The sequence below is a fragment of the Ornithorhynchus anatinus genome, chromosome 3 (assembly GCF_004115215.2).
Source record: "Ornithorhynchus anatinus isolate Pmale09 chromosome 3, mOrnAna1.pri.v4, whole genome shotgun sequence".
Lineage (NCBI taxonomy): Eukaryota > Metazoa > Chordata > Mammalia > Monotremata > Ornithorhynchidae > Ornithorhynchus > Ornithorhynchus anatinus.
The window spans coordinates 2236783-2307800 of NC_041730.1; the positions used below are offsets into that span (position 1 = coordinate 2236783).

The 71018-nt window shown below is 54.5% G+C and overlaps 1 protein-coding gene across 1 annotated transcript; it reads left to right on the plus strand.

Annotated features, from left to right (window-relative positions):
- Positions 1 to 13702: 13702 nt before the first annotated feature.
- Positions 13703 to 56477, plus strand: DUSP8 (dual specificity phosphatase 8). Its single transcript, XM_029061543.2, has 7 exons — positions 13703 to 13780; positions 30842 to 31236; positions 34060 to 34198; positions 40898 to 41064; positions 49503 to 49662; positions 50523 to 50646; positions 54381 to 56477. Exons 2-7 carry the CDS (start codon positions 30940 to 30942, stop codon positions 55369 to 55371), a joined length of 1878 nt encoding a protein of 625 aa, XP_028917376.1. The 5' UTR covers positions 13703 to 13780; positions 30842 to 30939; the 3' UTR covers positions 55372 to 56477.
- Positions 56478 to 71018: the final 14541 nt, after the last annotated feature.

Consider the following 71018-nt stretch of genomic DNA (forward strand, 5'->3'; position numbering starts at 1 on the left):
TCCAGCCGGGCGTTCTGGAAACCCTGGCCCGGATCTCCGGCTCCCGAGGAACGGACTCGCCACCACTCAGTCATTCATTCAATAGTATTTATTATTAATAATAACAATGTTGGTATCTGTTAAGCGCTTACTATGTGCACAGCACTGTTCTAAGCGCTGGGGGAGATACAGGGTCATCGGGTCGTGCCACGTGGGGCTCATAGTCTTTCATCCCCATTTTGCAGATGAGGGAACTGAGGCACAGAGAATAATAATAATAATGTTGGTATATGTTAAACGCTTACTATGTGCAGAGCACTGTTCTAAGCACTGGGGGAAATACAGGGTAATCAGGTTGTCCCACGGGAGGCTCACAGTCTTCATCCCCATTTTACCGAAGAGGTAACTGAGGCACAGAGAAGTGAAGTGACTTGCCCACAGTCACACAGCTGACAAGTGGCAGAGCCGGGAATGAAGTGACTTGCCTAAGGTCACCCAGCAGGCAAGTGGCGGAGGCGGAATTAGAACCCACGTCCTCTGACTCCCAAACTGGGGCTCTTTCCACTGAGCCACCCAGCTTCTCTAATGTTGGTATTTGTTAAGGGCTTACTATGTGCAGAGCACTGTTCTAAGCGCTGGGGTAGATACAGGGTCATCAGGTTGTCCCACGTGAGGCTCACAGTCTTAATCCCCATTTTGCAGATTAGGTAACTGAGGCACAGGGAATTTAAGTGCTTAGTACAGTGCTCGGCACACAGTAAGCACTCAATAAAAGCGATTGAATGAATGAACCTGATTAGGTTTTATCTAATCACTTAATAAATACCATGAAAAATAAGTCCTCTATAAATACTATTGATTGACTGAGATTGAGGGACTTAAAGCCGGTGGTGAGGCATTTCTGTTGGATGTGGAGGCGGAGGGGCAACCACTGGAGGTTCTTGAGGAGCGGGGAAACATGGACTGAATGTTTCTGTAGAAAAATGATCCGGGCGGCAGAATGAAGGCACGGGGAGAGGCAGGAGGCAGGGAGCTCAGCGAGGAGACCGATACGGAATCAAGGCAGGAAAAGGAGAAGTGCTTGGATCAGCACGGTGGCCGTTAGGATGGAAAGGAGTGGATTCTGCAGATATCCAGGAAAAACCGACTGGGTTTGGCAAAAGATAGAGTCATCATCAATAATAATAATTTAATAATAACAATGTTGGTATTTGTTAAGCGTTTACTATGTGCAGAGCACTGTTCTAAGTGCTGGGGAGGATGCAAGGTGATCAGGTTGCCCCACGTGGCGCTCACAGTCTTAATTCCCATTTTACAGATGAGGTAACTGAGGCACAGAGAAGTGAAGTGACTTGCCCACGGTCACACAGCTGACAAGTGGCAGAGCAGGGATTCGAACCCATGAATTCTGACTCCCAAGCTCGGGCTCTTTCCACTGAGCCACACTGCTTCCGCACTTACTGTGTGCAGAGCACTGTACCAAGTGCTTGGAATGTACAATTCGACAACAGATAGAGACAATCCCTGCCCAATGACGGGCTCACAGTTTAATCGTATTTATTAATAATAATAATAGTGATGGTATTGGTTAACTGCTTACTATGCGCGAAGCACTGTTCTAAGCGCTGGGGGAGATACATGCTAATCAGGTTGTCCCACGTGGGGCTCACAGTCTCCATCCCCATTTTAGAGATGAGAGAAAGGAGGCACAGAGAAGTGAAGTGACTGTAAGCCTGTCAAAGGGCAGGGATTGCCTCTATCTGTAACCGATTTGTACATTCCAAGCACTTAGTACAGTGCTCTGCACATAGTAAGCGCTCAATAAATACTATTGAATGAAAGTGTCTTGCCCAAAGTCACACAGCAGACAAGTGGTAGAGCTGGGATTAGAACCCACATCCTCGGACTCCCAAGGCCTTGCTCTTTCCGTTAAACCATGCTGCTTTATTGAGAGCTTACTATGTACAGACCACTGTATTAAGTGCTTGGGGGAGTACAACAGAACAATATAACAGACATATTCCCTGCACAAGACGAGCTTACAGCCTAGAGGGGCTGACAGATATTTATAGAAATAAATGACGGATATAATAATAATAATAACAATAATGGTAGTGATATTTGTTAAGCGCTTACTGTGTTTCAGGCACTGTACTAAGCACTGGGGTGGACCCAAGCAAATCGGTTTGGACACAGTCCCTGTCCTACACAGGGCTCACACTGTCAATCCCCATTTTACAGATGTGGTAACTGAGGCACAGATAAGTGAAGTGACTTGCCCAAGGTCACATGGCAGATAAGTGGTGGAGTCAGGATTAGAGCCCATGACTTCCTGACTCCCAGGCCCACGCTCTTCCCACTGTGCCATGCTGCTTCTCTAAGGGACATAAGTAGTGTGGGGCTGGAGGGGGGATGACTGAAGGGAGCAGGAAAGGAGGACGTAGTCGGGGGAAGGCCTCTGGGAGGAGATGGGCCTTCAATAAGAGTTTGAAAGGTGGGGGAGAGTCACTGTTGGATACGAGGAGGGAGGCAATCAGTCCAATCATATTTATTGAGCACTTAATGTGTGCAGAACACTGTACAAAGCACTTGGGAGAGTCCAATAGAACAATAAACGGAAACATTTCCTGCCCACGACGAGCTTACTGGCTAGAGGGGGTGATAGACTTTAATAGAAAGAAATAAATGACAGATCTGGACATAAGTGATGTGGGGCTGGGAGGGGGGATGAATAAAAGAAGCGAGTGGGGGCGAAGTGGGAGTGAGAAGAGAGGAAAGGAGGGGTTAATCAGGGAAGGCCAAAGGCCCCGCCTCCATGACTCTGGCCTCGTGCCCCCCTCCAGCCTTCCTCCCAGGTGGGCAGGAGCGGGTGGGCTCAGCTGGCCTGTGCAAACAAACCTGCACCACCCCCCTGCCCTGGCCAGCCACCAGGCCAGGACCGGACCTTGCCCAAGGCCGGACTTCGCCCACGCCAGTGCCTGGAAACATGAACTCCTTCTTGGACCCAAGTCCTCGAGGCATTGAGTGCCCTTGCTGTCTGCAGTCAATCAAATCAATCAATCAGTGGTATTTATTGAGCACTTCCTGTTGCAGAGCACTGTACTAAGCTCTTGGGAGAGTACCCTACAACAGAGCTGGTACAACTTTCCCCGCCCACAGGCAGCTTACAGTCTACAGGGGAAAGGAGAGGAAATCCCCAACTGGGACGTGATAGGATTGGCGGGGGTCGGGGAGCTGAGCCCTGGGAGAGGAGCAGGGGTCGAGGGAGTCCTGGAGCCAGAATCCCACCCCTGTCCCCCATTAATGGCCCCGAGAAGTTAATAATAGTAAGAATAATTAGTGTGTTTGGTATTTGTGAAGCATTTATAGTAATAATGATAATGGTATTTGTTAAGCGTTCAGTCTGTGCCAGGCACTGTAATAACAATAATAATAATAATGATGATGTTGGTATCTAAGTGCTTACTATGTGCCAAGCACTGTTCTAAGCGCTGGGGTAGATACAAGGCAATCAGGTTGCCCAATGTGGGGCTCACGGTCTTCATCCCCATTTTACAGATGAGGTAACCGAGGCACAGAGAAGTGAAGTGACTTGCCCAATTCACAAAGCAGACAAGCGGCAGAGCAGGGATTATTCACTCATTCGTATTTACTGGGTGTTTACTGTGTGCAGAGCACTGTATTAAGAGCTTGTAAAGTACAATTTGCAACAAGAGAGAGACGATCCCTGCCGGGCTCACAGTCTAGCGAGGGAGACAGACAACAAAACAGACCAAGTAGACAGGCATCAATACCATCAAAATAGAATTATAGATCTATACACATCATTAATAAAATAAATAGAATAAGGACTATGTACTAGTATACACAAGTGCTGTGGGGCGGGGAAGGGGGTAGAGCAGAACGGGACGGAGTAGGGGGAGTGGGAGGGGAGGAGGAGCAGAGGGAAAGGGAGGGCTCAGTCTGGGAAGGCCTCCTGGAGGAGGTGAACTCTCAGTAGGGCTTTGAAGGGGGGAAGAGAATTAGTTTGGCGGCTGTGAGGAGGGAGGGCATTCCAGGCCAGAGGCAGAACGTGGGTCGGGGGTCGACGGTGGGGACGAGGAGAAGGAGGCCCGGTGAGGAGGTGAGCGGCATCCGAGGAGCGGAGTGTGCGGGCTGCCGATGGAGAAGGAGAGAAGGGAGGTGAGGTAGGAGGGGGCCCAGAGGATGGACAGCTTTGAAGCCAAGAGTGAGGAGTTTCGCTCGATACGAAAGTTGATAGGCAACCACTGGAGGATTTTGAGGAGACGGGTGACATGGCCCAGAGCCTTCTGTGGAAAGATAATCTGGGCAAGCGGAGTGAAGTATAGACTGAAGCGGAGAGAGACAGGAGGAATGGGAGATCGGAGAGGATGCTGATGCAGTCATTCAGTACGGATATGATGAGTGATTGTACTAACAAGGTAGCGGTTTTGGAATGGAGAGGGAAGGGCGGATCTTGGCAATATTGCGAAGGTGAGATCCGGCTGGTTTTTAGTGAGGGGATTGGATGTGGTGGGATGAATGAGAGAGCGAAGTCAAGGATGACACTAAGCACATTTAACTATGCGTCAAAAACTGTGCTGGGGACTGGGGTAGTTAAAACACAATCGGATACCATCCCTGTCCCACATGGGACTCATTTATTGATTCACTCATATTTATCGAGCCCTTACTGTGAGCAGAGCACTCTACTAAGTGCTTGGGAGAGGACAATATAACAGTGTGTTGCAGGGGCAGGAAACAGGTACTGAATCGCCATTTCATCAATGAGGAAACTGATGCACGGAGAAGTGATTTGCCCAAGGTTGCACAGCAAACAAGTGGCGGAGCTGGGATTAGAACCCAGGTCCTCTGACTTCCAGGCTGGGATTAGAACCCAGGATCTCTGACTCCCAGGCCTGGTGTCTATTCACTAGACCACATTGCTCCTCATTCCCAATTCGGACTCACTGCCCCTCCCAAGCCGAGATTGTCACCAGCCCCACACTCTGGACTCTCCCACTACTTTTTTCTTGGTATTTTGTTAAGCACTTACTATGTGCCAGGCACTGTACCAAACACTGGGGAGGTTGCAAGCTAATCGGGTTGGACACAGTCCCCGTCCCACATGGGGCTCACAGTCTAATAGGGGGAGAACAAGAGAAATGAGGCACAGAGAAGTCAAGTGAATTACCCGAGGTCACAGGGTTAAGAAACTGGCAGAGCGGGGATTAGAACCCAGGTCCTCTGACTCCCAGGCCAGGCTTTTTCCACTAAGGTCACGCCTACTTCTACCAGGGCCATGCCACTTCCGACCTCTCTGCCAAACGAGCGCACCTTGCCCCTTCCTACCTCTCCTCGCTAATCTCTAATTCCAGCCCAGCCTGCACACTTCGCTCCTCTAATGCCAACCTTCTCACTGGGCCTCCATCTCATCCGCATTGCCGCCGACCCCTCGCCCGCGTCCTGCCTCTGGCCTGGGACGCCCTCCCTCTTCATAGCCGACAGACGATCGCTCCCCCACCTTCAAAGTCTTATTAAAATTACATCTCCTCCAAGAGGCCTTAATAATAATAATAATAATTAATAACAAGCCCAGCCCACTCCGTGTCAGCAGCCTGAGTTTGGAGCAGGGAGTGAGGGGCTTTACCTGTCTTCCGGGACTTTTGGGGGGCTGGGGGGGTGGGGACCCCGGGGAGTGATTATTTTAGTCTTTCACTGGGGATTATTAGTAGAGACAACAACAACCAACTTAAAGAAGCATCCTCAACAACCCCACGCTGGATGCCTTGTATTTACAGCGATGCCCCAGGGGAGAGAAACTTCCTTGAGTTCTGACTCACTACAATCGTTATGGAGGAACGCACAGGCAATCCAGGCTATCACCCCCAAATCAGACCATTCCTAACCCCTAACTTATTTCTTTTAAGCGCTTACTATGTGCCGGGCACTGTACTGAGTGCTGGGGTGGATCCGAGCAAATCGGGTTGGACACGGTCCCTGTTTCAAGCTCACAGTTTCAATCCTCGTTTTACAGATGAGGTCACTGAGGCCCAGAAAAGTGAAGCGACTTGCCCAAGGTCACCCAGCAGACAAGTGGAGGAGGCGGAATTAGAACCCATGACCGTCTGACTCCCAGGCCCATATCACTATGCATGCTCTTCTCTAGCTTACGATCTAGGGGGGAGACAGACAGGAAGCACTCAATAAATCGATTGACGAACTGACAGACTGACTTCCTCCCACCACTGAGGGTCCCCATTCTGGAGGCTCCATGCCACGGAACCAGAGATCCCGCACACTCCCGGACTCCTCCGTCACCGTTGAGAAAAACTCCACGGTAACGGCCACCTTTCCTCCCCGCGCAGCGAGGGTCTCCACTCCCGGATTATTCCCACTCCTGCCCGCTCCCCCCTGGGGCCCTCCGGACTTTGAAACCGATTTCATGTATTCGCGGTGCAGTGGTTTAGCATTTCATCACTCCCCACAGGTCTGTCTCAAATCCCTTCTCCCTCTTAAACTGTTAGATTGTGAGCCACCCCCCTCAAGGGAAAGAGACCTTATCTAAATCCCTCCTGGGGAGTCTCTCCTAGTGCTTAGTGCAGTGCTCTGCACACAGTAAGCGCTGAATAATCAATCAGTCTTGCATTTAGGTGTAGACTGTAAAGCTAGAACTGTAAATTCCTCTGGAATGGAAGCTCTTTGTGAGCAGGGAATGGTGTCTACCAACTCATCGTTATATTGTACTCTCCCAAGCGCCTAGTACAGTGCCCTGCACACGGTAAGTGCTTAATTTTCAATTCATTTATATTTAGATTGTAGTCTGTAATTCCTCTAGACTATAAACTCATTGTGGGCAGGGAGCGTGTCTACCAACTCACTGTTATATCATCCTTTCCAAGCGCTTAGTACAGTGCTCTGCACACAGTAAGTGCTCAATAAATACGATTAATAAATGCCATTACTGCCACTTCTGTTGCTGACTCCCAGGCCCGCAATCTTTTAACCCAGGCCACACGGCTTCTCAGCTTTCCTCCTCCGAGAGGCCTTCCTGATTAAGCCGTCCTTCTCCTTTTCTCCCTCTCCCTTCTGCGTCGCCCCGACTCGCTCCCTTTATTCATCCACCTTCCCAGCTCCGGCAGCACTATGTCCTATCTGTCATTTATTGATTTCTATTTATATCTGTCCTCCCCCCTCTAGACTGTCAGTTCGTGTGGGCAGGGAATGCGTCCATATATCATTCTATTGGCCTCATCCCAAGCGCTTAGGATATTGTTCTGCACACATATGTACAACTGACTGACTCCCTAGGAAGCCCCAACCCTCGGTGGTCCCGGACACCCTGAGAAATCAGGAGTGAAGTTGGTTGGGGGGAAAGGGAAGAGGGGAATCCCGGTCCTCCAGAGAAAACCAACACGAACCTGGATCCAGGTCTGCTCGGCCTCTGCTTCGCCCGCCACGGCGCCCTACGGAAGTGGATTTTCCTAGGCCGCTTCGGCCCCCGGGGCCCCGGGACCTTGGGGCCTGGAGCCGCCCTCGGCCCAGCCGGGCAGGGGGCCGTGGTCGCTGAGGTGAGGCCGGCCCCTGTGGACGACGTCCAGAAAGCTTGACGGTCTGCAGTGGCACGTCCCGTGGGGATGCGAGTTGTGACAACACGAGTCACGGCGTTACCCAAACAGCTCCTTCCTCCTGGGCCCTGGACCGGCTTTCCTCTCAAACACAGTGCTCCCCACCGCATGATAATAGCCATAATAAATGAACTGTGGTATTTGTTGAGCGCCGACTATGTGTCAAACGCTGTACTAAGCGCTGGGATAGATGCCTCCCTCCTCACATCTGCCAAGCTAACTCTCTTCCCCCCCTTCAAAGCCCTACTGAGAGATCACTCCTCCAGGAGGCCTTCCAGATGAGCCCCCCTTTTCCTCTGCCCTCCTCCCCTCCCCATCGCGCCCGACTCCCTCCCTCTGTCTACCCCCTTCCCCTCCCACAGCACTTGTATATAATTTGTATATATTATTTTATTACCCTATTTATTTGTTAATGAGGTGTACATCTCCATGGTTCTATTTATGCTTGATGATGTTGTCTCTTTTGTTTCATTCTCTTTTGGCTCTGCCGTCCATCTCCCCCGTTTAGACTGTGAGCCTGTCTTTGGGCAGGGATTGTGCTCTATCCATTGCCAGAATTGTCCATTCCAAGCGCTTAGTACAATACTCTGCACATAGTAAGCGCTCAATAAATACTATTGAATGAATGATGAATATTTGTACATATTTATTGCTCTATTTTATTAATGATGTGCACTTTTCAATGTTTTTATTTATCCATTTTTATGGTTTTGATACCTGTCTACTTGTTTTGTTTTGTTGTCTGTCTCCCCCTTGTAGACTGTGAGCCCGTTGTTGGGTAGGGTTGTCTCTATCTGTTGCCGAATTGTACTTTCATTCATGTCATTCATTCAGTAGTATTTATTGAGCGCTTACCATGTGCAGAGCACTGTACTAAGAGCTTGGAATGTACAAATCGGTAACAGATAGAGACAGTCCCTGCCCTTTGACGGGCTTACAGTCTAATTGGGGGAGACAGACAAGAACAGTTGGAATAAATAGAATCGAGCAGCGTGGCTCAATGGAAAGAGCACGGCTTTGGAGTCAGAGGTCATGAGTTCGAATCCCAGCTCTGCCACTTTGTCAGCTGTGTGACTGGGCAAATCACTTAACTTCTCTGTGCCTAAGTTACCTCATCTGTAAAATGGGGAGTAAGACTGTGAGCCCCACGTGGGACAACCTGATTCCCATGTGGTCCTACCCCAAGCGCTTAGAACAGTGCTCTGCACATCGTAAGCGCTTAACAAATACCAACATTATTATTATTATTATTATATTATTATTAATATCAAGGGGGAAGAAGCATCTCATTAAAACAATAGCAAATAAGTAGAATCAAGGTGATGTACATTCATTAACAAATAAAATAGGGTAATGAAGATATAGACAGTCGAGCGGAAGAAGCGCAGTGCTGAGGGGAGGGGACGGGAGAGGGGGAGGAGCAGAGGGAAAGGGGGGAGAAGAGGGTTTAGCTGTGGAGAGGTGAAGGGTGGGTAGAGGGAGCAGAGGGAAAAGGGGAAGCTCAGTGTGGGAAGGCCCTCTCGGAGGAGGTGAGCTCTAAGTAGGGGTTTTGAAAGAGGGGAGAGAATGAGTTTGTCGCGAGGTGAGGAGGGAGGGGCGTTCCTGACCGCGGGAGGACCGTGGGCCGGGGCTCGACGGCGGGATAGGCGAGATGGAGGGACGGTGAGGAGGTGGGCGGCAGAGGAGCTGAGCGTGCGGGGTGGGCTGGTAGAAAGAGAGAAGGGAGGAGAGGTAAGAAGCTGTTGGTACAGTGCTCTGCACACAGTAAGCGCTCAAGGTGAAAACGATGTGAATGAATTAATGAATGTAAGTTCATCAAGTCGGATACAGTCCCCTGGCCCCTACAGGGCTCAGGAGCTAAAATAGGAAGAGTACAGGTAATGCATTCTCACTTTACAGCTGAGGGAAACTGAGGCCCAGAGAAGTGAAGTCACTTGCCCAAGGTCACATAGCAGCACAAGTGGCCAAACCAGTATTAGAACCCGGGTCCTGTTTGACTTCTAGGCCCGGACTCTCTTTGATAGGCCCACACTACTTCTCTTTGGGGTCTCACAAGTCTCATGGGGGGAGGGAGAAGAGGTAATGAATCCTCATTCTTGAGATGAGAGAACCAAGGTCCAGATAAGGGTAGTGACTTGTCCAAGGTCACCCAGCAGACAAATGACGGAGATGGGATTAGAGCCACGGCACTTTTGACTTCCAGGTCCAGGCTCTTCTCTTAGGTCACGCTGGCTGCCACTCCAGGCTCAGTGCTCACATTTCATGTTCCTCAGTGCTTCCACTTCATGCTCAGTGCTCCTACTCCCCTTTACAGGCACCAGCTCCCTCCCCGTCCCTACCCTCACCCAGGCCAAGCTCCCCATCTTTGTGCTCTCCATAATAATAATAATAATAATAACTGTGGTATTTGTACAGCGCTTACTATGTGCCGGGCACTATACTAAGCGCTGGGATAGGTACAAGCAAATTGGGTTGGATAGGGTCCCTGTCTTATCTAGGGCTCAGAGTCTCAATCCCCATTTGACAGATGAGGTAAATGAGGCACAGAAAAGTGAAAAGACTTGCCCAAGGTCTCACAGCAGACAAGTGGCAGAGCCGAGATTAGACCCATGACCTTCTAACTCCCAGGCCTGGGCTCTATCCACTACACGCATGCTGCTTCTCCCTCCCCATTTCTCACTCAGCCACCTAGCCCAGTTCCCATATCTATTATCCAGTCAATAGTATTTCTTGAGCGCTTACTGTGTGCAGAGCACTGTACTAAGTGCTAGGGAGAGTACAATATAGCAGAATCGCTACGCAATCAGAAGTGACTCGATGGCTCTTAATAATACTACTAATAATAAAAGGAGCAGTGTGGCTCAGTGGAAAGAGCATGGGCTGGGGAGTCAGAGGTCATCAGGTTCTAATACCTGGCTCTGACACTTGTCTGCTGGGTGACCGTGGACAGTCACTTCACGTCTCTGGCCTCAGTTCCCTCATCTGTCAAATGGGGATTGAGACTGTGAGCTCCATATGGGACAGGGACTGTGTCCAACCCGATTTGCTTGTATCCACTGCAGCGCTTAGTACAGTGCCTGGTACATAGTGTGCGCTTAACAAATCCGAAAGTTATTATTGTACCGTGCTCTCTGTCCAAGTAGGCACTGCCAGAAAAGCTTTCTACCTTCAGCGAATGCCCACAATGGGCTTCGCACTCAGTAGGTGTCTGTACAGTGCCCTTCTTACCATAGATGCCCAAATAGTGCTCTGCTCATAGTAGCGGACCAATCCAGAGGATTCTGTCATGGCTAGAGCACTGGCCTGGGAGTCAGAAGATGATGTGTTCTACGATCAAAAACTAACTTCTCTTCCCCTCTTCAAAAGCCCTACTGAGAGCTCACCTCCTCCAGGAGGCCTTCCCAGACTGAGCCCCCTTTTCCTCTGCCCCTCCTCCCTCCGCATCACCGCGACTCCCTCCCTCTGCTCTACCCCCTTCCCTCCCCTCAGCATTGTATCTATTTGTACATTTTATTGCTCTATTTCTTTTATATTAATGATGTGCATTCATCTATGGTTCCGTTTATTTTGATGGTAGTGACGCCTGTCTACTTGTTTTGTTCTGTTGTCTGTCTCCCCTTTCTTAGACCGTGAGCCTGTTGTTGGGTAGGGATTGTCTCTCTTGCCGAACTGGACTTGCCAAGTGTTTAGTACGATGCTCTGCACACAGTAACCACTCAATAAATAACAACTGAATGAAGCCAATGAATAATCCTGGCTCTGCCACTCATCTGCTGTGTGACCTTGGGTAAATCGCTTCATTTCTCTGGGCTTCAATTCCCTAATCTGTCAAACGGGGATTAACGCCGTGAAGCCCCATGAGGCTTGCATTGGCTTGCATCCATCCCGGTGCTTAGTATAGTGTCTGGCACCTAAGAAGCGCCAGACTGTAAACTGGTTGTGGCAGGGAAGATGAATAATAATAATAATAATGTTGGTATTTGTTAAGCGCTTACTATGTGCCGAGCGCTGTTCTAAGCGCTGGGGTAGACACGGGGAATCAGGTTGTCCCACGTGGGGCTCACAGTCTTAATCCCCATTTTACAGATGAGGTCACCGAGGCACAGAGAAGTTAAGTGACTTGCCCAAAGTCACACAGCTGACAAGTGACCTAGCTGGGATTCGAACCCATGACCTCTGACTCCAAAGCCCGTGCTCTTTCCACTGAGCCACGCTGCTTCTCTGAATATGTCTGTTCATTGTTGTATTGGACTCTCCCAAGTGCTTAGTACAGTACTCTGCACACAGTGAGCACTCAATAAATATGATTGAATGAATAACCCATACCACAGTTTTATCTTCCTTTTGATCTGGGCCAGACCTCCAGTCCTTGTTACATGGGGATCTGGGGCTGGTGTGGAAAAGGGAGGGAGAGAGGGAGAGATAGAGAGAGAAAAGAGTGAAAGAGAGGGGAGACAGAAAGGGAGAGTGAAAGAGAGAAAGAGAAAGAGAGAGAAGGGGAGAAAGAGCAAAAAGGTGAAACAGAAAGGGAGAGTGAAAGAGAAAGAATGAGAAGGGAGAAAGAGAATGAGAAGGGGAGAGGGAAAAGGAGAAACGGGAGGGAGAAGAGAGAGGCGGGAAGAGAGGAAGAGACAGAAAGCAAGAGAGAAAACTTGGTGAGCCCGTTGTGGGTAGGGATTGTCTCTCTTTGTGCTGAACTGTATTTTCAAGCACTTAGTACAGTGCTCTGCAGTGAGTAGGTCTCAATCAATATGACTGATTGAATGAAAGAAAAGAGAAAGAGAGCCATAGAAAGAGAGAGGAAAAAGAGACAGAGAGTGGGAGAGAGAGAAAGGGAGAAAAAAGATAGAGAGAGGAAAAGGAGAGAGAAAGAGAGAGGGGGAGAGAGAAAAAAGAGAGAAAGGGAGAGGGAGAGAGGAAGAGAGGAAAAAGAGAGAGATAGAGGGAGAAAGAGAGAAGAAGAGAGAGGTAGAGGGAGAAAGAGAGAAAAAGAATAGAGGGGAAAAGAAGAGAGAGAGAGAAGGGGGAAATAGAGAGGAGAGATAGAGGGGTGTGTGTGTGTATGTGTTGCTGTGTGTGTGTATGTACGGGGGGAGGTGGGAATTGTGTGTTGGCGTGTGTGTATGTTGCTGTGTGTGTGCATGTATGGGAGGGGGCGGGGAGGAGGGGGGGAGGTGGGAATTGTTGGTGTGTGTGTATGTTGCTCTGTGTGTGTGTGTGTGTGTGTGTGTGTGTGTATGTACGGGAGGGGGCGGGGGGGGGGGACGAACGACGCCGGGGGAATCTCCCGGGACTGAAAGGACACTTGTGCTGTGACCCTGCAGCCGCCTCTGCCGCTTCCCCTTTGTCAGCCCCAAAGGGGAGAAGGGGTGTGTGTGTGGGGGGGGGGGGGGGTGTCTGCAACCGGTAAAGCCCCCTCATCCCATCCTATCCCATCCCATCCCATCCCATCCCATCCCCGCCCGGGAGGGCTGCTGCATTGTCCGCCCGAGGGCCCGGAGGCGCACAGACACACACACACACACACACACGCACACGGCGTGCACACGCGTGCACACGTCCCCTTTAAGGGGCGGCTGCAGGCTGGCCAGAACGGTCCGAAAGGGCTCGCATTATCCTCCTGCCCCTCCTGCCCCCGCCCCTCCCCCCCAGGGGGGCCGGGCCGGGCCGGGCGGCCGGCGGGCCGGGATCAGAGGCTGACGTCACCCCGGCCCTCAGCCCCGCGCGCTGATTGGCTGAGGGTGACGTCAGGGCCTTTTTTCGCCCGGCATGACCTCATCCTCCCCTCCCCGCTCCCCCCCCCCGCCGGACGGACCCCGGCCTCCCCGCCCCCCCTCCCCCTCCCCCACCCGCCCGCCGCCCGCCTCGGTCCTTCCCACATCCCGCGGCCGGGACGAGGAGGAGGAGGAGGACCAGGACCAGGACCTCCCCCCCCCCCGTCCTCCCCCCCGGCGGAGCGTGCGTGTCAGTGTGCGGGTGTCAGGGCGCGCGTGGGATGCGCGTGTGTGCGCGCGCCCCGCCGCAGCTCCGGGGTGCGGGGAGGCTTTGCATCAGCGCGGGGGGCTGCGGGGGCTGCGGCGGCTGCGGCGTCGGGAGCTGCGGGAGCCGCGGGGGGCTCCCCCCGCCCCGCCCCCTCCCGCATCCGAGGCAGGACCATCGCCCCGCGCACACAGGTCAGGCCCGGCTCCGGGGGAATCGCGGGGGGAGGGGGGGGCGTCCGGCTCCCCAGCACACGCAGGCACACGGACCCACGCACACACTGACACTCGCAGACCCCCCCCTCCCACGCGCGACCGAGCCTCGGCCCGGGGGGCATCGCCCGCGCTTGGCATCCCTCGAGGCCGGGAAGGGGTTAACCGGCGCTCCGGGTCCCCTTCCCCCCCCACCACCCAAAGACCCCTCCTCACCTTCCCCCATCTCCCCCCACCACCCAAAGACCCCTCCTCATCTCCCCCATCGCCCCCACCACCCAAAGACCCCTCCTCACCTCCCCCATCTCCCCCCCCCACCCAAAGACCCCTCCTCACCTCCCCCATCTCCCCCCCCCCACCAGGACCTCTCCTCACCTCCCCATCCCCCCCCACCATCCCAAGGACCCTCCTCATCTCCCCATCCCCCCTCCAAGGACCCCCCCACCTCCCCCTTCCTTCATCTCCCCATCTCCCCTCCCCACCCCCCTCACCTCCCCATCCCCCCACCCAAGAACCCCCCCGCCTCTCCCCCCACCACCCAAGGACCCCTCCTCAGCTCCCCCATCTCCCCCGGCCCCGCAGCCGCTCTGGGTCTGGGAGCGGGGCATCCATTCCCGCCCCCCATCCCCGGTCCATGGACCGTCTCCCCCTCCTCCCCCTTCATTCCCCTCACCCATAGATTCATTCATCTCATTCAATGGTATTTATGGAGCGCTTACTGCATGCGGGGGCACTGTAATCATGCCGATGGTATTTATTAAGCGCTTACTATGTGCCAGGCACCGTCCCTAAGCCTCCGGGGGGAGGACAATGCAACAATAAAAAGGCACATTCCCTGCCCGTGACAAGGTGACAGTGTAGACTGGCCCTCCCCCGCCACCCCCCTCCTCCCACCTCATCCCCTCCCCTATGGACCACCCTCCCCCTCTCCCCCCATCCCCATCCCCTCCGTATCTCCTCCCTCATCCCCTCTGCCCTGGGTCGTCTCCCCCATCCCCCCGGACCACCCCGCATAGACTCCTCACTCCTGCTGCTGCTGCTGCTGCAGGGGGTTGCGGGTGAGCTGGGGAGGGGGAAAGGGAGGAAGGGAGGGGGTGCAGAGAAGAGGCCATTTTTGACTCATCACCTTCCCGCGTCTCCTTGACCGGAGATTTTGGGGCCCAGTGCCCGGTTCCGTCCCCCCAGCCCACCCACCTGGCCATCCGTCCGCCCTGGGTACGACCCACGACGGAGGGGGGTCGGAGAGGAGCACCTGGGTCCCTGGAGACTTTCTCCATGGGGGGCTGCCCCCTGGACCCCCAGACTGGCTGGGAGGGCAGAGGTCGGGGGGCTTTAGGGAAGCCGGTGTGGGGGTGGGATTGGGGCGCCGAGGTAGCGGACTCCAGATCAGAAGAGAAAACAAAGCCAGAGGAAAGACACCCCTCCCCTGCTTTCCCTTCCCGCCCCCCCCCATCACCCCCAAAATGCACTCACACACACACTCTCATCCCCTGAGGACCCCTCCCCATTCCCTCCCTTTCTGGGGCTGGGGGCAGAATATGGGGGCAGGGGGTCCTGTCAGTCGACCACGGACTGGGGAGGTGGTTTGCAGAGATGGGGAGTGGGGAGAGGCCAGCCAGCATACACTGCAGCCCCTTCCCCCCAAAACGCCACACACCTGCCCCCCGCAGGACTCAGGTTACCCATTGTGGAAGTTGGGGGTGACGGGGGCAGAGGGTGACCTCAGGTGGGTCTTTTCGGGGCTCTGAGGGGGACAGAGGACATGAAAGGTTGGGCATCAGCAGAAGAGGTCAATTCCCCCCCTACACACACCCCTTTGCTGGATCCAGGGACCGGCCCCCCTCCACTGAACCCCTCCAACCCATTATCAATCAGCAGTATCTATAGAATACCCATCGTGTGCAGAGCACTGTACTGAGCGCTTGGGAGAGGACGAGTTAGTGATCGTGATCCCTGCCCTTGAGTACCTTACATTCTAACGGCGTGTAGAGCACTGTACTGAGCGCTTGGGAGGGAACAGTCAGAATTAGTAGCCATGAACCCTGCCTTTATGGGGCTTACCGTCTACTGAGGAGCACGATACTGAGCCGCTGGGAGAGGACAGTAGAGGTTTGTTTTGCTTTGGTTTTTTAAAAGACGCATGATCCCTGCCTTTCCAGTCTACTATGCGCAGAGCACTGTACTGAAACCCTCAGGAGAGGAGGTAACACTATGGTCTCTGCCCTCCGGGAGTGACAGTCTCATGGGGGAGCCAGACACTAAGCTAAATCTGAAGTCCACAGAGCCCAAGATGCTATCTCTAGACTGGAAGCTCGTTGTGGGCAGGGAATGTGTTTATTGTTCTTTTGTCCTCTCCCAAGTGCTTAGTCCAGTGCTCTTCACATGTACACGCTCAATAAATACAATTGAATGGATGAAGGAATGGGGCTCCTTCTGTGATTGTTGCGGGGGATGGTGCAGAAACACACAAACAAACATATACACACACGCATCGCTCACTGTTCTCAGAAGGGAGGACAAGACCCCAAGATGCTATGAGAGCTGCTTCTTTGATTGGAGGGGGCCGACACAAACACACATTTTATTTCTATTATGTCTTGTCTCCCCACTCCTGTCAGCTCACTGTGGGCAGTGAACGCATCTGTTTATTGTTTGTATTGTCCTCTTCCCAAGCGCTTAGTACACGCGCTCTGTACGCAGTAAGCGTTCAATAAATACGATTGAATGAATTGAATAGCATGTACACACACACATTTTATTTATATTAATGTCTGTCTCTCCCTCTCCTGTCCAGCTCATTGTGGCGTAGCGAATGCGTCTGTTTATTGTTGTATTGTCGTCTCCCAGTGCTTAATACAGCCCTCTGCACGCAGTCAGCGCTCATAAATACGATTGAATGAATACGCATGTACACACACACATTTTATTTATATTAATGTCTGTCTCTCCCTCTCCCTGTCAGCTCACCGTGGGCAGCGAATGCGTCTGTTTATTGTTGTATTGTCTCCCAAGTGCTTAGTACAGTGCTCGTTACACAATAAGCGCTCAGTAAATACGATGGAATGAATGAATACATGTACATACACATATGTGTATGTATATATATATGCATATATATGCACACACACATATACACACACATATATATAACCACACACATATATATACACACACACATATATATATATAAACACATATCCGGGGAAGAACAGGCTCCGGCTTCGCCCCCACGTTTGCTGTGTGACGTTAGGTCCCAACCCTCTCCGAGTGGCAGGCGTCCACCCCCTACTCCCGCCCCTACCCTGCCCACCACCCCGTCAGGCAGAAGGAAGATGAGGTGAAGGGTCTTTGGGGGTGGAGGTGGCGGGGCGCGGTGGTTCCCAAATTAAGCCCTTCCTTCCCTCTTCTCCCACTCCCTTCTGCGTCGCCCCGACTCGCTCCCTTTCTTCATTCCCCCCTCCAGCCTCACACCACTCATGTCCGTGTCTGTCATCTATTTATTCTCTCTCCCCCTTTGACGTAAGCTCACTGTGGGCAGGAACGTGTCTGTTTATTGTTACAGCATACTCTCCCAAACGCTGAGTACAGTGCTCTGCGCACAGTAAGTGCCTAATAAATATGATTGAATGGATGAATGAGAGGGGGCAGGATAACGCCATTTGTAACGCTGTGGGGGGCGGTGGGAGAAGGATGGTCTTGTTAAACTGAATGGGCGAAAAGATCCATAGGCCCTCCCCATTCCAGCGGTCAGCCCACCCCCAGTCTCCCTCCTGATGATAATGTCGGTATTTGTGAAGCGCTTACTATGTGCCAAGCACTATTCTAGGCCAGGCACAACACCCTCCCCTCCATCTCTACCAGATTCCTTGTCTCCTTTCTCCCCAATTTCAGCAAAGGAGCTACTCCATTGCCTTGTAGAATTTAGATGAATATTTGCATGATGCCTAACTTGGGTCAGTGGGGACGGTCAGGGATGGAGAGGGGAGAATCAGAGCTGTGGGATGGTCCGTGCTGGGTCACCGGGGAAGAGGCGGGGAGGTCAGGGCTGTTGGACGGTCCGTGCTGGGTCACTGGGAGAGAGTCGGGGATGGAGAGGGGAGAGTCAACAGTGTTGGATGGGAAGGTGGTCAGGGAGGCCAACCAGCACACAGCCCCTTCAGCTGTCCTGTTGTCCCTTCCGGGGACAGGCCGGATGGGCCTTGGAGTGACCCAGGAGGGTTTTGAGCATGTTCTTGGTGACCTTCTATAGCCATCCCTGTCCCTGTAAGGAAATTCTTCCCCGAGTCTAACCAGAATCCCTCTTGCTGCAGTTTGCCCCGGCATGGATTTGGGGTGGCCGGTCCATCCCTGAGATCTGTGGGATTCCCCAGGCTGGACCCCGAGCAGCGGCTCGAGTGTCCTGCGGGGGTGGGGAGGGGGAATGAAAGGGTTGAGACCCAACAGGTGGTGGATGGGCTGAAGGGGTTGGCCTCCAGGCCGGTAGGCCCTCCGTGGGAAGCAGCGTGGCGCAGTGGAAAGAGCACGGGCTTTGGAGTCAGGGCTCATGAGTTCGAATCCCAGCTCTGCCACCTGTCAGCTGTGTGACTGTGGGCAAGTCACTTAACTTCTCTGTGCCTCAGTTCCCTCATCTGTAAAATGGGGATTAAGACTGTGAGCCCCACGTGGGACAACCTGCTTCCCCTGTGTCTACCCCAGCGCTTAGAACAGTGCTCGGCACATAGTAAGCGCTTAACAAATACCAACATTATTATTATTATTATCCCCGGTTTCTTTAGACTGGAAGCTCGTTGTGGGCAGGGAATGTGTCTCTTTATAGTTCTATCCGATTCTCTCAAGTGTTTAGGACAGTGCTCTGCACACGGTAAGCGCTCAATTAATACAATGTAATGAATGGTTTAGCTGTGCCTCGGTCTCCCCCGCTGGCTGGGGTCTCTGCGTTATGGGTGGCACAGATGGAGGACTGTCTCAGGGGGGACCCAGGACACCACCCCTCTCCTCGGAAAGCCGACAGGAGCCGGGATCAAGCAGTGATATCTACTGAGCACTTACTGTGTGCAGAGCACTGGACTAAGTCAGTCAGTCCATTGTACTTATCGAGCACTTATTATTATTATTATGGTATTAAGCGCTTACTATGTGCCGAGCACTGTTCTAAGCGCTGGGGTTGTTACCCGGTAACCAGGTTGTCCCACTTACTGTGTGCAGAGCACTGGACTAAGCACTTGGGAGAGTCCAGGGGAACGTGTCTGTTTATTGTTGTATTGTGCTCTACCAAACACTCAGTACAGTGCTCTGCCCACAGTAAGTACTCAGTAAATACAATTGACTGACTACAGTATATCACAGACACATTTCCTGCCCACAGTGAGCTTACAGTCTAGAGGGGTTCATTCGGAGAACCAAAATGGGGACCCTCCCTGGTTTCTGCCCTTGGCTCTGGTTAGGTACTGGCCTATTTCATTCAGTCGTATTTATTGAGCGCTTACTGTGTGCAGAGCACTGTACTGAGCACTTGGGAGAGTCCAGTAGAACAATTAACAGAGACATTCGTTGCCCGCAATTATTTTTTGTTGTTGTTTTTTCTTTTGTTTTTGTTTTATTGGCATTTAAGCGCTTACCGTGTTATCAAGCACTGTAATAAGCGCTGGGGTAGATCCACGTTATTCAGGTGGGGCACCGTCTCTGTCCCGCATGGGGCTGACGGTCTAAGCAGTAGTCTAGCCCCCATTTTGGAGCTGAGGTAAGGGAGGCACAGAGAAGCCAAGTGACTTGTCCAAGGTCCCAGAGCGGAAAAGTGGCAGAGCCGGGATTAGAACCCAAGTCCTTCTGATTCCCAGGCCCGGGCTCTACCCGCTAGGCCTTGCTGCTTCCCATCTTCTTCCCAGTGGGTGCACAGTGCTTATGGAAGCCTGGCTTCCCCTTTAAAAGGCAACTTCCTTGAGGGCAAGGGCTGGTCTTGGAGAAGCAGCGTGGCTCAGTGGAAAGAGCACGGGCATTGGAGTCAGGGCTCATGAGTTCGAATCCCAGCTCTGCCACTTGTCGGCTGTGTGACTGTGGGCAAGTCACTTAACTTCTCTGTGCCTCAGTTCCCTCATCTGTAAAATGGGGGTTAAGACTGTGAGCCCCACGTGGGACAACCTGATTCCCCTATGTCTACCCCAGCGCTTAGAACAGTGCTTGGCACATAGTAAGCGCTTAACAAATACCAACATTATTATTATTATTATTATTGGTCTCCGACATTTGTTGTAAGGTCCCAAGAACCTTCATCCTGCCGTGTGACCTTGGGCAAGGCACTTCACTTCTCTGTGCCTCACTTCCTTCATCCATCCAACGGGGATTGAGACTGTGAGCCCCACGTGGGGCAGGAACCGATTCCAACCTGATTCGTTGGTATCCATCACAACGCTTAGAACAGTGCTCTGCACATAGTAATAATAATGCTGGTATTTGTTAAGCACTTACTATGTGCAGAGCACTGTTGTAAGCGCTGGGGTAGATACCGGGTCATCAGGTTGTCCCACGTGAGGCTCACAGATGAGGTAACCTTTTACAGAGGTAACTCAATAAATACAATTGAATGAATAGCAAATTCCACAGTCATTACTATTATTATTAGGTGCTCAGCACAGCATCCTGCAGCCCATAGGTGCTCAATAAGTCCAGGTGACTGACAGAAAAGACCCAAGAATGCCACGACATCCAGCTGATGGCAGAAGAGGGAATTCCAGGCTGCGGGAATTCAGGAGGACAAATCCGGGAAGGCCTCAATCAGTCCATGGTATTTATTGAGCACTTACTGTGTGCAAAGCACTGAACTAAGCACTTGGGAGAGTACAGTACAACAGAAATAGCCCATAACGAATTTACGGTCCAGAGGGTATGGTAGTTTCAAGCACTGTGCTAAGCGCTGGGGTACATACAAGATAATCAGGTCAGACACCATCCTTGTCCGTGTGGGACTCTCAGTCCAAGTAGGAGGAAGCGGTGGGAAGGGAGAGAAGCAGCAGCGTGGCCTGTGGTTAGAGCCCGGGCCCGAGAGTCGGAGGAACTGAGTTCTAATTACGGCTCTGCCACTTGTCTGCTGCATAGCCTTGGGCAAGTCGCTTTGCTGCTCTCTACCTCAGTGTCCGCATCCGAAAATGAGGATTAAATCCTACTCCCTTTTAACTAGGCTGTGAGTCCCATATGGGACAGGGACTGTGTCCAAGCTAATTACCTTGTATCTACCCCAGGGCTTAGTATAGAGCCTGGCATATAGTAAGCGATGAGCAAATACCATAATTATTATTACCTTGGTGCTTAGAATAGTGCTGGGCACATAGTAAGTGCTTAAATGCCATAATTATTATTATTATTTCCCTGAGGGGAGGGATTTCCCGTTTGTGTGCTACCCAGCATGTGTTTCAGTAAACACCATTACTATCAATAATAATGTTGGTATTTGTTAAGCGCTTACTATGTGCCAAGCACCATTCTAAGCGCCGGGATAGATACAAGATAATCAGGTCGTCCCCCGTGGGGCTCACAGGCTTCATCCCCGTTTTCCAGATGAGGTCACTGAGGCCCAGAGAAGTGAAGTGACTTGCCCCAAGTCGCACAGCTGACAAGTGGGGGAGTCGGGATTAGAACCCAGGACCTCTCCCCAGCCCGGGCTCTTTTGACTAAGCCACGCTCAATTCAGTTCATTCAATCGTATTTATTGAGTGCAGACTATGTGCAGAGCACTGTACCAAGCGACTGGGAGAGTGCAATATAACAATCTAACAGACGCATTCCCTGCCCACGACGAGCTTACAGTCTAGAGGGGGAGACAGACATAGGTAGAAATAAATGACAGAGATGGACGTAAGCGATGTGGGGCTGGGACGGGGGGATGAAGAAAGGGAGCGAGTCCGGGCGACGCAGAAGGGAGTGGGAGAAGAAGAAAGGGGGTGTAGTCAGGGAAGGCCTCTGGGAGGAGATGGGCCTTCAGTAAGGTTTTGACGGCGGGGAGAGTCATCGTCTGTGGGATCTGAGGAGGGAGGGCCTTCCAGGCCAGAGGCGGGACGTGGGCGAGAGGTTGGCGGCGAGACAGACGAGATGGAGGCCCAGGGAGAAGGTTGGCATTAGAGGAGCGGAGTGTGCGGGCTGGGCTGGAGGAGGAGAGCAGCGAGGTGGGGTAAGAGGGGGCCGGGGGATTCAGGGCTTTAAAGCTACAGCTAGTAGTACCACTTCTGGATTCAGGAATCCCTCTCCATTATTCCACCTAAATTCTTCCTACCTTAGGGGAGCAGCACGATTTAGACCTGGAGTCAGGTGACTTGAGTTCTAATTCCGGCTCCGCCACTTGCCTGCCGAGCCACCCTGAGCAAGTCACTTCGCTGCCTCTGTACCTCAGCGACCTCGTCTGTAAATATGGGGATAATCATAATAATAATCATTATGGCATTTGTTAAGCGCTTACTATGAGCAAAGCGCTGCTCGAAGCGCCGGGGAGGATACAAGTGATCAGGTTGTCCCGCGTGAGGCTCACAGTCTTCATCCCCATTTTACAGATGAGGTCACTGAGGCACAGAGAAGTTAAGTGACTTACCCAAAGTCACACAGCTGGCAAGTGGCCGAACCGGGATAAGACGAATATTCTCCACCTCATACCGTGAGCCCCAGGAGAGACGGGGAGAGCCCTGGTTTGGGAGTCAGAGGTCATGGGTTCTAATCCTGACTCCCCCCCTTGTCAACTGTGTGACTTTGGGCAAATCGCTTCACTTCTCTGGGCCTCAGTGACCTCATCTGCAAAATGGGGATGAAGCTTGTGAGCCCCGCGTGGGGCAACCTGATTACCTTGTATCTACCGCAGCGCTTAGAACAGTGCTTGGCAAATAGCAAGCACTTAACAAATACCATGATTATTATTATTATTATTATTATTATGATTTAACTGTAGCTGTCTCAGAGCTTAGCACAGTGGTTTTTTAAACGTTATTTAAGTGCCAAGCAATCCATCAATCGATTGTATTTATTGAGCCCTTAGTATGTGCAGAGCACTGTACTAAGCACCCTGGAGAGGACGATACCACAGAATTAGACATGCTCCCTGCTCCTTACGAATTTACAGTCTAGAGGGGGAAAGAGACATTAATATGAATCAATGTTATATAATCAAAAGATATGTACATAAGTGCTGTGGAGTTGGATGAATAGCAAATGTCCAAAGGCACTGTACAAGCGCTGGGTAGATTCAAGATAATCGGGGTTGGACATCGTCCCTGTCCCACAGAGGCTCACAGTCGTAATCCCCATTTTACAGATGGGGTAACTGAGGCCCAGTGAAGTGACTTGCCCAAGGTCACATGGCAGACCAGTGGAGGAGCAGGGATTAGAACCCAGATCCTTCTGACTTGGGATATATTCCTTAGGCCTTGTTGCTTCGGTGCTTGGCGAAGTAAGCGCCCGACAAATACCACAATTTTTCTTGTTGACCTGGCCCTCTTCTGCCTCCACCCCAAGCTGTAGTTGAAGGCCACCTCCTCTGGGAAGCCTTTCCAGATCACCCCCTTTCCCTAAAGCCTTCGCTCCTGCCATCCAGTTCTGGATCTTCTGCTCTCTTCACCCCGCCCTCCTCCCCTTAACTCCTCCAGACGGTAAGCTGTCTGTGGGCAGGGAATGGGTCCGACGTTCTAATGTTTTAGTGTCCTCTCCCAAGCGCTTAGTACAGTGCTCTGCACACAGTAAATGCTCAGTAAATAGGATTGACAGACTGAACCATTGGACTGGAAGCTCCACAAGGGCAGGGAACCTGTGACTGGCTACTATTGTACTCCCCCAAGCGTACCAAGTCGTACGGTGCCTAGCCGACGGCTGGGGTTCAGTAAATGCCACTGACTGACGGATTCCCAAGGCCTGACCGCCGTTTCAGCACTGCCCTGCGTCCAGTGGACCCCCCCGGCTCCCCGGCTCCTCCTCTTCTTGGGTTGTGCATCTTGGACCCCCCTCCCCTACCTCCTCCTCCAGGTTGTCCTCCACCCATCCGCACCGTGATCTTGCTGTAACCTTGGGACCGACCTTCTCCATCCGGAACTACCTCCCCCTGCCTCCTCCTTCCCATAACAGTAATGTCACTGTTTATTGTTGTATTGTATTTTCCCAAGCACTTAGTACAGTGCTGGGCACCCAGTAAGCGCTCAATAAATGCTAATGGGTGAATAAATAACAAATTATAGTATTTGTTAAGCGCTATGTGCAAGCACTCTTCTACGCACTGGGGGAGATGCAAGTAAATCAGGTTGTACGCTGTCCCTGACCCACAAGGGACTCACACTCTTTATCCCCATTTTACAGATGAGGGAACTGAGGCCCAGAGAATAATATTAATAGTCACGGTATTTGTAAAGTGCTTATTATGTGCCAGGCACCGTAGTCAGCGCTGGGGTGGATACAAGGAAATCGGGTTGGACACAGTCCCTGTCCCACGTGGGGCTCACAGGCTCAATCCCCATTTTACAGATGAGGGAACTGAGGCACAGAAGTGACATTGCCAAGGTCTCACAGCAGACATGTGGCAGAGCTGGGAATAGAGAACCCAGGTCCCTCTGACTCCCAGGCCCGGGTTCTAGCCATGGAGCCACGCTGTTCTAAGTAGTTGGAGCCTTCCCAGATGAAGAGGCCTTCCCCGACTAAGCCTTCATTTCCTCTTCCCCCCCTCCCTTCTGCGTCGTCCTCGCACTTGGATCTGCTCCTTTTATTCACCCTCCCTTTGCCCCACAGCACTTGTGCCCATATCCCACATTTTTTTATTTCTATTCATGTCTGTCTCCCCCTCTCGACTTTAAATTCGTTGTGGGCAGGGAACGTGTCTTCTTATAATAATAATAATAATAATTAGGTATTTGTTAAAGCACTTGGAATGCTGAGATAGATACAAGATACAAAACTATGGGCTCACAGTCTCAACCCCCATTTTACGGATGAGGTAACTTGGGCACAGGAAAGTAAAGTGACTTGTCCAAGGTCACACAGCAGGCAAGTGGAGGAGCCGGGATTAGAAACCACAACCTCTGACTCCCAAACGCGGGCTCTTGCCGCTAGGCCATGCTGCTTCTCATACTCAAACCTTTTTACTCTCCCAAACGCTTAGTGCAGTGCTCACATTAAGCGCCCTCCCCGCCCCCCGCCATCTTCTCCCGCTTGTCCCGGCTGGTTGATCATTAACCGTTCTGCCAACAGACGTGGCGCAGGGGGGCATTGGGCAGGGCCGGCCCCTCGGGGTCGGGCAGGGGTGTGGTGGAGGGCGATAGAGCGTGGATGGCTGGATGTGGGGGGTCTCAGGCCCCCTTTTGGGTGTGGGGGCTCTCTCTCTCCCTCTCCGGCCGCCCACCCCAAACCGAGCACGGGACGGGGCCAGCGCTTGGACTTTGGGAGCAAGGCATGTCAGGAAAGTCAAAGTCCTTTGATAAGGGCAGAAGGGTGGGGAGGAAGCCATCCCTATGTCCAAACTGGGACCCAGGAGCCAGTCTGAGCCCCACCCATCTCCACGCGGCCTAGCCGGAAAGACCCGGGCCTGGGTTAACCCAGCTGCCACGTAAATATAATAACGATTTACGGTATGGTCAAGTGCTTAATATGTCCCAAGCCCCGTCCTAAGTGCTGTGAGTACTAATCAAATAATGGTATTTGTTAAGCGCTACTATGCAGAGCACTGTTCTAAGCGCTGGGGTGAAGATCACGTTGTCCACGTGGGCTCACAGTCTTCATCCCCATTTTACAGATGAGGTAACTGAGCACAGAGAAGTTAAGTGACTGCCCACAATCACACAGCTGACAAGTGGTGGAGCGGGATTCGAACCCATGACCGCTGACTCCAAAGCCTCTCTTTCCACTGAGCCAACCTACTTGTAGACACAATAGGTTGACACAGTCCTGTCCCACGTGGAGCTCACGGTCTTAATCCCCATTTTACAGATGAGGAAATGGAGCACAGAGAAGTGAAGTGACTGAACAGGGTACACAGCAACTTGATGCCTGTTTACTTAGTTTGATGCCCATCTCCCCCCTTCAGACTGTCACCCGTTGTGGGCTGGATTGTCTCTATATGTCTGAATTGTATTTTCCAAGCTCTAGTACGGGCTCTGCATACAATAAGCGCTCAATAAATACGATTTGAATTGATGAATGTGCGAGTTGGAATTAGAAACCCAGAACCTGAGTCCCTGCCCAGGCTCTTCCACCTACTGCTGTGTGATGCTGGCAGACACTTTGCTTCTCTGGGCCTCTGTTCCCTCATGTGCAAAATGGGAATTAATCTCTATTCTCCCCTACTGATGGTAGCCTCTGTGAGCTGATTCTTATCCCCCTGACTGTAAACTCATGTGGGCAGGGATGTCACTATTTATGTTTAGTATTCTTTCGCAAGCGCTTAGTACAGTGTTCGCACACAGTAAGTGCTTAATAAATACCAACGAGTGAATCATATCTACCCAGTGTTATATGTGCTTGGTACATAGTAAGTCTTAACAAATACCATTATTATATACTATTAGTAAATTAATAATAAGCTCCACTAGGGCAGGCACAGCGTGGCTCAGTGGAAGACACGGGCTTTGGAGTCAGAGGTCATGGTTCGAATCCCAGCTCTGCCACTTAGCTTATGATGTGGGCAAGTCACTTCACTTCTCTGGGCCTCAGTTACCATCACTGTAAATGGGATTAACACTGTGAGCCCCACGTGGACAACCTGATTCCCCTGTCACCCACGCTTAGACAGTGCCGCCATGTAAGCGCTTAACAAATACCAACATTATTATATGATAAGACTACAATTCCGGTTAGTCCTCTCAAAGTCTAGTCTGTCTCTACAAAGGGTAAATGCTCAATAAAGACCATGATTGTTTGGCTTCAATTGTCTGTGAGGTCCAGAGCTTAGGGGTCTCTGGTTCCAATAATAACAATAATAATAGATTAGAAACTGTTAAGCGCTTACTATTGCCAAATACTGCTTTAAGCCGTGGGGTGATACAAATTAGGTTGACGCAGTCCCTGACCATGGCTCACATCTGAATCCCCATTTTGCAGATGAGGTCACTGAGGCCCAAGAAGTGAAGTGATGTCCAAGGTCACACAGCAGACAAGTGCGGAGTCAGGATTAGAACTCCTGACTTCTGATACCTAGGCCGGGCTCTATCCACCAAGCCGTCTGCTCTGCCTCCGTGTGCCTTGTGCTGACCCCTGCCCTTTCTTACCCCCTTCCCCACCATCTCATGACAGCCTAAACCCTCCCAGCTTGGGCCACCCCCCGCCCCACCCTGCACACACTCAGGGTCCCCATGGGCGTGAAAGGACAGGAAGTGGACCAGAGAAGCAGCGTGGCCAAGGACAGAGCATGACCAGGCAGTTGATGCCTGGGTTCTAATCCCGCCTCTGCCACATGTTTTGTATTGTTAACGCGTTACTATGTGCAGGCACTGTTCTAAGGGCTGGGATAATACAGGTCATCAGGTTGTCCCACGTGGCTCACAGTTCCGTTAATCCATTACAGATAGGGAACTGAGGCCAGAGAAGTTGTGACCTGCCACAGTCACACAGCTGACATGTCTGCTGTGTGACCTGTCAAATCACTTCACTTCTCTGGGCCTCAGTTCCCACCTGGAAAATGGGTTAAGACGGAACCCACATGCTGTACCCTGATGGTTTGTATCCACCCCAGTGCTTAGAACAGGCTTGGCACACGGTAAGCACTGAACAAGTACCGTAATTATTACTGTTATTATTATTGGGAGAGGAGGGGTTAGCGATGAGCCGCATGTCCTCCGAGCCTCGAGGAAAGGTCTATTAGCAGCAGGAAGGATTAGGGTAACCAAGGGGATTTCCTACGGGGAGGTCAGGAACACAGAGGCAGCCCCTGAGAGGGATAAGGGAGGGAGTCTCCCCTCCACCCCATCGGGGCATCTTTAAGACCCGGGGAGATTCCCAAGATGTCGTCCCTACGCTCCAGCTCCGTCACTCTCTCTGCTGCGTGACCTTGGGCAAGTCACTTCACTTCTCTATGCTCAGTTCCCTCATCTGTAAAATGGCGATTAAGACACGGAGCCCATGTGGGACAAGGACTGTGTCAACCGGTTGACCTTGTATCTATCCAGCAGTTAGAACAGTGCTTGGCACATAGTAAGCGCTTAACAAATACCATAATTACTATATTACTATTCCAGAGGCCAGAGGCTTGGCCCATCCCAGACTCTAAGCTTATTCATTCATTCAGTCGTATTTACTGAGCACTTACTGTGTGCAGAGCACTGAACTAAGCGGTTGGAAAGTTGTGGGCAGGGGATGTCACTTGTTTATTGTTGTATTGTACTTTCCCAAGTGCTTAGTACAGTGCTCTGCACAAGTAAGCGCTTAGTTAGCTCCCCTCAAACTGTGAGTTCGTTGTGGGCAGGAGGTTCTGTTGTTGTTATTACTGTGCTCTCTCAAGCGTTTAGTACAGTGCTTTGCACACAGTAAGTGCTCAGTAACAAATGAAGAATGAATGATAGAAAATACGATTGAATGAATAAAGACTTGCACAGTGTGGTGGGGCGGGGCGGTCGGTGTGGGGTGTTCCTCCACATTCAGCATTAGAATAATAATAATGTTGGTATTTGTTAAGCGCTTACTATGTCAGAGCACTGTTCTAAGCGCTGGGGAGATACAGGGTCATCAGGGTGTCCCACGTGAGGCTCACAGTTAATCCCATTTTCCAGATGAGGGAACTGAGGCCCAGAGAAGTGAAGTGACTCGCCCACAGTCACCAGCTGCCAAGTGGCAGAGCCGGGAGTCGAACTCATGACCTCTGACTCCCAAGCCCGGCTCTTTCCACTGAGCCACGCTGCTTCCCTAGAACAGTGCTTGCACATAGTAAGCACTTAACAGATACCATAATTATTATTCTTATTCCTATTCTTTTGGGTTTGTATCGGTAAGCCCGACCCTGTTGACGGTAACGTCGCCCAGTGCCCCGCTCTCCATCCCGACTGGGAGAAGCTAGCCGGGTGCCATGGGCTCCTCAACAGCTGTTGCCTGGCACCTCGCTGGTTGCCGTGGCAACGGTAGAGGTGCTAACCGCTAATGAGTCCCTTCCCTTAGTCGTGCGGAAGGCCAACCATCTCCCCGTTAATGGGGCTGGAAGGGCTTCCAGCCATCAGCTTCCGGGCGGGTGGTCCCGGGTTCTGGGTTTGAATCCCGAGCCCGGATCCCCTAGCCGGGCCCCGGCGGAGGCGATGGCCGGATGGCCTTAGTTTGGGGCTTTGAGATCCCCCGCCATCTTTACGGACGGGAGGGTAGAGCACCCCGTAAATTCAGGCCCCGAGAGAGCAGAGAACGGGACAGCCGCCGAAGCTGGGGATGCGTAGGGAGCCCGAAGGTAGAACTTCCCCCTTCCTGGATTGGAACCGTCTGGAAGGGGGGGGACCCCACCGGTACCAGCTGACCGGCACCTCCCCGGTGACCCCCCGGTGTGTGTGGGCGGCGTTGGGAGAGGGTGCAGGATTAGGGGAGCCACCACCGGCCTGACCTTGGGATCAGGGTCCGATCAGAAGGTGTGCTTGTCTGGCGGCAGGGGACTGGACCGGTTGACCCGTGGGGGCTCTGACTGTGGGCCGAAGGGCGGACGGGGCGAGGGGGCGGGCAGAGGGGCACAGCTGGGGGGAGGAATGGGAGGTCAGAGTCATTTTCCCCTTCCCTGCCTGTGTGTGTGTGTATGTACACGCATGGTCTTGTCCGGTGTGTAGATGTGATATGTGGCCGTCACAACACCAACGCACACAGGGGCTGGTCCCTGGCTCCCAGTCTCATCCGGACCCCCAGCCCCATTGTTCCTGCTGATGTCCCCTTCGGGGGGCTGCAAGGGGGGGAGTGGATTGGGGGGACCCCAGATGGTAGCTGCGGGGGGTTGGAGGGAGGCTCACCTACAGCCCCCCCATCTGTCGGGCAAGGGCAGCCCCCGCCGTCCTCCTTCCACGGACCCCCACGGTCCCCGCCCCCGGCCTGCCAGGGGGCACCGTCGACTCTTGGGCGCCGGAGAAGTCAATCATATTTATTGAGTGCTGTACTGTATGTAGAGCACTGTACTGGAGCGCTTGGGAAAGGACAATAGGGAGTCAGAAGGACATGGGTTCTAATTCCGGCTCCGCCACTCGTCTGCAGTGTGACCCTTGGGCAAGTCGCTTCGCTCTCTGGGCCTCAGTTACCTCATCTGTAAAATGGCGATTGAGACTGTGAGCCCCTTGGGGGACAGGGACTGTGTCCACCCGATTTGCTTGTATCCATCCCAGCACTTAAGTACAGTGCCTGGCACATAGTAAGCGCTTAACGGATACCATAATTATTATTATTACATTATAACAACAAGCAACACATTCTCTGCACCCACAAGGAACTTACAGTCTAAAGGGGAGACAGGCATTTATAGAAAGAAAGAAATTACAGATATGGACATAAGTGCTGTGAGGAAGGGTCAGGGACGACCCCCACCCCCAAGGCTCTGGACCACCTGACCTGGGAATCAGAAGGACCTGCGTTCTAATCCCGGCCCTGCCACTTGTCTGCTGTGTGACCTTGGGCAAGTTCCTTCACTTCTCTGGGCCTCAGTCCTCTCATCTGTAAAATGGGGATGAAGACCGGGAGCCCCAGGCGGGACAGGGACTGTGTCCAACCTGACAACCTTGTATCTACCCCAGTGCTTGGTACAGTGCCTGGCACATAGTAAGCGCTCAACAAATACCATAAACGCCTGAGGTCCGGCACCACAAGCCGATCCAGCGTCCCCCGGCCGGCCGTGGTCGCCGCCGCCGCCGCCCCCCGGGCTCACCATGGCTGGGCCTAAGGGGAGAAGGGGGATCACCTGCGCCGCCTCACCCCGGCCCATCGGGCAGAGAGCCGGCCTCCACCCTCTTCCACCCGACCGCCACGGCCCCCCGCCCCAGGGGAACCGTGACCCAGCTCCGCACCGGGGTCAGCGGGGGCCGGGATGGGGACCGCCCTCCTCCCGGTCTCTGGACCCCCTGACCTCCGTCCCCCCTTTTCCTCCCCCAGATCCGGCACCATGAACCGGGCCGGCGGACGATAGCGGCACCTCTCGCCCTCCCCCGGCCGCCGTGATCATCGACGCCCCGCCCGTCGCCGGGCCCGCCATGGGCGGGGATCGGCCCCCGCCAAGGGGGACGGCCCCCGAGCAGCTGGCCAGCCTGCTCCGTCAGCGGTGCGGTCAGCAGCAGCAGCAGCAGCAGCAGCAGCAGCAGCAGCAGCAGCAGCGGCGGCAGCGGGCGGCCCAGGGCGTCCTGGTCATCGACAGCCGCTCCTTCGTGGAGTTCAACGCCTGCCACGTGCTCGGGGCCGTCAACGTCTGCGCCTCCAAGCTCGTCAAACGCCGCCTGCAGCAGGACAAGGTGTCCGTCGCCGAGCTCATCCAGGCCGCCTCCAGGGTCGAGGTACCCACGGCCCCTCTCCCGCCTGGGACCCCTCCCCCGCTCCCCTTTTTCCCCCGTTCTCCCCTCCCCCCCCATCTAGACTAAGCTTTTCGTGGGCGGGGAATGTAGAAAGGTAACGTGGCCTAATGTGGATAGAGCCCAAGCCCGGGAGTCGGAACGACCTGGGTTCTCATGCTGGCCCTGTCACTTGTTTGCTGGGTGATCTTGGGCAAATACTTCTCTGGCCACCTTCTCCTTTCCCTCCTTCCCTTGCTCCCTCCCTCCCTCCATCCTCTACTTGTCTCCCTCCCTCCTGCTCTCCCTTCCCTCCTCCATCCTCTCCTGTCTTTCCCCCATCTCCCCCATCTTCCCCCCCCTCTCTCCATCCTCTTCTCCCCTCTCTCTCTCCATCCTCTTCTCCCCTCTCTCCCTCCAGTCTCTCCCCTCTCTCTCCCTCCATCCTCCTTTCCCCTCTCTCTCCCTCCATCCTCCTCTCTCCTCTTTCTCCCTCCTTCCTCCTCTCCCCTCCCTCCCTCTATCCTTTTCTCCCCTTTCTCCCTCCAGCCTCTTCTGTCTCTCTCCCTCCATCGTCCTCTCCCCATCCTCCCTCCCTCCACTCTCCTCCATCCTCTTCTCCCCTCTCCCTCCATCCTCCTCTCCCCTCTCCCTCCATCCTCTTCTCCCCTCCCTCCAACCTCTCTTCCCCCCCCCCCCCCCCATCCCAGCCCCGGGGAGGCTAGAGAATATCCAGGCCATTAATCACCCAGCCCCAGCTGGAGCCAATCTGCAGCCTCCCCTCACCCCCCGCCCGCCTCCCCTCCCGTCTCCCCCTCCCCAGACGCCCCCCAGCTCCAGGCCCGCTCCCATTGGCTGCCGGTGACATCACCCCTCCTGGATGCCAGAGCTACAGGGACGCCTGCCCTCCCCCCTGCCCGCCAGGCTTCCCTCCCCTCCCTCCCCAGCCCCCACCCCTTACTCCCTCTCCCCTCCCCCGCCGGGCCAGGTCGGAGGGAAGGGGGAGGCCGAGGGCCGGTGAGGTCATCTCGGGGCTTGGTGGAGGGGTGGGGGCCACAGAGCCCTCCCTCGGCCCAGGGGTCACCCCCCTCTTGCCCCCCACCCCTAGTGTGGGGGGACGGGGACGTGCGAAGGCAGGGTGAAGGAGGGATGGACGGATGGGAGTCCCGCCTTCCCAAACAGAACCCGGGCTCCCCTTCCCCTCTTGTTTTAGTGGACGTTCCCAAGCGCTTAGCACAGTGCTCCGCACCCAGTGAGCGCTCAGTAAGTACGATGGAATGAATGAATGACCCAGGGCGGAGCGAGGGTCGGGGAGAGGGAAGGAGGACAGCACCCCACCCCCGCCTCTCCCTGTGCCCCCCGCCCCGGCCTTCCACCTCTGCCCTGGCCTTCTGGGCCTCGGTTTACCCACCCGTCACGAGGGGCGGAGGGCCGGGGCCTTGCCGGGGAGGGGGCAGACCCCTCCCCCCAGGGTGGGGGCCGATGTGACCGTGGAGTGGGGGGCGGGGCGGAGCTGGCAGTGGCATCTGTCAGTAGCAGGGGGAGGGGCTGGGGGGCGACCCCAGGCAGAGACCAGATGGCAGGAAGGGTGACGTCAGTGACTCTCTCGGACCGTCTCTGTCCGTCCTGTGCCCCACCACCTCCCCACTTCGACCCTCGGAAAGAAGCACCGGGGCCTAGCGGATAGAGCCCTGGCCTGAGAGTCAGAAGGTCCTGAGTTCTAATCCCGGTCCTGCCACTTGTCTGCCGAAGGGCCGCTTCACTTCCCTGGGCCTCGAGTCCCTCATCTGCCAAATGGGGATTGAGAACGTGAACCCCGTGTGGGACGGGGACCGTGTCCAACCCGATGTCCTTGTATCTACCCCGGTGCTCAGAATAGTGCTTGGCACATATTAAGTGCTTAACAGATACCGTTATTATTTTTGTTATTACTATTATTAAGTAGCCACAGCAGCCTCTCTCTCGTCTGTCCGTCCCGGACTCCAGACTCAGGACTTCTGGGGAGCAGGATCTAATCCTGGCTCCGACACCGGACTGCTGCGTGACCTGGGGCAAGTCCCTTAATTTCTCCGTGCCTCACTTTCCTCATCAGTTAAATGGGAGTTAACTATAATAATTATAGTATTAAACGCTTACTACGTGTCAGGTACTGTACTAAGTGCTCTATTCTGCCTCCCCCTAAGAGAGTGAGCCCCACATGGGACTGGAACCGTGTCTGGCCCGATGATCTTGTGTCTACCCCAGTGCTTAGTGCGGGGCTTGGCACAGAGTACAGTCCTTTTAGACTCTAATCTTCTTATGGGCAGAGGACGAGCCTACCCGACGCTGTAGTATTTTAATAATAATTAATAATAATGATGGTATTCGTTAAGCGGTTACTATGTGCCAAGCACTGTTCCAAGCACTGGGGTAGATACAAGGTAATCAGGTTATCCCACTTGGGACTCGTAGTCTTAATCGTCATTTTACAGATGAGGAGACTGAGGCCCAGTGAAGTGATTGGTCCACAGCAGACAAGTGGCGGAGCTGGGATTGGAACCCGCGTCCTCTGACTCCCAAACCCGTGCTCTGGCCACTGGGCCATGCTGTACTCTCCCAAGCGTTTAGTACAGTACTCTGCACGCAGTAAAGGTTCCATAAATACTACTGATTGCTAGTAAATGTTTAATAAAAACTATTAAAAAAGCAGTCCAGCCACCCGCTGGCCCTCCTAGCCCCCGGCCCAAGGACACGAGTCCTTGGATGGATGGACGGACGGATGTGGGGATGGGGATGGTCTCTCTCCGCCCCCCGGCCCGGCTTTCCGTGACCTTCTGACCCCCCGGGCAGGTGGAGGCGGAGGGTGGGCAGGACGTGGTGGTGTACGACCAGAGCACCCGGGATGCCACCGCGCTGGCCGCAGACAGCTTCCTCTCCGTCCTGCTCACCAAACTGGACGGACGCTACCCCAGGGTCTCCATCCTCACAGGTAGGGGGCTGGGGAGAGGGGGCGGGGGTGGGGCCAGGAGGGAGGGGCGGGGCCTAGAAGCCCCCCAGACCCGTGCCGCTACCGACGGGGGGAGGGGGGCACTCAACTCTGGGTTGGAGGGAGGGAGCCGGGGCCTGGGGGTCGGAGGACCTGGGTTCTAATCCCACTTCTACCATGTAATAATCATAATTATAATGGTGGGATTTGTGAAGCGCTTACTATGTAATGATGATGATGATGGTGGGATTTGTTAAGCGCTTACTATGTGCCAAGCACTGTTCTTGTCTGTCCGTTTCCCCCGATTAGACTGTAAGCCCGTCAAAGGGCAGGGACTGTCCCTATCTGTTACCAATCTGTACATTCCAAGCGCTTAGTACAGTGCTCTGCACATAGTAAGCGCTCAATAAATACTATTGAATGAATGAATGAATGTTCTAAGCACTGGGTAGATACAATGTAAGCATGTTGTCCCATGTGGGGCTCACGGTTTTCCCCATTTTACAGATGAGGGAACTGAGGCATAGAGAATAATAATGTTGGTATTTGTTAAGCACTTACTATGTGCCGAACACTGTTCTAATTGCTGGGGTAGATACAGGGTAATCAGGTGGTCCCTTGTGAGGCTCACAGTCTTAATCCCCATTTTACAGATGAGGTCACTGAGGCCCTGAGAAGAGAACTGACTTGCCCACAGTCACACAGCTGACAAACGGCAGAGCCGGATTTCGAACCCATGACCGCTGACTCCCAAGCCTGGGCTCTTTCCACTAAGCCACACTGTGTATCGAAGATTGTTCTAAGCACTGGGGGAGATACAAGGTCATCGAGTTGTCCCACGTGGGGGTCACAGTCTCCATCCTCATTTTAAAGATGAGATCACTAAGGCCCAGAGAAGTGAAGTGACTTGGCCAAAGGCACACAGCTGACAAGTGGCAGAATCGGGATTAGAACCCACGACCTTTGACTCCCAAACCCGGGCTCTTTCCACTAAGCCACACTGCTTCTCTTGGGCAAGCCACCTTCTCTGGGCACCAGTTCCCTCATCTGTAAATGGGGATTCAATCGTTGCCCTCCTTCCTACTTAGACTGGAGCCCCTTAAGGGATCTAATTAGTTTGCATCTACCCCAGCACTTGGTACAGTGCTTGGCACATGGTAAGCACTTCACAAATACCACAATGATTATTATTATTATTACAATCCTCACTTGCCCCTCGCCTGCTGTAATAATAATAATATAATAATGATGGTATTTGTTAAGCACTTATTATATGCCAAGCACTGTTCTCAGTGCTGGGGTAGAAACAGGGTAATCAGGATTTATTAATTCATAATACTTATAGTGTTTGTTAAGCGCTTACTATGTGCTAAGCACTGTTCTAAGCACTTTCCAAGGGCTTACTATCTACAGACCACTGTACTGAGCGCTTGGGAGACTGCTGTATGATAGAAATAATAATGATGATGGTATGTGATGGTATAAGGGAACTGCTGTATGACCGTGGACAAATCACTTTGCTTGTCTTCGCCTCTGTTCCTTCAATTTTAAATGGGGATTTATTTTCCCTCCCCATGAGACTGTGAGCCGCATGTGAGGGACAAGAGACTGTTTCTGAACTGTCTTGAAAAAACAACTCTTAGCAGGGTGGTACATAGTAAGGATTCGGCAATTACTGTTACATTTATTATGATTGATATTATTATATATTATATATGTATTATATTAAGAAGCAGCGCGGCTTAGTGGAAAGTGCACGGTCTTGGGAGCCAGAGGTGGTGGGTTCTAATTCCGCCTCCGTCACTCATCAACTGTGTGACTTCGGGCAATTCACTTCACTTCTCTGTGCCTGCCTGCTTGTTTTGTTTTGCTGTCCATCTCCCCCTTTTAGACTGAGACCCCGTTGTTGAGCAGGCATTTTCCTATCTGTTGCCTAATTGTACTTTTCAAGCGCTTAGTACAGTGCTCTGCACACAGTAAGCGCTCAATAATTATGACCGAATGAATAAATGTGCTTCAGTTCCTTCGTCTGGAAAATGGGGACGCAGACTGTGAGCCCCACGTGGGACGACCTGATTGCCTTGTATCTACCCCGGCGCTTAGAACAGTGCGCGGCACATAGCGCTTAGCAAATACCCTCATTATTATTATTACTGTTATACTCTCCCAAGCGCTCAGTACAGTGCTCTGCAGATAGTAAGCCCTCAAGAAGTGCTTACAACAGTGCTTGGCACATAGTAAGCGTTTAACAAGTACCATAAGTGTTATTAATCAATAAATCCCCCTAAGTGGTTGATTTATTATTATTATTATTTTGTTGGAAAGGAAACCTTCCCCCTCCGCCCCCCCTGCTGGCCTGCTGCAATTTCAGCATTGGCCACCGGAGGGCAGCAGACGCTACACTCTGCCCTGCTGCAATTTCAGCATTGGCCACCGGAGGGCAGCAGACGCTACCCTCTGCCCTGCCAATTCTTCCAATTGGGGAGGGAGTAAAGTCTGGTATTTATTAAGCGCTTACTATGTGCCAAGCACTGTACCAAGCGCTGAGGTAGGTGCAAGCTACTTATCAGCCGGGTGACTTTGGCCAAGTCACTTCCCTTCCCTAGGCCTCAGTGACCTCATCTGTAAAAGGGGATGGACACTGGGAGCCCCAAGAGGGACAACCTGATGACCTTGTATCTCCCCCAGCGCTTAGAACAGCGCTTAAAACAGTGCTTGGCACATAGCTAGCGCTTAAGAAATACGATTATTATTATTATTACTAAGCGCTGGGGTGGATGCAAGTAGTTCGGGTTGGACCCTTGTCCCACGTGGGGCTCCTAGGCTCCATCCTGTTTTCCAGGTGAGGGAACTGAGGCCCAGAGAAGTGAAGTGACTTGCCCGAGGTCACCCAGCAGACAAGGGGCGGAGGCCCTTGACCTACTTAGTTCTTAGCAGTTTTACAAGAACATGGGTTCTTGACCCTTAGAACCCATGACCTTCTGCCTGCCAGGTGTTTCTTGCCCCCGAGACTGCAGCCCCTTTAATTCCCCTGGAGGCCGGGCCCACCCCCAGGACCGGACCCTGGCCCCCCGCCCCCAGGACCCCGGACCCCCAACTGGGGGTCCTCTGCGGGGGGCGGAGGCCGGAGTCGAGGGCCCTGCCAGGTGGGCCGGGGTCATGGCGGGAGGGTCTCCTTGGGGGCAGTGGGGGATGATGGAGGACGCAAAGCTCTTGAGGGTCCAGGGGGCTGGGAGAGAGTGGGGGGCAGGGGGCTGAAAACGGGGCTGGACTTTGGGACAAGTCCTGTGGGGGGAAGGTGAGGCGGGGGGCTTCCCAGTGGGCTTCCCGGAGGAGGAGGAGCGGGGGTGGGGGTGGACCAACCCCAATCCCCAGCCCCTAGCACCTTTTAAGTTACAGCGAGCCTGGACGTGGGGGCGGGACCGTGTCCGTGGATTGGGGATGGGTCCTTGTCCGTGGGATGAGGGTGGCCCGTGTCAGTAGACGGGGGTGGCCTGTGTCTGTGGGATGGGGGTGTCCCTTGTCCGGGCGGGACCCCAAGTGTCTGCACCCACGAGCGGGCCCGGGCCCGATGACAGGGGACACACTTCTCCCTCCCCCATTTCAGGGGCTCCCTACAGCTGAGGGGGGGAACAGAGGGGTCCTCTGCACCCCCGTCCTCTCTGGGGGCCGTCCTCTGTCTCGGGGGGACCGGCGGGGGTCGCCCCCCGACCTCTGACCTCCACGTGGGACAGGGCACGCTAATTGTAGGGCGCTGCACCTGTGACAGGTGGCAGGGCAGGGGGGCGGGGAGGACGCCCCTGCTATGACCTCACCCCCTTTTCCAGGGGATGATGTCATACCCCGCCCTGGGGGAGGGGGGAGGGGAGGGGGGCGCTTAACCCCTCACCTCCCAGAGCCGGAGCCGAAGGCCATCCGGCTGATGGGCTGCCCCGGGGGTGACGGGAGACCAGCTTTTTCGGCCCCCTCGACCCTCCCTCAAGACTCCCCCCCCTCCCCCCCAACTGCTGGGGATCAAGAAGATCCCACCCCCCAAACCCCTCAAGCTCGGGGACCAAGAAGGCCACTGGTAATAATAATAATGATGTTAAGAATAATGATGTTAAGAATAATTAAGCGCTCACATGTGCCGAGCTCTGTTCTAGGTGCTGGCATAGATACAAGGTGATCCTATTGTCCCACTTGGGGCTCACATTCTTAATCCCCCTTTTCCATTTAGGGGTAGATACAGGGTCATGAGGTTGTCCCACGTGAGGCTCACAGTTAATCCCCATTTTACAGATGAGGTCACTGAGGCCCAGAGAAGTGAAGTGACTTGCCCAAAGTCACATAGCAGGCAAGTGGCGCAGTCAGCATTAGAACTCACAACCGCTGACTCCCAAGTCTGGGTTCTTTCCACTAAGCCACGCTGCTTCTCGCCCTTTGCCCTCTGGTTTGCTCTTTGCCCCGCTCGGAGAGGGTTGGGCCCAGCCAAGGAATTTTTGGGGGGGCTTGGGTAGAGTCCATGGGGGCACGAAGAGGGGGTGAGGAGGGCCAGGACGCCTGGGTCTGGTGCCAACTCTCCCGGAGTAATAATATTTATCCCTTTGCTTCTCCCAGCCCTAGAGCGCTTATGTCCATATCTGTCATTTAATTTATTTATATTAATGTCTATCACCCTCTCCTCTAGACTGTAAGCTTGTTGTGGGCAGGGAATGTGACTGTTTATTGTTGTACTGTCCTCTCCCAAGCGCTTAGTACAGTGCTCTGCACACAGTAAGCGCTCAATAAATAATGTGGTTGAATGAAGGAATAATAATAACTGTGGCTTGTGTTAGGTGCTTACTGTGTGCCAGGCACTGTACTGAGGGCTGGGGTGGATGCAAGTACCTAGAGAATCTACAGAAAAGCAACGTGGTTTAGTGGAAAGAGCCTGGGTTTGGGAGTCAGAGGTCGTGGGTTCTAATCCTGGCTCTGCCACTTGTCAGCTGTGTGACTTTGGGCAAATCACTTCACTTCTCTGTGCCTCCGTTACCTCCTCTGTAAAATGGGGATTAAGACTGTGAGCCTCACGTGGGTCAATTTGATAACCTTGTATCTTTCCCAGCACTTAGAACAGTGCTTGGCACATAATAAGCGCTTAACAAATACCATACTTATTATTATCATTATTATTATTATTATTATTAAGTAAATAGGGTTGGATATGATCCCTGTCTCATGTGGCTCAGTGGAAAGAGCAGGGGCTTGGGAGTCAGAGTTCATGGGTTCAAATCCCGGCTCTGCCACTTGTCAGCTGTGTGACTGTGGGCAAGTCACTTCACTCCTCTGTGCCTCAGCTCATCTGTAAAATGGGGAATAAGACTGTGAGCCTCATGTGGGACAACCTGTTTACCCTGTATCTACCCCAGCGCTTAGACAGTGCTCTGCACATAGTAAGCGCTAAACAAATAGCATTATTATTATTATTATTATTACTTAGCTGTGCGACTTAGGGCAAGTCACTTAACTTCTCTGTGCCTCATCTGTAAAATGGGGATTAAGACTGAGCCCCACGTGGGACAACCTGATCACCTTGTATCTACCCCAGTGCTTAGAAGAGTGCTTGGCACCTAGTAAGCGCTTAACAAATACCATTATCATAATTATATAAAGCTCAAAGTCTCAGTTGTGTGTGGGCAGGGAATGCATCTGTTATATTGTTGTGTTGTCTTCTCCCAAGCGCTTAGTACAGTGCTCTGCACAGTTAGCACTCAATAAATACGACTGACTACGATTGAATGACTTTCCCTACCGCCCCCGCCCCCAATTCCAGAGATCTGGTCATTCATTCATTCATTCGTTCGTTCGTTTGTTCGTTCGTTCACTTGTATTTATTGAGCACTTACTGTGTGCAGAGCACTGTACTAAGCGCTTGGGAGAGGACAACACAACAATAATCAGACACATTCCCTGCCCCTAACACACAGTCTAGAGGGGGAGAGACATTCATTCATTCATTCATTGTCACATTTCTTGAGTACTTACCGTGCGCAGAGCACTGAACTAAGCACTTGGGAGACTCCACTGTGACAGTAAACAGACACATTCTCCACGCAGGAAGCTCACAGTCTAGAGTGGGGGACACCCTCTGCCATTTTTCTGCTGTATGTCCCTGGGCAAGTCATTTCACTTCTCTGGGCCTCAGTTACCTCATCTGTAAGATGGGGATTGAGACTGTGAGCCTCACATGGGGCAGGGACTGTGTCCAACTTGATTTCCTTGTATCCACCCCAGCGCTTAGTACAGTGCGTGGCACGTAGTAAGAGCTTAACAGATACCATCATCATCACCATCAGACATCAATACAAATAAGTAAATGAGAGATATGGACATAAGCGGTGTGGGGCTGGGAGGGGGGATGAAGAAAGGGAGCGAGTCGGGGCGACGCAGAAGGGAGGGGGAGAAGAGGGAAGGAGGGCGCAGTCAGGGAAGGCCTCTGGGAGGAGATGGGCCTTCAGTAAGCCTTTGACGGCGGGGAGATTTATTGTCTGTGGGATATGAGGAGGGAGGGCGTTCCAGGCCAGAGGCAGGACGTGGGCGAGGGCCCGGCGGCGAGACGTTAATACAAATAAATAAATTAGAGGCGCTGATCTTCGGGGGCACGGGCGAAGGGGGTGGATTTAGCGGGTGGGTGGCAGGCTCCGGCCCGGCTCTGACCGGCTCCTCCCTCTGCTCCTCCAGGCGGCTTCGCCACCTTCTCCTCCTGCTTCCCCAGCCTGTGCGAGGGGCGTCCCGCCGCCCTGCTGCCCACCAGCATCTCCCAGCCTTGCCTGCCCGTGGCCAACCTGGGGCCCACCCGCATCCTGCCTCACCTCTACCTAGGCTCCCAGAAAGACGTCTTGAACCAGGTAGGACCTCGCTGGGGTCGGGACGGGGCGGGAGGGGGCTGTAGCTTGACCCGGAAGGGCCCCCTCTGGGGTCTTTAGACGGTAAGTTCCTTGTGGGCAGGGAATGTGTCGTTATATTGTTCGACCGGCCTCTCCCCAGCGATTAATACAGTGCTCTGCATGCAGGAAGCGCTCAATAAATATGATGGAATGAATGAATGTGTTTGTTATATTGTTCTATTGGACTCTCCCCCGCGCTTAGTACAGTGCTGTGCACGCAGGAAGTGCTCAATAAACACGATGGAATGAATGAATGTGTTATATTGTTCTTTTGGACCCTCCCCATATCTTAGTACAGTGTTCTGCACGCAGGAAGTGCTCAATAAACACGGTGGAATGAATGAATGTATCTGTTATATTGTTCTATTGGACTCTCCCCAACGCTTAGTACAGAGCTCTGCACCCAGGAAGTGCTCAATAAACACGGTGGAGTGAATGAATGTGTCTGTTATATTGTTCTATAGGACTCTTCGCAGCTATTTGTACAGTGCTCTGCACACAGGAAGCGCTCAATAAATACAGTGGAGTGAATGAATGTGTCTGTTATATTCTATTGGACTCTCCCCAGAGCTTAGTACAGTGCTTTGCACGCAGGAAGTGCTCAATAAACACAATGGAATGAATGAATATGTTTGTTATATTGTTCTATTGGACCCTTCCCATATCTTAGTACAGTGTTCTGCACGCAGGAAGTGCTCAGTAAACACGGTGTAATGAATGAATAAATGTATATTGTTCTATTGGACTCTCCCCAACGCTTAGTACAGAGCTCTGCATGCAGGCAGTACTCATTAAACACGATGGAGTGAATGAATGTGTCTGTTATATTGTTCTATTGGACTCTTCCCAGCTCTTAGTACAGTGCTCTGCACACAGGAAGCGCTCAGTAAATACAGTGGAGTGAATGAATGTGTCTGTTATATTGTTCTACTGGACTCTCCCCAGCACTCTGTACAATGTTCTTTGTGCAAGAAGAGCTCAATAAATACGATCGAATGAATGAATGTGTCTGTTATATTGTTCTATTGGACTCTCCCCAGCACTTAGTACAGTGCTGTGCTTGCAGTAAGTGCTCAATAAACACGATGGAGTGAATGAATGTGTCTGTTAATTTGTTCTATTGGACTCTTCCCAGCGCTTAGTACAGTGCTCTGCATGCAGGAAGCGCTCAATAAATACGATGGAGTGAATGAAAGTGTCTGTTACATTGTTCTGTTGGACTCTCCCAAGTGCTTAATGGGAAGCAGCATGGCTTAGTGGTAAGAGCCCGGGCTTGGGAAGTCCTGGGTTCTAATCCAGGCTCCGCCATTTGTCCCCTGTGTGACTTTGGGCAAGTCGCTTCACTTCTCTGTGCCTCAGTTCCCTCATCTGTAAAATGGGGACGAAGACTGTGAGCCCCTGGGACAACCTGATGACCTTGTATCTCCCCCAGCGCTTAGAGCAGTGCCCGGCACCTAGTAAGCGCTTAACAGATACCAACGTTGTTATTATTATTCTACCATAATAATTATTATTATTAGAGGGATCACTCAGCACTGTGTCTAGCCGGACCAGAGGAGGGGCGCTGGGGGCTGGGAGGGGGCTTGGGGGGTGGCAGGAAAAGCAAGGCTGGGCCTTTAAGGGCTCCGGCGTGCCTGGGCGCTGAGGTCACTGGGCCCGGCCGCTAGAAGAATCTGCTCGGTAAAGGAAAAAAAAAAGGAAAAACAGAACAGATTAGAGACAGAAACCACCGGGAGAGGAAGGGGAAAAACAGCAGGACCAGAACCCGGCCTTTAAATTCCGGCCGCCACCAACTTCTGGGGCTGGACCTACACGCCCTATCTAGTTATGGGTAGTGGTGTCCGTCTCCCGCCACTCTGGACTGTCAGCTCCTTGTGGCAATGTGTCCATTTATTGTTCTTTTGGACTCTCCCAATAGCTTAGTACGGTGCTCTGCACACAGTAGGCGCTCGATATATACGATTGAATGAATGAATGAAAGAATATCCATTCATATTCATAATATCTACTGACGTCTGTCTCCCCCTCTCTGGAATGTAAGCTCATTGTAGGCCGGGAATGCGGCCATTTATTGTGGTATTGGACTCTCCCAAGCGCTTAGTACACTGCTCTGCACACAGTAAGTGCTCGATAAATGCGATTGAATGAATGAATAACTGTAAATTTTTTATTTCTACTGGTGCCTGTCTCCCCTTCTCTGGAATGTGAGCTCATTGTAAGCAAGGAATGTGTCTGTTTATTGTTGTATTGGACTCTCCCAAGCACTTAGTACAGTGTTCTGCACCCACTAAGTGCTCAATAAATACAATTAAATGAATGAATGAATATCTGTAAATTATTTATTGCTATTGATGTGTGTCTCCCCCTCTGTAGACTGTGAGCTCGTTGTGGGCAGGGAATGTGTCTGTTTATTGTTGTATTGGACTCTCCCAATCGCTTAGAGCAGTGCTCTGCACACAGTAAAAGCTCAGTAAATACCGGGTGGGGGCGGGGGGCAAACCCCAGGCTGGAAGGATCTATTTATCTTGATGTTGACGCCAGACTGCTTGTTTTGTTTTGTTTTGTTGTCCGTCTCCCCCGTTTAGACCGTGAGCCTGTCGATGGGCAGGGATAGTCTCTATCTGTTGCTGAATTGTCCATTCCAAGCGCTTAGTACAGTGCTCTGCACATAGTAAGCGCTCAATAAATACCATTGAATGAATGAATGAATGAGCCAGGGCGGGGCTGGGCTAGTGAACAGGGCAGCCGCCCCTCAAGAGGGGACAGACACCGGCCTGGACACACCGACAGTGCTTAGTGACACCACCGTCAGGGCCACCTACCACTACGACTACTGCTGTTAAATAATAAATAATGATGGTATTTGTTAAGTGCTTATTATGTGACAGGCACTGTACAAAGCGCTGGGGAGGATAATAATAATAATAATGGTGGTATTTGTTAAGCGCTTACTATGTGCAAAGCACTGTTCTAAGCGCTGGGGGGATACAAGGTGATCAGGTTGTCCCACGTGGGGCTCACAGTTTTCATCCCCATTTTACAGATGAGGTAACTGAGGCACAGAGAAGTGAAGTGACTTGCCCCAAGTCACACAGCTGACAAGCGGCAGATCCAAACTCATGACTTCTGACTCCCAAGCCCGGGCTCTTTCCACTGAGCCACGCTGCTAATCGGGTTGGACACAGTCCCTGTCCCACGTGAGGCTCACAGTCTCCCTCCCCATTTTACAGCTGAGGGAACTGAGGGCCGGAGAAGTGAATTGACTTGTCCAAGGTCACACAGCAGACAAGTGGCAGAGGCAGGATTAGAACTCATGACCTTCTGACTCCCAGGCCGGGGCTCCAACCCATAGGCCATACTCCTGCTCCTGCTGCTCTTACTACTGTAATCATTCATTCATTCAGTCATATTTATTGAGCGCCTAGTGTGTGCAGAGGACTGCGCTAAGCGCTTGGACGAGGACAATGCAACGATAGACACGTTCCCTTCCCACATAATATAACAATAAACAGATACATTCCCTGCCCACATAATAATTATGCTACTTATTAAGTGCTTACTGTATGCCAAACACTGTTTTAATAATAATAATAAAAATTATAGTTGTGCTGGGGTAGATACAAGGTAATTCATCCAGTCATATTTACTGAGCACTTTCCGTGTGCAGAACACTGTACTAAGCCCTTGGGAGAGTACAATACTACAATAAACAGACGCACTCCCTGCTGACAAAATGCAACAATAAATGGACCCATTCCCTGCCCACATAATAATTATGGCACTTGTTAAATGCTTACTATGTGCCAAGCACTGTTCTGAGCGCTAGGGTAGATACAAGGTAGTTCATTCAATCATATTTAAGATCCTAGTGTATGCAGAGCACTGTACTAAATGCTTGGGAGATGACAAAATAGTAATAAACAGACACATTCCCTGCCCACAAGGAACTTACATCAGGTTGGACAGAGTCCCTGTCCCACATGGGGCTCACGGTCTTATCCTCATTTTCCAGAGGAGGGAACTGAGGCCCAGAGTGAAGTGACTTGCCCAGGGTCACACAGCAGAAGCGTGGCAGACTGGGATTAGAACCCAAAACTGACTCCCGGACCTGTGCTGTAGCCGCTAGACCACACTGCTCTTGTCGCTACTACTGCTGCTATTATTGCTTCTGACCTAGTGGATAGGGCCCGGGCCTGGGAATCAGAGGGACCTGAGTTCTAATCCTGACTCTGCCATTTGTCTGCTGTGTGACCTTGGAAAAGTCACTTCCCTTCTCTGGGCCTCAGTGACCTCATTTTAAGAAAGTGAGCCTGATGTGGGACAGGGACTGTATCCAACCTGATTTGTTTGTATCCACCCCAGTGCTTAGTACAGTGTCTGGCACATAGTAAGTGCTTAACAGATGCTATTTATTATTATTATTAGTAATAATAATGTGTCATGGCGATGCAGCCCCCAGTGCCTCACTGACTCCCCCTACATGGCTTAGTGGCTAGAGCCCAGGCCTGGGAGTCAGAGGTCATGAGTTCTAATCCCAGCTCCGCCACTTGTCTGCTGTGTGACCTTGGGCAAGTCACTTCACTTCCCTGTGCTTCAGTTCCCTCATCTGGAAAGTGGGGATTAAGACTGTGATCCGCGTGTGGAATAGGGATCGCGTCCAACTCGATTTCCTTGTATCCAACCCAGCGCTTAGTACAGTGCCACCCCAGCGCTTAGTACAGTGCCTGGTACACGGTAAGCACTTAACAAACACCAAAGTTAACAGCTATTTTTATTACGGGTGGTGGTGTCTCATCGCCCTGCTGCCAGCAGGGGGAGGCAGTGAGGCGCTGCATCATCACTGCCAGCAGGGGGAGACAGTGAGGCGCTGAGTCACCACTACCAGCAGGGGGCGATAGTGAGGGGCAGGGTCATCCCTGCCAGCAGGGGGCGACAGCGAGGTGCTGGGTCGCCACTACCAGCAGGGGGAGACAGGGAGGCGCTGGGTCACCACTACTAGCAGGGGGCGATAGTGAGGTGCAGGGTCATCACTGCCAGCAGGGGGCGACAGCGAGGTGCTGCATCACCACTACCAGCAGGGGGAGACAGCGAAGCGCTGGAGTACCACTACCAGCAGGGAGTGACAGTGAGGTGCAGGGTCATCACTGCCAGCAGGGGGCGACAGCGAGGTGCTGGGTCACCACTACCAGCAGGGGGAGACAGCGAGGTGAGGGACCCTCCTGCCCCAACCTGTGAGGGAGACAGAGAGACACCAGGACCCCACTGCCAGCAGAGGGCGCCAGGGAGAGGGAGAGAAGCGGCAAGGCCCAGTGGCAAGAGCCCGGGCCTGGGAGTCAGAGGATGTGGGTTCTAATGCCGCCACTGCCACTTGCCTGCTGTGTGGCCTTGGGCAAGTCGCCTCCCTCTCAGGGCCTCAGTTACCTCATCTCTAAAATGAGGATTAAGACTGTGAGCCTTAACCCGATTACCTCGTATCCAACCCAGTGCTTAAAACAGTGCTTGGCACATAGTAAGTGCTTAACAAATACCATAATTATTACCACCACACCCCCCAGAGGTACAGTGGCCTATTGGAAAGAGCGTAGGCCTGGAAGTTTGAGGATATGAATTCTAAGCCCTGCTCTGCCACTTATCTGTTTTGGGTGACCTTGGGCAAGTCACTTCACTTCTCAGCACCTCCATTTCCTCATCTGTAAAATGGGGATTAAGAGTGTGAGCCCCATGTGGGACAGGGATTGTATCCATTCAGTCATTCATTCAATCGTATTTATTGAGTGCTTACTGTGTGCCAAGCACTGTACTAAGCACTTGGGAGAGTACAATATAACAATAAACAGACACATTCCCTGCCCACAACGAGCTCACAATCTAGAGGGGGAGAAAGACATCAATATAATATCTGGCCTTATTACCTTGTATCTTCCCCCGATTAGACGGTAAGCCCGTCAAACGGCAGGGACTGTCTCTATCTGTTGCCGACTTGTTCATTCCAAGCGCTTAGTACAGTGCTCTGCACATAGCGCTCAGTAAATACTATTGAATGAATGAATGAATCACCCAGCGTTTAGAACAGTGCTTGGCACACAGTAAGCGCTTAAGAAATATCCCAGTTTATTATTATTATTATTATTATTATCCTTATTATTGTCGCCTCGCTGACTCCCCCTACTGGTGGAGTTGTCCCATCGCCTCACTGACTCCCTCTGCTGGCCGAGAGTGGGATTCCGGGATCTCTCTGTCTCTCATCACAGGCGGCCTTGTTATAGTGTCCTCTCCCAAACGCTTAGTACAGTGCTTTGCACACAGTACCCTCTCAGTAAATACGATTGAATGAATGAATGGTGTCCCCCACCTCGCTGGCTCCCTCTTCTGGCAGTGGGGTCCCATTGCCTCTCTGTGTCCCCTCACAGGAGGTGCTGTCCCACACCTTGCATTCATTCATTGTCAATCATATTTATTCATTTAGTCACAGTCGTACTTATTGAGCGCTTACTGTGTGCAAAGCACAGCACTAAGCGCTTGGGAGAGTTTATTAAGTCCCTTCGAGTCGTTTCCGATTCATAGAAACTCCATGGATATACTTTCTCCGGAAGGTCCTGTCGTCGTTATGGTCCCTGTCCATCTAGGTGCCGGTCTGCCTCTTCCACGTTTTCCCTGGGCTTTTCCTAGCATTCGAGTCTTCTCCGGAGAATCAGTCCTCCTGATTATGTGTGCAAAACACGCTAATCTAAGTCGAGTTATTTGGCCTTCCAGAGACCACTTTGGTTTAATTTGCTCTAAAATCCACTTGTCTGTTTTTCGGGCAGTCTATGGTATTCGCAGAAGCCTTCTCCTACACCACAATGCAAATGAACCGATGCTCTTTCTATCCTGTTTTTTCTTGTCCAGCTTTCAGATGCATACGTTGTCACTGGAAACACACAATACAACAATAAACAGACACATTCCCTGCCCACAATGAGCTCACAGTCTAGCGGGGGAGATATATTCATAAGTGCCGTGGGGCTGAGGGTGGGTGGAGGAATGAAGGGTGCGAGGCAGGGCGACGCAGAAAGAGTGGGAGAAGAGGAAGGAGGGTTGAGTCAGGGAAGGCCTCTTGGAGGAGGTGGGCCTTTGATAAGGCTTTGAAGGGGGGGAGAATCATTGTTGGATTTGAGAGGGGAGGCCATTCCAAGCCAGAGGCAGGATGTGGGCGAAGGGTCGGCAGCGAGATAGGTGAGATGGAGGCCCAGTGAGAAGGTTGGCATTAGAGGAGCAAAGTGCGTGGACTGGGTTGGAGTAGGAGCCTAGCAAGATCACTGGCTCCCTCTGCTGGCAGGGCAGCCTTAGCACCTCGCTCTCTCCCCTCACGGATGGCACCGTCTCAACCCCTCACTGTCGCCCCCTGCTGGGAGTGGTGACCCAGCGCCTCGCTGTCGCCCCCTGCTGGTAGGGGTGACCTAGCGCCTCACTGTCGCCCCCTATTGGTCGTGGTGATCCAGTGCCTCACTGTCGCCCCCTGCAGGCAGTGAGAGCCTTGCAGGGCAGGGCATCTTCTACGACGGGTTTAATCCAGGGGTGTTGAGGAGGAAGGGGTCACTCCAGCCCGGCCTCCTCACCCACCCACCCACACCACCTCACCTCTCACCCCAGGTGAGAAGCAGCGTGGCTTAGTGGTAAGAATCAGAGGGGCTCGGGAGTCAGAGGTCGTCGGTTCTAATGCCGGCTCCGCCACTTAGCAGCTATACGACTTTGGACAAGTCAATAATAATAATAATAATGTTGGTACTTGTTAAGTGCTTACTCTGTGCAGAGCACTGTTCTAAGCACTGGGGGAGATACAGGGTCATCAGATTGTCCCACGTGAGGCTCACAGTTAATCCCCATTTTACAGATGAGGTAACTGAGGCACAGAGAAGTGAAGTATCTTGCCCACAGTCACACAGCTGACAAGTGGCAGAGCAGGGAGTCGAACCCATGACCTCTGACTCTGAAGCCCAGGCCCTTTCCTCTGAGCCACGTCAGTTCCCTCATCTGTAAAATGGGGATCGAGACTGTGAGCCCACATGGGACAACCTGATAACCTTATATCTATCCCAGTGCTTAGAATGGTGCTTGGCACATAGTAAGCGCTTAACAAATGCCATCATCATATATGTACATATTTATAATTATAATTCTATTTCTTTTTATTAATGATGTTTATCTCTAATTCTGTTTATAATGATGCAACTGATGCCTGTTGACTTGTTTTGATGTCTGTCTGCCCCTTCTAGACTGTGAACCTGGTGTGGGCAAGGATTGTCTCTCTTTCGTCCTGAATTGTCCTCTCCCAAGTTCTTGGTCCAGTGCTCTGCACACAGTAAGCGCTCAATAAATACGATTGAACGAATGAATGAACATCTCGTTCTTACCCCCAGGATCTGATGACCCAGAACGGGATCAGCTACGTCCTGAACGCCAGCAACTCCTGCCCCAAGCCGGACTTCATCTGCGAGAGCCATTTCATGCGTATCCCCGTCAACGACAACTACTGTGAGAAGCTGCTGCCTTGGCTCGACAAATCCATCGAGTTCATAGGTGAGAGGGCCAGCCCGACCCTCCCTTCCCCGGGCCCTGAGGGAATGTGTCTGTTCATTGTTCCGTTGGACTCTCCCAGCGCTTACCACAGCGCTCTGCGCACGGGAAGCACTCAATACATCTCAATGAATGAGTGGGTGGAGGAAAGGTGGGCCGTGGGGAGGAAGTCAACAGGAGAGATGAGCTTTGGGAAGGGACTTGAGGGGGGGATCCTTTTCCTTTTCTTCTCTCCCTTCTGCATCGCCCTGACTTGCTCCCTTTATTCATCTCCTCTCCCAGCCCCACACCGCTTATGTCCATTTCCGTTATTTATTGATTGCTATTCATGTCCGTCTCCCCCTCTAATAATAATAATTATGGTATTCATTAAGCGCTTACTATGTTCCAAGCACCCTTCTAAGCGTTGGGGTAGATACAGGGTAATCAGGTTGTCTCACGTGGGGCTCACAGTCTTCATCCCCGCTTTACAGATGAGGTAACTGAGGCCCAGAGAAGTGAAATGACTTGCCCAAAGTCATCCAGCTGACAAGTGGCAGAGCGGAGATTAGAACCCACGACCTCTGACTCCCAAGCCCGGGCTCTTTCCACTAAGCCACACCGCTTCTCTATCGTTATTATTATTATTATTATTGCTCTCTCCCCTTTAGACCGTCACCTCACTGTGGGGAGAGCACTTGCCTCCCGACTCTGTTGTACTGTCCTCTCCCAAGCGTTTAGTACAGTGCTGGGTACACAGTAAGCGCTCGACAAATACACTTGCCTGAGCGACGAGGGGGGTGGGAGGAGGGCGAGGGGCTCCAGCTCCTCCCTGACGGCCATCCCTCCTCTCCCCCGCACCGTTCCCCGCCGGGGTCCTGCAGACAAGGCCAAGGTATCCAGCTGCCAAGTGATCGTCCACTGCCTGGCTGGGATCTCCCGCTCTGCCACCATCGCCATTGCTTACATCATGAAGACCATGGGCATGAACTCCGACGATGCTTACAGGTAACCTATTTGTTCCTAATAATAATATTAATGATAGCGGTACTCGTTAAGTGCTTCCTATGTGCCCAGCACTGTTCTAAGCACGGTGGTAGGTACAAGCTAATCAGCTTGGACACAGTCCCTGTCCCACACGGGGTTCACACTCTTCATCCTCATTTTGAACCGAGGCCCAGGAAAGCAAATAATAATAACAATAATAATAATGATGGTACTTGGTAAGCGCTTATTCTGTGCTAAGCGCTGGGGTGGGTACAAGCAAATTGGGTTGGACACAGTTCCTCTCCCTCCTGGGGCTCAAAGTCTCCATCCCCATTTTACAGGGGAGGCAGCGTGGCGCGATGGAAGAGCCGAGGGCCCGAAAGTTGGAGGTCCCGGGTTTGAGTTCCAGTTCTGACACCCGCTCCCTGTGTGGCTTTGGGCAAGTCACTTAACCTCCCCCGCCTCAGTTTCCCAGCTGTAAAATGGGGTTAATAATACGTGAACCCTACCTTGCAGGGGTGTTGCAAAGAGTAAATAACTAAATAATATAAGGCCCTTTGGTCATAAAATCACCACTTAGAGATACAGGTATTATTCATTCATTCATTCATTCAATAGTATTTATTGAGCGCTTACTATGTGCAGAGCACTGTACTAAGCGCTTGGAATGAACAAGTCGGCAACAGATAGAGACAGTCCCTGCCGTTTTATTAGTGCTTAGTACAGGGCCTGGCGCATAACAAGTGCTTAACAAATACCATAATTATTATACGGTAACTGTGGCCCAGAGAAGTGAAGTGACTTGCCCAAGGTCACACAGCAGGCAAGTGCAGGAGGCAGGATTAGAACCTGTGACCTTCTACCTCGCAGGCCTGTGCTCTATTCACTACGCCCTTCTGCTGCAGAAATGACTTGCCCAACGTCACATAGCAGGCACATGGGGATTAGAACCCAGGTCCCTCCGGCTCCCAGGTCCCGGTCTCTAGCCACTAAGCCACGCCGCCTCTCAGTGCTTCTCTATTAATGTCTGTCTCCCCCTCCGAGCTCGTCATGGGCAGGGAGTGTTTCCGTTTACTATTCTATTGTAGTCTCCCTAGCGCTGAGCCCAGGGCTGTGCACACAGTAAGCGCTCAATAAATCCGACTGACAGATTGACAGACCGACCGACCGCTGCTGGGGCGGCAGTGGAAGTAGGGGGGCCATCTTGGGGTCATAGTGGTATAGCCCCCAGCGCCTCACTGACTCCCCCTACTGGTGGTGTTGGAGCAGCACCTCACTGCCTCCCCCTACTGGTGGTGGTGGTGGCAGCACCTCACTGTCTTCCCCTACTGGTAATGATGGCGCAGCGCCTCATTGCCTCCCCCTACTGGTAGTGATGGCGGCCCAGAGCCTCAATGACTCCCCCTACTGGTGGTGGTGGTGGCCCAGTACCTCATTGTCTCCCCCTACTGGTGGTGGTGGCCCAGCGCCTCACTATCTCCTACTAGTGGTGGTTGCCCAGCGCCTCTCTGTCTCCCCCTACTGGTAGTGATGGCCCAAAGCCTCACTGACTCCCCCTACTGGTAGTGATGGCCCAGCGCCTCACCGACTCCCCCTACTGGTAGTGATGGTGCAGCGCCTCACTGACTCCCCCTACTGGTGGTGGTGGTGGTGCAGCGCCTCACTGACTCCCCCTACTGGTGGTGGTGGCCCAACGCCTCACTGTCTCCCCCTACTGGTAGTGATGGCGCAGCGCCTCACTGCCTCCCCCTACTGGTGGTGGTTGGACCATTGCCTCTGATTCGTTGATTCATTCATATTTATTGAGCGCTTACTGTGTGCAGAGCACTGGACTAAGCGCTTGGAAAGTACAATTCGGCAACAGATAGAGACAATAATAATAATGTTGGTACTTGTTAAGCGCTTACCGTGTGCAGAGCACTGTTCTAAGCACCGGGGTAGATACAGAGTCATCAGGTTGTCCCACGTGAGGCTCACAGTCTTAATCCCCATTTTCCAGATGAGGTAACTGAGGCACAGAGAAGTGAAGTGACTCGCCCACAGTCACCCAGCTGACAAGGGGCAGAGCCGGGATTCAAATCCATGACCTCTGACTCCCAAGCCCGGGCTCTTTCCACTGAGCCACGCTGCTTCCCTATCTAACGACAGGCTCACAGTCTAGAAGGGGGGAGACAGACAACAAAACAAAGCAAAACAAATAGGCAGGCATCAATAGCATCAATATAAATAAAGTTATAGATATAGACTCATTCATTCGTTCATTCACTCAATAAGATTTATTATTAATAATCATAATAACGATGGTATTTTTTAAGTGTTTACTATGTGCCAAGCACTGTTCTAAGCGCTGGAGTAGATACAAGGTAATCAGGTTGTCCCACGAGGGCCTCACAGTCTTCATCCCCACTTTCCAGATGAGGGAACTGAGACACAGAGAAGTTAAGTGACTTGCCCAAAGTCACAAAGCTGACAGGTGGCAGAGCTGGGATTAGAACCCACAACCTCTGACTTTCCATGCGTCTCTAAGCATTTGGGAAAATGCAAATCAACAATAAGTGGACACATTCCCTGCCCACAAAAAGTCTATTGGGGGTGGCAGATATTAATAGAAATATTCAAAATAAAAGAGACATTTAATAATAATGTTAATAAATTATTAATATCAATAATAAATCAATAGGGACAAAAGTGCTGTGGGGCTGTCGGCACCATGTGTGAGTTTGTATCTACCCCAGAACTTAGAAAAAGCATGGCGTAGTGAAAAGAGCCAGGGCCTGGAGTCAGAAAGTCATGGGTTCTAATCCCGGCTCCCCGACTTGTCCGCTGTGTGACCTTGGGCAAGTCGCTTTACTTCTTTGCGCTTCGGTTACCTCGTCCGTAAAAAGGGGTTTGAGTCTGTGAACCCCATATGGAACAGCGACTGTGTCCTACCCGATTTGCTTGTACCCACTCCAGCGCTTAGTACAGTGCCTGGCACGTGTAAGCTCATTGCGGGGAGGGAATGTATCTGTTTATTGTTGGATTGTAATCTCCCAAGCGCTTAGCACAGTGCTCTGCACTCAGCGCTCAATAAATGCGATTGAATGAATAGTAAGTGCTTAAGAAATACATTTATCGTCGCTATTTTTAGGACAGTGCTTGACATCTAGTAAGCTTAATAAATAACCTCATTTTAATTATCATTCTTCTCTGCACCTCAATTTCCCCATGTATCAAAGTGGAGATTCGATCCCTTCGTCCCCATTGGGCCCTTGAGGGGACAGGGACCGTGGTCGACCTGATGATTCATTCATTCAGTCATATTTATTGAGCGCTTACTGTGTGCAGAGCACTGTGCTAAGCGTTTAGGAGAGGTCAACACAACAATAAACAGATATATTCACCGCCCGCGATGAGCAGACGTTCTAGACCTGTTGGTTCAGTGATATGTGCTGAGCCCTCGCTGTGTCCAGAGCCCTGTACTAAGTAACGATGGTAATAACTAGGGTATTTATGAAGCGATCACCGGGCGCCAAGCACTGTTGTAAGCGCCGGAGCACCGCTGTAAGCGCTGGGTGCTTGGGAGAGTCCAGTCGAACAGTAAGCAGACACGTTCCCCGCCCCCGACGAGCTTCCGGTCTCAAGGGACGAGCTTCGTTCTCGGGGAGCAGAACGATGGAATGGGGGGGAGGGGGAGGGGGAGGGGATCTGGGGGCAGCGGCTGACGGGGACCCCCCTCCCGACTTTCCCCCGGCGCCCCCCCACCCGCGGGTTAGGTTCGTCAAGGACCGCCGCCCCTCCATCTCGCCCAACTTCAACTTCCTGGGGCAGCTGCTGGAGTACGAGCGGAGCCTGCACGTGCTGAAGGAGCTGCAGGCGCGTGGCGGAGAGCCCCCCGCCGAAGCCCCCCGGCCCCCGGCCGGCCCGGCCCCGCCGCCCCCCTCGTCTACCTCAGAGAGCGCCGGGGCGGGATCCCCGGGGTCCCCGCGGGCCGAGGCGGAGCCCCCCGGCCCGGCCCGGCTCCTGCAGCAGGGCCTCCGCGGGCTGCACCTCTCCTCGGACCGGGTGCAGGACGCCAACCGGCTCAAGCGCTCCTTCTCGCTGGACATCAAGTCGGCCTACGCCCCCAGCCGCCGGACCCCCGCCCCCGCCCCGGGGCCCGCCCTCTCCGCCGAGCCCCCCAAGCTGTGCAAGCTGGACGGTCCCCCAACCCCCGGCGGGTCCGAGCCGGACGCGGCCTCCAAGGCCAGGCCCCGCCGGAAGCACCGGGCCCGGGCCCCGTCCCCCGGCCTAGGCCTCGGGCCGGGCGGCGTCAGCGCCCCGCGCCCGCCGGCCCCCGGCGACGACGGGCCCCGACCGGGGCCCCCCGACACGCCGGGCACCCCGGCCCAGGAGCGGCCCTGGCCCTTCACCCCGGACGGCCCCGGGCAGGGGAGCCCCGGGGCCCTGTTCGCCCCGGCCTTCCCGCCCTTCGCCCTGGCCGCCGGCCTGCCCTCCGCCGGCCTGCCCTCCGGCCTGCCCCCCGGCCTGCCCCCCGCCGGCGGGGCCGAGCTGCGTCTCCGGGACAAGGCGCGGGCCGAGCCCCCCGATGCCAGGCGCAGCTGGCACGAGGACCCGCCCGCCGACAAACAGTTCAAGAGACGCAGCTGCCAGATGGAGTTCGGGGACGGGGTGGGTGCGGGCGAGGGCCGCGGCCGCGAGGAGCTGGGCAAGATGGGCAAGCAGGCCACCTTCTCCGGCAGCATGGAGGTCATCGAGGTGTCCTGACCCCGCCCCCGCCCTCAGGGGGTGCCGTCCTGTCCGCCCTCACGGCCCCCATCCCCACCGTGGGGATGGGGGGGGTCCTGCCGAACTCCCGACCCCCGAATTCTGGGCCGCCCCCCCCAGGGGGCAGAAGCGACCCGGGAGGTCGCCCCCCGCTCTTTTCACCCCCCCCCAACGGCCCTTTGGGGGTCCCCCGCAGCCCGGGGGGGGGCCCCCACTATAAATATATTCTACAGACGATGGAAGAGGGCGAGACGGTTTGACGGCGATTTTTATCGAGGCGTCAACTACGACTTGGATTTTGGGGGGGGGGGTTTGGAGATTTTTAATTTATTGGACGTGCGCGAGGTGTTCATTCTGGTAATGATTCGAGGCCGGCCCACGTGCGGCCCCTTCTTTAAACTCTGTTTTTACTGTACGGTATTTAAAATCGAAACACAGGTTTCTAAGCAATACGAAGCCCCGCGGTTTCCCTTAGGGAGTCCCCCGCGCCCCCTTCCTTCTGAGCACAGAGACCCCCCAAGCCCCAGACCCCAGCCGGAAGGCTGGGGGGGTGGAGTGGGGGGGTTTCATGCACTTTTTTAAAAAGAAAAAAGACAAAAATAGAGAGAATCTTAGCCACAAACTGAGCCGAGGACGCTTCCCCCTCCCCGTGACCCTCCCCTTCCATCTCTGTGCCCCCCCATCCCTCTTCGCTTTGGGGGGTTCCGTCAGCGCCCCCCTCCCTTCCTCGACAAAGCCATGGGGGTCTCCCCCCGTCCAGGGGCGGGGGGTCGCAGCCGGTCCTTGTTGATTGAGGTCCGGGGAACGGGAGGGGGTCGCCTGAAGACCTCGAACGGTCTCGGGGAGGGGGACCCCAGAGAGGCCCGGCTGGGCCGCCGTCCCAGCGGAGGCGATTTGGGGTGATGGGGAGGGTCTCGGTCTGGCTCTTGAGGGGCGAGGCCGGGGGTGGGGAGGAGGGACCTGGGAGCCGGCTTTCTCGAGGACCCCCGTCCCATTCCCCCGCCTCGGCCCCTTGGTCGGAGGCGGGGGCCTCGGAGCCACGAAGCACAGCCCTCGTCTCTAAGAGGCTTGGCGTGACCCCGAGGTCAGGGGTCGGGGGTCCTGGGGTCGGGGGGAGGAGGGAGGGGGTGGGCCTGGGGCTGCTGCTCCTCAGGGCTTGGGTTGGGGGCTAGTGAGCGTCGGGATTTTTAATTCTGCGGTTTGACCCACCTATTTTCTCTTTTCTCTCTCCCCCCGCCCCCCCAACCCAGGAACGGGAACCCCACAGAGCGCCCCCATCCCCTCCTCCCCCTGGTCAGTGCTTCCCTCTGCCTCCTTTCCCTGGACAGTTCTCCCCTCCTCTCCCTGGACAGTGCTCCCCTCCTCCTCCCCCTGGACAGTGCTCCCCTTCTCTCCCTGGACAATGCTCCCCTCCTCCTCCCCCTGGACAGTGCTCCCCTCCTCCTCCTCTTCCCCCTGGACAGTACTCCCCTCCTCCCCCTGGATAGTGCTCCCCTCCTCCTCTCCCTGGACAGTGCTCCCCTCCACCTCCTCTCCCTGGACAGTGTTCCCCTCTTCCTCCTCCCCCTGGACAGTGCTCCCCTCCTCTTCCTCCCCCTGGACAGTGCTCCCCTCCACCTCCTCTCGCTGGACAGAGCACCCCATCATCTCAGGTCGAGCCCCATCCCCACCCCTGATGCCCCCTCAAACTGCAATAACCCTGTCCTTGATGGGCGACCCTCGCCTGCCCGTCTGCCTGGCTGGGGGTCTGAGAGTTGGGGGGGGTGGTCCGGCAGGGTGTGTACACACACACACACACGCCCCATACACACCCCGCCCCCCCCCCCCCCCAGTTCACTGAGAAGTTGGAGCGGGGTCCAGAAAGGTTCTGTCTCTGTCTCTCTGTCTCTCTGTCTCTGTCTCTTTATCTCTGTCTCAAAGGCACTCACACATACATACGCGCACACACACACACGTCTATATCTATAATAATAATGTTGGTATTTGTTAAGCGCTTACTATGTGCCAAGCACGGTTCTAAGCGCTGGTAAAATGACGGTATTTGTTAAGCGCTTACTTTGTGCCAAGCACTGTTCTAAACGCTGGGATAGACACGAGGTCATCAGGTTGTCCCACGTGGGGCTCCCAGTCTTCATCCCCGTTTGACAGATGAGCTCACTGAGGCAGAGAGAAGTGAAGTGACCTGCCCAGAATCATTCAGCTGACCAGTGGGGGAGGCGGGATTAGAACCCACCACCTCTGACTCCCAAGCCCGGGCTCTTTCCACTGAGCCACGCTATCCATATATTTGGATAGGTGTATCTACATCTGTACCTCCCGCTCAGTTCTCCGGGGGTCAGGGCGGGGATCCAGCAGGGTCCTGTCTCCATCTCTTTCTCTGTTTCTGTCTCATTCATTCAGTGGTGTTTATTGAGCGCTTCCTGCGCGCACAGCACCGTACTAGGTGCTTGGGAGAGGACAACAATAAACAGAAACATTCCCTACCCACCACGAGCTATTCATTGAGCGCTCCTTGTGTGCAGAGCACTGTACTAAGCGCTTGGGAGAGGAGAAGAGAACATTAAGCACAGTCCCTGCCCACCACGAGCTATTTCTTGAGCGTTCCTGTGTGCAGAGGACTGTACTAAGCGCTTGGGAGAGGACAGTACACCAGTCCCTGCCCTCAACGAGCTGACAGTCTAGAGGAGACACACGCACACGCACACACAGAGGCCGTGTCTGTACCCCGACCCCCGAGTGTTCCCAGGACAGGCCCTCCGGACCCTCCCCACCCCCCAAGCCCCCCCAAACCCTCCCTCTTCCCCCCAATCCTGCCCTCCCGGTGGGGGCAGGCCGGGTTAGAGGCCTGGGTGGGTGGGGTCAGGGCGGGGGGTCTCTCCCTCTCCCCCCTCCCCCCAATACCAGAGGGGGCCGGGGGGAGGAGGGGGTCTCCTCTATTTCTTCCTTCTGTACCCCCTCCCCAACCCCTCTTCTCTGCGTGCTGGAGTCTCGTCTCTCCCCTCCCCTGGCCCAAGCCCACCTCCCCACCCCAGACCCCCAAAGAATAAGCTATCATTGTGGTATTTGCAATCGACGGATTAGAGATTTATGTATTTATTATTATTATTATTATTACGGTTAATTATTATTATTATTAATTATTCTGTACATTTGCCTCACTTGTGTCTCTCTGTACGTTGAATAGGTTTTCCGTGCGGTGAATGGGTTCTACTTCTCTCCCCCCACCCTCCCCGAGGACTCCAAGACCCCCCACCCCGGCAGTCCGGGAGACTCAATTCGGGGTGGGGGGGCTCTCTCTGCAAGCCCTGGGGTTCAGTGGTGTGGTCACCCCCTCCCACGCACACACACACACACCCCCTCCCTTGGGCAGGGGAGAAAGGGGGGGGGTCCTCCAGGGGTTGGAGACCCCTAGCACCCCCTCCTCTCATCCTGGGGGAGATCTTATCTGTCAGATTGGGGGAGGGGGAGGGGAGACAGACACCCCCCCCACCCCCATCAGGGTCCGGGGGGACGGGCGCGACCCTCCCCGCCCCCCCCCCCAAGTAAAAGCCAACTCCAGCCCCCTCCCCCAATCCGGGGAGGAGGGCAGAATCCCAGGTCAGAGCCCCCCAACTTCCCAGATTGGATTCAGGGGACGCCCCCAGACCCTTTCCTCTGGCCTTCCCCTCCTCTCCATCCGGGGGTCCCCAGCCATGGCTAATAAGCCCCCCCCCCCCCCCATCCCCTCACCCCCACCGGCTGCTTTATTTATTGGTGACGGAGGCAGGTCAGACCAGCGCTTTCTCTCCCCTCTCTGTACCTTTCTTTTGTATTTGGAGAAGACGCGTTGTAATAAAATACTCCAATAGATGTTTCACTCGTGCCTCCTCCTCCTCTCTCCTGCAGGTACCTATCGCCTTGGGGGTGTCGTTAATAATAATAATAATTGTGGTATTTGTTAAGCGCTCACTATGTGCCAGGCACTGTACTAAGCGCCGGCGTGGACACAAGCAAATCGGGTGGGACCCAGTCCCTGTCCCGCATGGGGCTCACGGTCTTTATTCCCATTTGATAGATGAGGTAACTGAGGCTCAGAGAAGTTAAATGACTTGCCCAAAGTCCCACAGCTGACAAGTGGCGGAGCCGGGATTAGAACTCACGACCTCTGACTCCCAAGCTCGGGGTCTTTCCACTAAGCCACGCTCCTTCTCATACACTAGCCCACGCCTCTTCTCTCTCTCTCACATCTACCCTAGCGCTCAGCACACTTTTTAAAATATATTTGTTAAGTGCTTACGCTGTGCCAGGCACCGTACTATTGTTAGTTTGGCATATAATAAGTGCTGGACGACTATTTATTCTTATTAACACTACTATTATTATCACCCCAACCAGTATCATCATCAACATTATCATTATTACTATCATCATGATCAGAATCATCGTTATTATTCATTCAGGTCATGTGGTTTGGGGCAAGTCACTTAACTTCTCTGAGCCTCAGTTCCCTCATCTGTCAAATGGGGATTAAAACTTGTGAGCCCCATGTGGGAGAACCTGATCACCTAGTATCCCCCAGCGCTTGGAACAGCGCTTTGCACATACCAACGTCATTATCATTATTATTAATCGTATTTATTGAGCGCTTACTGTGGGCCGAGCACTGTGCTAAACGCTTCCAAAGTACAATTCCGCAACAGAGACAATCCCTGCCCACGACGGGCTCACAGCCTAGATGGCATAGGGGAAGCGGCGTGTTCTAGGGATTAGAGCTCGGGCCTGGGAGTCAGAAGGATCTGGGTTCTAATCCTGACACCGCCACTTGTCAGCCGCGTGACTTGGGACAAGTCGCTTCACTTCTCTGGGCCTCAGTTCCCTCATCTGTGAAATGGGGATGAAGACTTGGAGCTCCGTGTGGGACAGGGACTGTGTCCAAACTGATGAGCTTGAGTCTACCCCAGCGCTTAATACAGTGCTTGGCACATAGTAAGCCCTTAGCAAGTACCATAATTGTTATTAGGTCTGCTGTGGGACCTCGAGCAAGTCACTTCACTTCTTCTGGCCTCAGTTCCCGCATCTGTAAAATGGGGATTTAAAAAAAAAAATTTTAAATAGTATTTGTTAAGCGCTTACTATGTCCTGAGCACTGTTCTAAGCGCTGAGGTAGATACAAGGTGCAGCATGGCTCAGGGAAAAGCGCCCGGGCTTGGGAGTCAGAGGTCATGGGTTCGAATCCTCCCTCCGCCACTTGTCAGCTGGGTGACTTTGGGCAAGTCACTTCACTTCTCGCTGCCTCAGTTCCCTCATCTGGAAAATAGGGATGAAGGCTGTGAGCCCCACGGGGGCCCACCTGATCACCTTGTATCCCCCCCAGCGCTTAGATCAGTGCTGGGCACATAGTAAGCGCTTAACAAATACCAGCTTGATTATTATTTCAACTAAGCCACGCTGCTTCCCTCAAGAGTGAGAGTGTGAGGCCCGTGGGGGACAGGGCTGCGTCCAACCTGCTTAGCTTGTACCCACCCCAGCGCTTAGAACAGTACCTAGCACCTAGTAAGCGCTTAACAAATGCCATGACGATGATGATTTTTATTACGGGGGCTCTTGTGGCCCGGTGCCAATCCCACCGCGCCTTCGGCTGCCTGCTTGCCGCCACCGCAGGGCCCGGGGCCGCAGCCCCCCTCCACCCCCTCCATTATCATCCTTCATTCAAACCGATGTATTGAGCGTTCACTGTGTGCGGAGCACCGTACTAAGCGCTTGGGAGAGGACACGACGTCATCATCAGTGAGAGTTATTGAGCGCTTACTGTGTGCGGAGAGGTATTCATTCATTCAATAGTATTTATTGAGCGCTTACTATGTGCAGAGCACTGTACTAAGCGCTTGGGATGAACAAGTCGGCAACAGATAGAGACGGTCCCTGCCGTTTGACGGGCTTAAGGTAGCACGGCCTAGTGGCTAGAGCCTGGTCCGGGGAGTCAGAAGGACCTGGGTTCTATTCCCAGCTCCTCCACGTGTCCGCTGTGTGACCTTGGCAAGTCATTTCACTTCTCTGGGCCTCGGTTCCCTCACCTGGAAAATGGGGATGAAGACTGTGAACCCCATGGGGGGACAGGGATTGTATCCAACTTGATTCTCTTGCATCTGCCCCAGAGCTTAATAATAATAATAATAACAATAATAATAATAATGTTGGTATTTGTTAAGCGCTTACTATGTGCAGAGCACTGTTCTAAGTGCTGGGATAGACACCGGGGAATCAGGTTGTCCCACGTGGGGCTCACAGTCTTCATCCCCATTTTACAGATGAGGGAACTGAGGCCCAGAGAAGTGAAGTGACTTGCCCACGGTCACCCAGCCGACAAGTGGCAGAGCCGGGATTCGAGCGTAAGACAGTGCCTAGCATGGAGTGGGCGCATAATAATAATAATCGTCATAATGGTATTGGTTAAGCGCTTACCATGTGCCGAGCACTGTTCTAAGTGCTGGGGTAGACACAAGGGAATCAGGTTGTCCCATGTGAGGCTCACAGTCTTAATCCCCATTTTCCAGATGAAGTCCCTGAGGCCCAGAGAAGTTAAGTGGCTTACCCAAAGTCACAGAGCAGACGAGTGGCGGGGCCGGGATTAGAACCCACGTCCTCTGACTCCCAAGCCCGGGCTCTTTCCACTGAGCCACGCTGCTTCTCCTAATAATAGCTGAGGTATTTGTTAAGCGCTTATTACGTGCCAGGCACTCTGGAGGAGATACAAAATAATCGAGTTGGACACAGTCCAACAAATACCCCCACTGTTGCTAGAGAATCAGCACGGCGTAGTGGAAGGAGCATGGGCCTGGGAGCCAGAAGGATCTGAGTTCTAATCCCGGCTCTGTCACTTGTCTGCTGTGAGACCTTGAGCGAGTCACTTCACTTGTCTGTGCCCTATCTGTAAAATGAGGGTGAAGACCGTGAGCCACGGTGTGGGAAAGGGACTGTGTCCAACTTGACCGGCTGCGTAATCTTGGGCAAGTCGCTTCACTTCTCAGTGCCTCAGTTACCTTATCTGTAAAATGGGGATGAAGACTGTGAGCCCCACGTGGGACAACCTGACTCCCCTGTGTCTACCCCAGCGCTTAGAACAGTGCTCGGCACATAGTAAGCGCTTAACAAATACCAACATTATTATTATTATTATTATCAACTTCTCTGTGCCTCGGTTAATGAAGGTTAAGACTGTGAGCCCCCCATGGGACAACCGGACTACTTTGTGACTACCCTAGTGCTTGGCACCTAGTAAGCACTTGACGTATACCGGCTCTGCCGCTTGTCAGCTGGGTGACCGTGGGCAAGTCGCTTCACTTCTCTGGGCCTCAGTGACCTCATCTGTCAAATGGGGATCAACGTGTGAGCCTCACGTGGGACGACTTGATTATGCCGTATCTCCCCCAGCGCTTAGGACGGTGCTCTGCACATAGTAAGCGCTTAACAAATACCAACATTATCATCATTATATACCATAATAATTTATTATTACATTGTCCTCTCCCAAGTGCTTAGTACAGTACTCTGCACACAGTAAGTGCTCAGTGAATACGACTAACTGAATGACTGACGGGACTCGCGGGTGTGGGTAGAGGAATGCCCAGAGGTCGAGGGTGTCGGCTGCCTCTCGGAATAAGAACTGTCGTGTTTGTTAAGTGCTGTCAGAGAAGCAGCGTGGCTCAGTGGCAAGAGCCCGGGCTTGGGAGTCAGAGGCCGTGGGTTCGAATCCCGGCTCCGCCGCTTGTCAGCCATGTGACTGTGGGCGAGTCACTTCACTTCTCTGGGCCTCAGCGACCTCATCTGGAAAAGGGGGATGAAGACGGTGAGCCTCCCGTGGGACAACCCGATGATCCCGTATCTCCCCCGGCGCTTAGAACGGTGCTCGGCACCCAGCGAGCGCTTAAATACCTATCGATACAAGGTAACCGGACTGGACACGGTCACTGTCCCATGTAGGACGCTCAGGCTTCATCCCCGTTTGATAGAGGAGGTAACTGAGGCCCAGAGAAGTGAAACAACTCGCCCAGGGTCACCCAGCAGACAAGCGGCGGAGCCGGGATTAGAATCCAGATCCCGCTGACTCCCAAGCCTCTGTGCTCTAGCCACCGAAGGACCGAGAAGCGGCCGGGAGGAGGGTGGAAAGAGCCCGGGCTTGGGAGTCAGAGGTCATGAGTTCGAATCCCAGCTCTGCCACTTGTCAGCTGTGTGACTGTGGGCAAGTCACTTAACTTCTCTGTGCCTCAGTTACCTCATCTGTCAAATGGGGATTAAGACTGTGAGCCTCACGTGGGACAACCTGATACCCTGTATCTACCCCAACGCTTAGAACAGTGCCCGGCACGTAGAAAGCGCTTAACAAATGCCAACTTTATTATTATTATTATTATTATTAGGAGGGGGTCGGGCCGGGGGCAGAATTGGCCCGTCAAGCGGCAGGGACCGTCTCTATCTGTTGCTGACTTGTTCATTCCAAGCGCTTAGTCCAGCGCTCTGCACATAATAAGCGCTCAATAAATACTATTGAATGAATGAATGAAAGGCCTGCACCGTGGTGCGCGGATCCGGGTCCCGGGAGGACCGAGGTATCCGGGAAGGAAGGCCGGAGCCGGATCGATAGTTTGGTCCTCGGGGTGTGGCGTTTGTGTGTCTGAATACCCGCTGGGGCGAAGGGCAGCCGGGGGGAGGGCCACGGTGCCCGCCAGCCCCGGGGCGGGGAGGGGGACATCCCCACTCCAGCCCCCCTCGAGGGGGATCCCCCGTGGCCGCCTCTGCTCTTCTAATAATGACAACCGCACTAGAAGCACTGCGGCCTAGCGGAAAGAGGCAGAGGATAATAATGATAATAATAATAATGTTGGTATTTGTTAAGCGCTTCCTATGGGCACAGTGCCGTTCTAAGTGCTGGGGGAGAGACAGGGTCATCAGGTGGTCCCACGTGGGGCTCCCAGGCTTCATCCCCATTTTGCAGATGAGGTCACTGAGGCCCAGAGAAGTGAGGTGACTCGCCCACCGTCACCCAGCTGACAAGTGGCGGGGCCGGGATTCGAACCCATGGCTTCCGACTCCCCAGCCCGGGCTCTTTTCACTGAGCCACGCTGAGGGCTAATCCCGGCCCCGCCACTTGTCCGCCGGGCGACCCCGGACGAGTCATTTCACTCAGGGAAGCAGCACGCTGTGGTGGCTAGAGCCCTCCCCGGCCGCCGCGGGAACTACATTTCCCAGAAGGCCCGCGGCGGGGGGCCAGACGTCACATCCGGGAGGCCCCCTCCCCCCGGGGGCGAGAACTCCATTTCCCACAGTGCCCCGGGGGGTCCGATGATGTCACGTCCGGGACGCCCGGCCGGCCGGCGGGGGGGGAAGAACTTCATTTCCCAGGGTGCCGGCCTGGGAGGAAACGGGGGACGATGTCACTTCCGGGGCCGAGAACTCCATTTCCCAGAGTGCCGTCGGGGCGGGCGATGTCACGTCCGGCGGCGGCGGCGGCGGCGGCGGCGGCCCGAGGGCTCGGGGCTGGGGCGGCCGGGGAGGGCGTGTGTTTACTTCCGCCGCCGCCGCCGCCGCCGCGGGCGGGGTGTGAGCCCCGGGGGTCCGGGCACGGTCGGGCCGAGGAGCCGATGCGCCCCGCGGGGGCGGGCGGTGCGCGGGCGGTGAGCGGGCGGTGAGCGGCCCGGGCCCCCAGGACCGGCCGGACCCTCCCTCCGTCCGTCCGTGCGTCCGTGCGTCCGTCCGTGCCCCGGCCCGGCCCCCCCCGGCCCGCCATGGACTGGCTGATGGGGTGAGTGAGGCGGCGCGGCGCGGCGCGGCGCGGCGCGGCGCGGCGCGGGGATGGAGGAGGGGCGGGGGTGGCGGTGCCCGGGCTGCTGGGCCCTCCGGCCTCGGCCCGCCGCCGGACGCGCGGCCGGACCCCGGACCCCCTCGCCCTCCGCCCCCGCCCCGGCCCCCAGGCCCTCTGCCCCTGCCCCTGCCCCAGCCGGGGGGGGCGGCGCTGCTGGAAGGTGACGGGACACACACGCACGCACCCCCGGGCCCCCTCTCTTCCTCCTCCCCCCCCCCGTGCCCCCTCTCTCCCTCCTCCCCCCCGTGCCGGGCCCAGCGTGACTGGCAGAAGCAGGAGGCGGCCCGCAGGCAGGCAGGGGGTGGGGGCGGGGGGCGTCAGCCCTCTCGGCCGGCCGGGGCTGGGGGCTTCTGGTCCGGAGGAGGGGGGCGGGGGTCCCTGGAGGGTGGGGGCGGGGGGCGGGGGCCGGGGGGGGTCTGAGGTCGACCCCCTTCCCCTCCCTCCCTCCCTCCGTCCCTGCGGCTTCTGCGCCTCGGTCGTCCGCTCTGGGGTCTCGGGGCGGACGGAGCCCGGTGCAACGGCGACCGATCGGCTTTAGTGGACGCTTCCTGGGTGCGGGGAGCCCCGCGCCCAGGACCGGACGGAGGACGGTCGCGTCCCCTGCCCGCGGGGAGCGCGCGGGAATCGCAAGAAATCAAACGACGGCGCGGGACGGGTGGGGGGGACGGGGACGGGGACGGGAGCGGGAGAAGAGGAAGAGCGGGGCTCGGCCGGGGAGGGCTTCGTGGAGGAGGCTTTGCAGGAGGGGCGAGCACCGGCCCGGGCGGGAGCCCCGTTTCGGACGGCGGGCGGAACGCTGTACTGAGCGCCTCGGAGTCGGTAGGCTGCGCACCCCAACCTCGAGGAGCTGACGGCAAGTGGTCGGAACCGGGGGCGGCGACCGACCGACCGACCCGGGCGCACCGGGCGCACCGGGCGCACCGGGCCACCCGACCGCTCGGTGCCACCCCGAGCCACCCCGGGACGGCGTGGCTTAGTCGATCGGGCCCGGGAGTCGGAAGGTCCCGGGTTCTGATCTCGGCCCCGCCGGGTCGCCGGGGTCCCTTCGCTTCTCCGGGCCCCGGGTCCCCCCGGCCGGCGGATGGGAGTTGAGACCGGCGGCCCCGGTGGGACGGGGACCGGCTCCGCCCCGAGCGGCTTGGAAGCCCCCCCGGCGCTCCGTCCGGGGCCCGGCACGTAGTAAGCGCCTCGCGACACACGGCGACGATGATTATCGATTGTCCTCTCGGGTCGCGTGGTGCCGGGGCCGGCGGCGGCGTGACAAGCCCTGGGCTCCCGGGGCCCCGGGGGAGAATCGGAGGGGATCGACCCGCCGGCCCCCGCGGCCCCCGAGGGGGATCGATCCGGCCGCCGGCCGTCGATCCGTGGTACTCTCCTCTCCGCTTTCCAGATGAGAGTTGGATCGGCTTTAAATGATTTATCGTCGACCGTCGTGCCGCGCGCGGCCCTCGCGTCCGGAGCCGTGATCTTATCCGATGATGACCGCGGGGGCGGTTGAGCGCTCACCGTGCGCCGGGCCCTGAACTCAACGCCGGGGTGGAAACGAGCGAATGGGGTCGGACGCGGTCCCCGTCCCCCCCCGGGGCTCGCGGTTTCTATCCCCGGCTTCCGGATGAGGGAACCGAGGCCCAGGGAAGTGAAGTGACTGGCCCAGGGTCACACCGCAGACGAGGCGGAGCGGGGATTAGAACCCGGGACTCCAAAGGACGCCCGGGATCCACCCGTGACGCCATGTTGCTTATATCGGTGTGCGTCTCCCCCTCTAGACGGTGAGCTCCTTGTGGGCACGATAAAAATAGTAATAATAATGTCGGTATTTAAGCGCCTCCTCTGTGCCGAGCACCGTTCTAAGCGCTGGGGGAGAGACGGGGTCAGCGGGTCGTCCCGCGTGAGGCTCGCGGTTAATCCCCATTTGACAGATGAGGTCCCTGAGGCCCAGAGAAGTGAAGCGACTCGCCCACGGTCACCCAGCTGACAAGTGGCGGAGCCGGGACTCGAACTCATGACCTCGGACTCCCAAGCCCGGGCTCTTTCCACTGAGCCACGCTGCTTCTCTGATGGAATGTGTCTGCCGGTCTGTTCTCTCGTCGTCTCCCCAGCGCTCAGTCCGGTGCTCTGCAAACACTCAGCACTCGTGTCTGTCTCCCCTTTTAGACCGAAAACTCATCGTGGGCAAGGAACACGTCTACCGCTTCTGTTCTACTGTCCTCCCCGGGCGCTCAGTACAATGCCCTGCACTTGATAATTTATTTCTATTAATGTCCGTCTCCCCTTTGAGTAGCACGGTGTAGTGGACGGAACCCGGGCCTGCGAGTCAGAAGGTTGTGGGTTCTAATCCCGACCCCGCCGCTTGTCGGCTGTGTGACCTTAGGCAAGTCACGTCACTTCTCAGTTCCCTCATCTGGAAAAGGGGGGTGGAGACTGTGAGCCCCAAGCCGGACGGGGACTGTGTCCGACCCGTTTTCCTCGTATCCCCCCCCCCCCCAACGCTTGGTACGGTGCCTGGCACACAGTAAGCGCTTTACCGAATTCCGTTATTATTATTCTAGAACAAAAGCTCGCTGTGGGCAGGAAATGTGTCCACCAACTGTATTCTCTGGTCCTCGATTAGACCGTAAGCCCGTCAAACGGCAGGGACCGTCTCTGTCTGTTGCCGACTTGTTCATTCCAAGCGCTTAGTCCAGCGCTCTGCACATAGTAAGCGCTCAATAAATACTATTGAAGGAATGAAGGAATGAATGAATCCTCCCTGCGAGCATTTAGCACAGTGCTCCGCACACTGTAAAACGCTCCTTAAATAGCACCGATGGGTTGCCGAGGACACTGAGGCCCAGAGAGGTGCCGTGACTTGCCCGTGGTCGCCCGGGGGGTTGGCGTTTGTGCTGGGACGAGAACCCAGGTCACCTCGAGAAGCGGCGTGGCTTAGTGGCAAGAGCCCGGGCTGGGGAGTCAGGGGTTGTGGGTTCTAATCCCGGCCTCCCCACTGGGTAGCTGTGTGACTTTGGACAAGTCGCTTCGCTTCTCTGGACCTCAGTGACCTCATCTGTACACTGGGCATGAAAAACTGTGAGCCCCTCCGTGGGACAACCAGATTACCTAGCGTGCATCCACCCCGGTGCTTGGCACATAGTAAGTGCTTAACAGATACCGTCGTCGCCGTCGTCGTCATCATCATCATTACTAACCGATGCCCACCCCTGATTCCGTCTGCTAGGGCCCTCTCTCCCTGCGTCTCGGTGCTCGGCACACAATAAACGCTCAATAAATACGACTGAGTCCCAGATGAGGAAACTGAGGCTCAGAGATTTCATCGTACCGACGGTCCCCCGCTTCCCCCCCAGCCGCAGACCACCTCCCCAAGGGGGCGTTGGCTTGGGGGGGGGGGGCCGGGGGAATGAACTTGGGGGTGTCACGGCCCATTGTGTCCCCCGGATTGGTGCATCAAAGCCGGGCGTGTCTCCTAACGGGTTTACTGGGCCCGGCGGAGAGAGCCCCGGCTTGGGAGCCCGAGGTCGTGGGTTCGAATGCCGGCTCCGCCCCTGGTCTGCTGCGTGACCTCGGGAAAGTCGCTCCACTTCCCTGGGCCTCGGTTCCCTCAGCTGGAAGATGGGGATTCAGTACTCGGTCTCCCTTCTCCTCGGACCGCGACACCCACAGGAGAAGCGGTGGCCCGGACCCGGGACTCGGTGGATCTGGGTTCTAATCCCGGTTTTGCCACTTGTCTGCTGAGTGGGCTTGGGCAGGGCACTTGACTTCTCCGGGCCTCCGTTCCCTCATCTCTAAAGTGGGGATTCAGTGCCTGTTCTCCCTCCTCCGGGGACGGTGAGCCTCTTAGGAGAAGCAGCGTGGCCTAGTGGCTAGAGCCCGGGCCTGGGAGTCTGAGGACCTGGGTTCTAGTCCTGCCTCCACCACTTGTCTGCTGTGAGACCTTGGGCAAGTCGCTTCACCTCTCTGTGCCTCGGTTCCCTCATCTGTGAAACGGGGATTCGATACCCGTTCTCCCTCCCGCTTCGACTTTGACCCCCCCCCCCCCCCCCCCCGGGAGGAAGAACGTGGCCTAGTGGATCGAGCCCGGGCCTGGGAGTCTGAGGGACCTGGGTTCTGATCCCGGCACCGCGTGACCTTGGGGAAGTCACTTCCCTTCACCTCTCTGGGCCTCCGGTCGCTTTCCGTTCATTCAGTCGTATTCATTGAGCGCTTCCTGGGTGCGGAGCCCTGGACTAAGCCCTTGGGCGAGGACAACACAGCGTGAAACGGACGCGTTGGCGGACGGGCGGAACCCTGACCTCTGTGGGCCTCGGGCGCCGACGGCCGCGAGAGCTGGGGCTTCCTCCTCCCCCGAGCCCGCCACCCGCTTGGAAGGGCGGGGGGCTTCCCGGAGCTTGACCGCCTTCCGACCCGGTTTCCCTTCCTGCGTCGGCCACCCCCCTCCCCGCCACCCCGGGCGGACACGTGCGGTTTCAGAAGCCGGGGCCGGGCCGGGGGCGGGACCGGCGCTGGGCTCTGCTCCGCTCGCACTTCTCCACCGCGCTGCTCATCTGGGGCGCGGTGCCGTCCCCAGCGCCCTCCGCACCCGCTCCGCGCCCGGACCGGAACCCGGAGCCGGCCGCGGGGCAGCCCGGGGAGCCCGGCGGGGTCGTGGGAGAAGAAGCCTGAAGCAGAGAAGAGTCCGGCCCCGGGAGTCAGAGGTCGTGGGTTCTAATCCCGGCTCCGCCGCTCGTCGGCTGGGTGGCCTTGGGCAAGTCACTTCACCGGGCCTCAGTGACCTCACCCGGAAAATGGGGATGGAGACCGGGAGCTCCGCGTGGGGCGGGGAGTGTGTCCGACCCGACTGGCTCGGATCCACCCCCAGCGCTTAGTACAGTGCCTGACCTACAGCAAGTGCTTAACAAACGCCACTCTAGTTGCGCTGGTATTTGTCGAGCACCCACCGAGCGCAGAACGCTGGACGGAACACCTGGGAGAGGACAGGGCAGTAGAGGTGGGAGACACGTTCCCCGCTCTCAAAGAGCTTCCGGTCCGTCGTGTGCGGGAAACTGTACTGAGCGCCCAGGAGAGGACACTGATTAGTAGATCCGATCCCTGCCCTCGAGGAGGTTCCGGTCCGCTGTGCGCAGAGCACCGTGCTGAGCGTTTGGGGGAGGACGGTGGAGTTGGTAGGTACGATCCCTGCCGTCGGGGAGCTTCCGGGTTACCGCGTGCTGAGCGCTGTGCCGAGCACTGGGGAGAGAACAGTGCAGGAGAGTAGGAAGACCTGATCCCTGCCCTGAAGGAGCTGTAGCCTGAGGAACACCCAGGCTTCAAAGCCTTATAGAAAGCCCACCTCCTCCAAGAGGCCTTCCCTGCCGAAGCCCTCCTTTCCTCTTCTCCTGCTTCCGTCTGCGTCACCCTGACTTGCTCCGTTTAATAATAATATTAATAATAATAATGCTGGTATTCGTTAAGCGCTTACTATATGCCAAGCACTAAGGGACCCAAGGGGGGAAGGGCGAGCAGAGCCATCTCGTCACCCCCGTTGGGGAGCGGCGGATCGCGCGGGGCACAGAGAGGTGCGGGGACGGCTCCTCGGTCACCCAGCACGCCAGGGGTCCGTTGGACCCCAGTAATAATCGGGGTATTTGAATGTTCAGTGATCATTGGGCTTTTTAGTAAGCCCTTCCCTTGATTGTGAGCCCTACGTGGGTCAGGGACTGTGTCCAATCTGATTAATTTGGCTCCACCCCGGTGCCTAGAACAGTGCTTGGCACAGAGTAAGCGCTCGACAAACACCACCGTCGTCACGATCACCATACGGTGCTCACGGTCTTAA

Excerpts from the sequence above, each read along its gene's own strand:
- DUSP8 (XM_029061543.2), top strand. The coding sequence starts at position 30,940 with ATGGGCGGGGATCGGCCCCCGCCAAGGGGGACGGCCCCCGAGCAGCTG. Across the intron at positions 31,237-34,059 it reads AGGCCGCCTCCAGGGTCGAG|GTGGAGGCGGAGGGTGGGCA; the intron begins GTACCCACGGCC and ends CCCCCCGGGCAG. Across the intron at positions 34,199-40,897 it reads CAGGGTCTCCATCCTCACAG|GCGGCTTCGCCACCTTCTCC; the intron begins GTAGGGGGCTGG and ends CTGCTCCTCCAG.